At 33.8% G+C, this 62,501-nt stretch overlaps 2 protein-coding genes across 5 annotated transcripts in view; both read right to left on the minus strand.

Annotated features, from left to right (window-relative positions):
- Positions 1-9,908, minus strand: part of LOC18427577 (vacuolar protein sorting-associated protein 28 homolog 2) — a 19,543-nt gene extending 9,635 nt beyond the window's left edge. For 2 of the 4 annotated variants that reach the window (XM_006836626.4, XM_088849920.1), the window contains exons 1-2: positions 9,221-9,908; positions 7,111-7,416 (exon numbers count right to left, since the gene is read on the minus strand). In XM_006836626.4, coding sequence (XP_006836689.1) covers positions 7,165-7,416; positions 9,221-9,628 — 660 coding nt within the window. In that variant the 5' untranslated portion in view covers positions 9,629-9,908 and the 3' untranslated portion in view covers positions 7,111-7,164. Of the gene's footprint in view, positions 1-1,104; positions 1,310-2,518; positions 2,939-7,110; positions 7,417-9,220 lie in introns of those variants that run through there. The other 2 variants (XM_088849921.1, XM_088849922.1) reach the window with 2 other exon arrangements.
- Positions 9,909-31,764: 21,856 nt separating this feature from the next.
- On the minus strand, positions 31,765-54,277 carry LOC18427575 (protein NRT1/ PTR FAMILY 3.1). Its single transcript, XM_011622646.2, has 4 exons — positions 54,117-54,277; positions 53,703-53,920; positions 37,881-38,455; positions 31,765-32,740 (listed from the first exon to the last, which is right to left on the minus strand). The coding sequence occupies exons 1-4, from the start codon at positions 54,190-54,192 to the stop codon at positions 31,843-31,845; spliced, it is 1,767 nt and encodes a 588-aa protein (XP_011620948.2). The 5' UTR covers positions 54,193-54,277; the 3' UTR covers positions 31,765-31,842.
- Between the last annotated feature and the right edge of the window lie 8,224 nt (positions 54,278-62,501).

Consider the following 62,501-nt stretch of genomic DNA (forward strand, 5'->3'; position numbering starts at 1 on the left):
AATATTTAGTATAATGCTCACATCTATAGTTGAACTAGGTATATTAAATGGCTTCCAAGTTAAAAATAATAGGACAATAGTATCTCATCTACCCAATACTCAAAAATGCAAATTCAGGCGCCTAGGTGTTTTGGGTGCCTAGCTGCCAGTAGCGCTTAGGCGGCACCTTGCCCGCGTAGGCAGGCGCCCGAAAATAGGCCACATAATTCCACCACCCAGACAACGCCTAGGCGTTTTTTGAAATTTTTCGCCTAGGCGGCCTCCTAAGCAGTCGGACGGCCAAATTTTCAAACACTAAATCTACTATATGCAAATGACACATTGATTTATTGTGGAGTTAACAACTTGGAAGTCCAACCTTTGAAGAGATCTCTTAGGAGCTTTTGAAGTGCAAAGACGCATATTATAGGGTGGCTTGTGAGGAAAGTAAAGTTAAACAGTTTGCAGAAATGGTTGATTGTGGGATTGGATGCTTCACAATAAAATATCTAGGGCTACCTTTATCAGAAAATAATATAACCTAGGCTCCTTGGGATCCGTTGATTCAAAGAATGCAATATAAACTTGATTCTTGGAAGTTATCTTTAGGGAGCCGTGTGACATTGATAAAAGCAGCTCCGGCAAATTTACCATTTTACTACATGTCTCTTTTCAAGATGCCTAGTGATGTTGTTAAGGAAGCCAAGGAAACTTGCAAAAGGAATGAGTGAACTTGAGCTCACTAGAGATTCTTAGCCATGATGTTAGATATCTCTACTGCTTTTGCCCCAATTGACACTGGCTTGTTATCTACCCTTTTCTTCTAGTTTTTGTTTTTTTCTTTTTTTTTTTCTTTGTGGTGGTCCAAGCCTTCATTTACATGTGCCTTTTTGTACAACTTGATTTATATCCCTCTTGCTTTATACGAGGTGAATTATCAAAAAGAAAACAGAATGATTCAATGCCAGACTTGCAGGAAATGTTCACATTTTCATGATGAGAGGAATTTCCTCAACACATAAATTTTATATTTGATCTCAGAAGTGTGGCAGCTCAATGAGCAGAAAAATCATTTTTATCTGATTTGACGAGGGGTATTCGATCTAAAGTCCAGCAAACACGCAATTTCAAGAAATAGTTCAAAATATTTCATCTCATTGTTTCAGCAATTTTTTTGCATATATTTAAAAAAAAAAAAATATGTGAATTGCTGAATTTGTTGTCAATTTCATTGACATCTTGAGAGTGTCATTGAACCGCTGGCATTCTCAATACATGTTCTTCATCCCAAAATTTGTATTGCAAATCGTAGCATAGTAATCAGAAAGAGCTGCAAGACCAAATGGGAAACCGTTTATAAGCCCTTATTGATTGAAGAATCATTATAACTAAGAATATAAGAGATAATAAAGATGCACTTTTTCAAAATTGTAAGTAGCCACATAATTGCCTATAGGCCTCTAAGGTTATAGGTAATGGAGAAGTAAGTATTAGTAAGAATTTGACTTGATTATGACCCATCAAAATGAATATGGGACTATGGACAATATATGCATTTCATTCAAACAAATCAAAGAATGTGTTTGGCCTTTTTAGGATAGAAAAGTTTCCAATTTGCAATTATCTAAGATTGTGAACAATCACCATTGATGTGAGAAAATTGATAGAACAGTAAAGTCAACAAGAACTTCAGGTCAAACATAAGCAATAACTTGGAGAAACCTAGGGTTTCTTCCGCACCTAAACTTGGGTTCTCAAAGCCTAATCTTTTCTTTCTTTTTCAATTCTGAAAATCACGTTGTTGAATGACCCCACTAGGCCCCAAGCAACTCTTAAATAATAATATTTAGTGTTGAAGGACATTAAATGTCCATACAAATAAAAGCACCCATGTCCTAACTTAAACATAAAATCTAAAACACCCTTGAACAATAATTAAAATTTCAGAAATACCCCATATGAACATTACCGTAACCAGTCAATAGTAATAAAAAGCATAAAAAACAATTGTAGATCCCTTAAAAACATTAAAAACCATAAAAATAATCCCTAAAACTAAAATTAAAACATACAACCTTTGAAATGAATAAAAATTAAAATCCTGCATCGTTCTCCCAAGGTTGAAGAAAACTTGTCCTCGAGTTTTGAAGTAGGCTAAGAAAAATTTCGAATTAATTCCATAACCCTCTTCAACCCGAACATTAAGCTTTGAACTCTTGGATTTGCGGTTTATTGGCTCAATCAAAATACAACAATGATGCATTGACATTGGGGCTTTGAAATCAATTGATATATTTATAAACACTTTTGAGACACCCTCGAGGAAAGGGTCACTGTATGCCCATAGAGTTTGTTTAGCCATATAAATTTGCTGAAATTGCACGAGTTCAGCCATATTACCCTACCGAAAATGCCTAGGCTCAGCCCTAGAATATTCCACGGTTGCATCTTCGAGATAATCATTGGATTCAATGACTAAAGCAACAACTTTACCTGTTGATTCTACCTGGAGTCCTTTTCATCTTTTTCTTCGTCAAAATTGAGTTCAACCATGAAATCTTGTTTATCATCATAGATCAGATCTCCTACAAAATCTTGTTCTTCATCTAAGTATGTATAGAAGATTAGTGGAAAAATCTCAATCTAGAACTTGCTGATATTCGATACAACTTGCTTCAAAATAAAAAATGTCCTTCAAAGTTCAAATAAAAAACGCAAGAGTGATGTTCCCCATGTCTAGGTCTTCTATCACTTTCCTCGTCAACGAACTTTTCATGAGAAGCATGAAGGTGAAAAGGTTTGTACTCGACATCTTCTTTGGGTGGAAAGATCACCGTCTTACCCATAAATAATGCTCGCAAACTATTAATTCAATTGCCAAGCTTGCCTTTTAATTACTCGATTTCTACATCACCCAGAACTGGATCTACAAAAATCCCCCTTCCACAGACCCTTCTGGCTGCAATAGGTTCGCCAAAATTACAAACCTTAGACAAAGAATCAATAAAAACCTCGCTAAAATTAGAAAGATCTGAGCTGATTTGGAAAAACTAGAGCCAAGATCAGCAAACCCTAGACTCAATTGTAGTTTCCAAGCTTTGTTGTGCAAAAAAGCCCGACTCTAATACCAAATTGATGTAAGGGAGTTTATAGAACAGAAAAACCAACAAGAATTTCAGGCCAAACGGAAGCGATAACTTCGAAAAACCTAAGATTTCCTCTTCACCCGAAGCTAGGGTTCCAAAAGCCCAAGGTTTCCTTTCTTTTTCAATTCTAAAAATGCAGAATGACCCCTCTAGTCACCAAGCACCTCTTAAATAATAATATTTAATGTTCAAGAGAATTAAATGTTCATACAAGTAAAAATTGACACCCATGTCCTAACTTAAATATAAAAGTCCAAAATGGCCTTAAACAATATTAAAAATTTTAAAAATAACCCTATAAACATTAACCCATAAGCAGTACACCAGTAAATAGTAAGTGAACAGTAACCATAAATAATAACCAATGAATATGAACAAAAAATACATAAAAAACAACCCTAGAATCCCTAAAAAACTTACAAACCCTAAATAACCCCTAAAACTAAAATCAAACTATATATCCTTTGAAATTTAATAAAAATTAAATATAAGAATAATTTTGTCATGCATCACCCATCTATGAACCTATCAATCCAAAAAACCAATTTAATCCGCCAATAGAGATTCTTAACTTTCAGTTGAACCTTGCTTGGAAAATTAGGAGAAGCTGGCATTACGAACAAGGAAGGAGACAATTGTCAAGAACAATGAAGACTCATAACAGACACAAACTATGGAATCTCTAGGGGACGACTACTCCTTTGAGGGAAAACAGCAGCACTCCTTAATAGAATATAGGTTGTCCAAGTGCACTTTCCATGTTATCATGATTCAGGGAGGTCCCTCAGATGCTATAAGTGATTCATGACAAGCAATGGCATTGACAATCACAGAGACGACAACAACATTTTTTGAGATCATCAATTCTTTTGAAAACTTTTATGTGATATCCCTAAAGAGCTGAGAGGATCACCAACTTCTCCTCTCGAGAGCAAGTTTATCACTAAATAAGACTCAATCAAAATTAATAACACCCAAACAAAGTATAAATAAAAGACAAATAGATGAGAAGCATAAAACTCCTAATCAGAGTAAGATAAAACTAAAAGAGGACATCAGGTTTCAAAACTAAATAACACATAAAAACCATTGATTCGGTATTGTCAACCAAAAGAAAACGCAACCCATCAAGCAAGGGAAAGTATTCATAAAATAACTGCAAAATCGCGAACAACAAGAATGATATTATGCCCACAAATTGAGAGAGAAGCCAAAAGCAAACAATACCAACATAAATATGTCTTTCTTCACTAAGCTAGCTAGGGGTTCCCACCCATTGCATTAACATGAAAGCAAAGATTAATCTTATTTTTAATTTTCATTCATTCGTTAACATATTCAAAAAAAAATTATTCACTTCCAAATGAGGTACATTTTAATTTTAGTTCTAGTGTTTAGTTTTAGGGTTTTTAACTCTTTTAAGGATTCTAGGGGTTTTTTTTTATATTTTTTACATACTATTCACTAGTTACTATTCACATGTACTATTCATGGGTTACTGTTCATAGTGGTATTTCTGAAATTTTTAATATTGTTTAATGCCATTTTGGACTTTTATGTTTAGGTTCGGACATGGATGTCAATTTCTTACTTGTATGGACAATTAATGTCCTTTGAACAATAAATAAAGATTATTTAAGAGGTGCATGGGGGGGCCCTAGAAGGCTAGCACGTGATTAACCTAAGAAGACAGAGCTTAGGATTTGAACCCTAGCTTGGGTGAGGAATAAACTTTAGGCCTTCTCCAAGTTTTGCATGTGTTTGGGTCGAAAAGCTTGGTGTTTTTACCATTCTTCAAATTTCCTTACATCAATTTAGTATCAGAGCTTAGGGTTTCTTCAACAACAACATCAAAAAACTATAGCTAAGTCTAGGGTTTTCTGATTTAGGGCCAAGTTTTGCCATATTCAGCGAGGTTTTGTTGATTATATGGCTAGGGTTTGTGATTTTAACGAAGTTATGGCAGTGAGAAGGGGTATAAAATAATCCAAAATGAGGAATCAGTTTATTCCCAACAATAGCAAAGGAAAAAAAAGAATGCCAACTTGGCAAAGCTATAGTTACTGGGAATAGGAGAAAGGGGAGCTTCGAGATTGAAAACGGCAATACAAGACCAAGGGAGGCTTGAGGAGCCATAGTTGAGAGAATGAGTTCCATATATCATGAGGTTAAGGGATCGAGAACCCAAACATTATGGAGCACATGCCATAACTGCACAGGAGTGAATGCTAAACTAGGGTTTTCTGATTTAGGGCCAAGTTTTGCCATATTCAGCCAGGTTTAGTTGATTCTATGCCTAGGATTTGTGATTTTGACAAAGCTATGGTAGTGAGAAGGGGTATAAAATAATCCAAAATGAGGAATCAGTTTATTGCCAACAATAGCAAAGGAAAAAAAAGAAAGCCAACATGGCAAAGCTATAGTTACTGGGAATAGGAGAAAGAGGGGCTTCGGGATCGAAAACGGCAATACAAGAGCGAGGGAGGCTTGAAGAGCCATAGTTGAGAGAATGAGTTCCATATATCATGAGGTTAAGGGATCGAGAACCCTAACATTATGGAGCACGTTCCATAACTGCACCGGAGTGAATGCTAAACTGAATGGGATCAAGGTTTGTTGAGCTTAAGATCAAGGCTTCCAAAGATCACTTATCCATGATATTCTAGTTCAGGAATGAATTCCATTGAACAACTATTTAAGCAAATTTCCCTCCAAAAAACTACTCATGCAGGCCCACTAAAAAAAGCGTACACATACTTACATTGGTCTGCCTACATACGCACACGACCTCATTTTTGGCACCAATCGGTTGAATTTGACTTTTCTCACTTGACTATTGATTGATGATTGAATTTAAGATCGTTGCGATAAATTGTTTTCAACAAAAAATGCTGCAATAAATAAGCTTTCCTTTGAGAGAGAGAGAGGCCAAGGGGGTGGGAGGGAGGGGGGGGGGTGGGGTGGCCACAGATAATTCTCAATAGCCCTCCTCCATCAAAGATTGTTAGAAGCTCAAGGAATATAGACGAGAGACCTCATATTTCCAAGCCTATATGTTATTCCATCACTATAAGGGAACCCTATGAGTGGCTCAATTTGGGTGACCAACACTCAAGCGATAGAACTCCTTTGAGAGGTGGTCAAGACCCAATGAACTAGCCCCAATAAAATCTAGCATATTGATCGCGACCTCATTCCTTGATTAGAACCACAACTCAACTATCTTTTCTATCTCCTTCCATCTTCTTTCTCTCTCCCTAACCTCTCTTGGTGCCTTTCTTTGAAACTAGTCACAATTCACAAGGTGTGTAAAGGCGTAACTGTAAAATGTATAGGAAATCAGAGCCTTTAGAAAGTTTGTACGTCATAAGAAATTGGAGACCCTTGCTCATTGTATATGAACCTAAAAATGTGTTGGTGAAACTTGCTCCCAAAGTAGAAGATAGTTGATTCCAACTTGGTGGAATTGCGTTTCCAGTTACTCACGGAACCATGATTTTGGGCATAGCGATCTGGATCCCATTAACTTGGGATGGATCTCATTAACTTGGGATCTAGTTCCTCAATTTCCAGGATCGAGATCCCTAAATCAAGGAAACGCTCAGAATTGAGATCTCGTGGCTCAAACATGGGATCGAGCTTCCGGAGTGGTCCTTAGAAGATGCCAGTACCTATGGTTACAACAACCTCAGTTTGAAGAGAGGAATCATCTACATTCCATTTGGATGCGTGTGAGAGGGAAGGGGGTGGAGAGAGAGAGAGAGAGAACTGAGATTTGCATAATGGAGCTTGTGTTTTGCTCTAATATCGTAAGAAAGACAACAGGAGTGAGCGAGAGAGAGATGTAGAATTGAGAAATTGTGTGTGGGCATAGAGAGATAAAGATACAAAAACTTCGGAATTCGAGTTCAATGAAGAGAGGGAGGGAGGGAAGAAGGGAGAGAGAGAGAGAGAGAGAGAGAGAGAGAGAGAGAGAACAATGTACCAGAGAAACAGGTGCAGCCTTGGTGAGTAGAATAAAAAGTACCACCACAGCAAGTCAAGAACCACCACCCGAGGATGAAGCCGACGAAGAAGGGGGTGCCTTGGGCAGGGCAGCAATGAATGAATTATAGGATGAGTCAAGATCAAACAGCAGCTGCCTTGCCTCCCCCTCTGTCAGCTCATCAGCTGCTCCCATCTTTGCAAGCCTTGAAATCCACTCCTTCGTCTTCGTCTTACCTTCAAAGTCAGGCCCAATCTGGGGCACCTTGTTGAGTGATGAGAGGAGGTCCGAGAGCAATGGGTGCACCTGGTCCACAGAAACAATGCTTGAATTTAAAATAAAGAATCCATTAAATTGATAAAGTGATGAGAAAGTGTGTGTTTTGTGTGTGCATGTGAGAGAGATAGAGAGAGGAAATTTTCAGTTTCAGCAAAATAGTTCGACTTTGAGATCTTAAAATAGAGAAAGTGCTTTACCTTATGGAACTCTAAAATATTGGGGAGAAAGTCAGGGGCATGGCAAGCAATACAATAGACAACCCACTAATAGAAACAGCCAATGGGTTGTTGGAGACAACTCAAAATTGATTTTTGATTCTTGAGGAAATCATAAGAGAGTTGGGCCTTGGAAGATCCCCAACCAACTCCCAGTTGGGAGATGGAAATACATGGTGACTTTCCCTCCCCACAAGAGGAAGGGGATTGAGGGCTTGGAAACTAATATTAGAAAATAATCTTAGAGAAGGTTACCTCTATGCATAGGAGGTGAATACAAACAAAAATGGGTCCTGACATATACGTAGAAATTACCTCAAAAAGCGCCCACGAAATTATCTAAAAACATGTGGCCAAAAACAGTTGAGGCTACATGGAAAAAAACCAACACACAGAGAGCCTCATGGTTTACATGGTAGCTTATCAAAAGAGGCTAGCAACCTCCAATAGAGTGCAAAAATGGGGTTGCTTTGGCCGCAACAGATGGACCCTTTGTAAAGTGGAGATTGAAGACCATGATCACCTCTTCATTACATGTGCCTTGTGGGTGAGATTTTGGAAAGAAATCACTTAGATCAACACCAGAGCCATAGTTGGCTCAAACATCCAAAGCCTCCTAACAAATTGGTTCTGAAAGAAGTTTAAAAACAAATTCCTAACAAAGCTTTCGAATGCCTCCCCACCCTAATTCAGGTCATATGACAAGAAAGAAACTGGGGAGTAAAAGAAGATTATTATCACATCATTCAAGCAATAAGAAGGAACATGACAAAGAAAATTCGAAGTAACATTCTGAAAAAAAAAAACCACCAAAGAATGTAATAGAATATATATATATATATACATATATATATATATATATGAAAGATAAGAAATAAAATTTCTCAATTGAGTGAGATAGAACAAATGTAATGAGGTCATTAATTCATTATGTAGCAATCAAGAAAAGGAAAAAAATTTAGTGAGGCCCATTGTAAATATTATATCAACTGCAAATCCCTCATACAAATTAATACAAGGGATGAGGTTCCTGTACAAATTCTAAAGTTGCCAAAAAAGAAAAAGAATAAAAAAGACATTGCTTTACCAAAAGCATAGGGGTGCTGCGACCCATTTTAGTTTCAGCTAAGGCCCAAAACACAATTGTATTGTCAGCAAGATCAAAAGAATTTGGTGTCTCAGAAAGAGGAACCTTGACCCAATTCAACTGCAGCTCAGTAGACGGAATATGGAGTATCCTAAATTGAGACGTAAAACGGCACCATTTCAGCTACAGAGATGTAATTTTGTGCTCCATATAGCATTTCAGTTTCAGGGAAATAGAGAGACTTTTAGGTCTAAGAGAGAGTTAGAGAAAGAGCAAGTGGCCCAATACTCTGTCTCAGTTTCATCTAACTGGATCAAAATTTAGATCAGAGAGAGAACAAAACCCTTTCTCAATTTCCCCTAAACAACCAAAATTTTAACCTTCAAATCATAACTGGAAGAAAAATATAAATAATCATCATAGAGAGAAACAGAAACAAAGTTCAACCTCAAATCAAAAAAAATAGGCCCAAAAAAAAAATCATCATCATCATATACAGAGAGAGATCAAATACTAGAGCTCCACCCACCTGGTCCACAGCCACCATGTTGAGCTTCAACGAGTCCATGGCCGTGATGAAGTGCTGCACGCACTCCGCCACAGCCACCGCAGACGACGGGTCGGATGCAAACGAGGACCTGTGCTCCACGGTAGCGGGGACCCCCGCCACCAGCAGCCGGTTAGCGGCCGCAGGGCAGTCAGCCCTGTAGGTGTCCAGGAAGCGCTCGACGCTGGGGACAGTGTCCCTGAGGGCAGTGGCCAGGGTCCGGAATTGGGCGATCAGCTTGGCGCACTCCGCCTCGTACTCGGCGGCGCCCACCACATCGCGGACGTAAGCCTTCTCCAACTTCTCCGTCGTCTTCACGATGGCGAAAAGGTCCGCAAAGTTGTCGTACATCTCACGCTCCCGCTTGTCGTGCCAAAGCTTTACCTCCATCGCACCACTGCTCTCTCTCTCTCTCCCCTCTCTTTTTCTCTCGCTCTCGGCCTTTGCCTCTGTGATTTCCTCCTCTTCGATTACGCTATCTCGGCCTCTGCCTCTGTGATTTCCTCCTCTTCGATTACTCTCTCTCGGCCTCTACCTCTGCCTCTGTGATTTCCTCCTCTTCGATTACTCTCTCTCGGCCTCGGCCTCGGCCTCGGGCTCTGCCTCTGCCTCTTTGACTTCCTCCTCTTCGATTACTCTCTCTCTCTCTCTCTACGAGTGATTTTCCCCCATCTTTACAATTTCTTCAAAACTCCCCTATTACGTCCGCGTGAGTACGGAAATTTACGAAATCTCTTTTTTTATTATCGAAAATTGAACGACACGGTTTCTACGCGTGCATGGAAAAAGGAGGCACCGCTTGAAAGTCTTTTTTGAAAATCGTATTTTTAAGATGGATTTTTTGTCTTAATTTTTAAGGATCATGAATACGAGCTAATAAATAAAGAGTGCGGTTTGTACAGGGCTTACGCTCTAAACCGGTGTTTAAAAAAATGACGACTCGAATCGGAGTCCGGTTCGATTCGAAAATCGTTATAGACGGATCGAATCGGCGAAAAAAATGGGAATTGTCATAGATTTTTTTGTAATACTTGATCGATTTTTTTATAATCCATGATCGAATTGTTTTTTTTTTTTTTGTAATCCATGATCAAATTTTTGTTTTTTTTTTTTTTTTGTAACTCATGATAGAATTTTTTGTAATCCATGATCGAATTTTTTGTAATCCATGATCGAAATTTTTGTTTTTTTTTTCTTGTAATCCATGATCGAATTTTTTGTTTTTTTTTTGTTTTTTTTGTAACCCATGATAGAATTTTTTGTAATCCATAATCGAATGTTTTGTAATACATGATCGAAATGTTTGTTTTTTTTTTTTGTAATCCATGATCGAAATGTTTGTTTTTTTTTTTGTAATCCATGATCGAATTTTTTGTTTTTTGCTTTTTTTGTAACCCATGATAGAGTTTTTTGTAATCCATGATTGAATTTTTTGTAATCCATGATCGAATTGTTTTTTTCTTTTTTTGTAATCCACGATTGAATTTTTTGTTTTTTTTTTGTTTGTTTTTTTTTGTAATCCATGATTGAATTTTTTGAAAATTTGTGAGTTTTTTTTTTTAATCCATGATCGAATTTTTTTTTTGTAATCCATGATAGAATTTTTTGAAAATTTGTGATGTTTTTTTTTAATCCATGATCGATTTTTTTGAAAATTGGTTTTTTTTTTTTTAATCCATATTATTCAAAGATAAAATGAGAGAGATGGTGATTCTGAGACCACCCTATCCCAGCCATATTATTCACATATCGAGTCCCAACAGCAAAAGTGTAGGGATGAGCACGACAGTGCAGGTGAGCATGAAGGATGGACAATCTTCGGGGATTTTAGATTAGGAACACAACAAAACACTAAAACTCAGGGATTTGGAAATAGTCAGACGCCTGCTAATATCGATGATTCGTTTTTATATCGAATCAATGAATTGTTAAACGAATTCAATCAATGGCACCAGCGTGACCAAGAAGAACAATAACGCCGTCTATCATTTTATTTTTAGATCATATGTTACTAACTTTATGCTTTATTGTAGTCCATGTATGTTGATATACTTATTCCATGATAATTATATGTTTATCCTTTTGTGTGATGTAAATTAAATGCTGAATGGCGGTTCATGCAGGGAAAGAACATATCAATATTCGCATATTCATTCAAAAACATGAAAATTCTTAATGGAGTACTCTCATTTCTTATTGAATTCCTAAAAAACAATATTTATAATGAATTTTAATAATTTTTTCGGATTTTTTTTAAGCTTTATTCTGACAGATTCCCGATCCGGATCGACGATTCACCGATCCGGATCGGTTTTTTGGAAGCTCGATCCTGGTCACGGATCCGTTTTTTAAACCATTGCTCTAAACAATAGAATTAGAGCCTACCTTTACATAGTGCTGAGAAATGTGATTTCAAACAGTTGTGATAGCTTTAAAATATATTTTTATTTTTATTTTTATTTATAAAATTTTAAGTTTCAAAAATAGTATTGATCTATAAAAAGTGAAAAATCTTAAAAATTGACGGCCCAAAATACATTACAAAATACATTACAAAATACATTATTCTCAAAGCTTGAAATCCATCTTTCTCTCATGTCTATACATCTTGATGTGACATATCCAATTTGAGATAAGCTCAAATTTGATTGTTTAGAGCCTCGGCTCTATATAAACTTTTCCCTTCTTAAAAAAGTATCAAGATGACATTATTGTCACTCTACTATAATCAATGTACCATTAATTCTATAAAATTTAGATAAGGGATGGTATAGTATCCACCTGATGTAAACGCCACAAGCATCTTCCACCATCCACAACAATTATTTTTTGGCCGTTGGATACGGCTTGATTTAATTCTCAACTATAGGAATGACTTCACTCCAATGTTCCATTATGTGGACAAGAGACTTTCCTTTGAAAGAAAATAGCAAACAAACAACTAGACACTTTGGTGATTTGGTCAATGTAGTTAATCAAGACAAATGGTTGAAATATCTTTGTTTGTTCGAGATTCTAACATGGTATTTGTTTTTTTCATTTTATTAATCTTAGAAACACATCTTCCAAGTTTGGAACTGACCTATAGCACAAACAACCTAAATAGGGATAAATTACCAAAATACCCTCTTATTCTTTTTTCAAACATAAAACAATATAAACAAGTTCCAAGTTTAGAACTCGGAAGAAAGAAGCACATTTACATGATTTGGTTCAAGTGGGCCTTTTCAGGGTCATCCAGAATGTCTTGGGAACCCTTACGTACATTTCACCGCAATCGGGCGGCGCATCGCATTTGAAAAATGTCCTAGCTTACCCTTGCTTATTTCTCACTGTACCCAGGTTCCGATATAGCGAAACAAAAACAATTTGACCAATTTTTAACAAAACTCTTGGGTGTGTACAGGAGGATATTTATAAGGTAACCACTTTACCATTGAAACTCTTGATTTTAATACTTTATGGATTTTTTTGAGTGGATTGGTCATTTTTGTGGTATTATCCCTAGAATTCATTATAGTGCTCCTCTATCAGAATTACCTTGAATGGACCAGGTGGTTTGCTATTCTATCTTGTATAAAAAGGATATTTTCATTACTTTGATATGTTCTCATTTTATTTGAGTGTAACAAAATACAAATCCATAAGTTTGGGAAACAAATGATAGATGCCGCGGATTTCCGATACAATCCTTGCTAAATAATGCTGTGGCGTGTAAGGAGCTCATAGGATCAGTTTTCAATTATTTTACGCTTTTCTATTTGAGAAAATTTCACTTATCCCAATATTGTTATAGTTAATTAGACGTTCAAAACTGTCATTTTCATTTAAATTTTTCCTGAATTGCTGCAGCAACTTACTAGAGTTTCTATCTAAGATATACGAATCTTCTATATGTGAGTTATGGCATCTTAAGAGAATGTATACTATAAGAACATTTCCTTTTGTTACAAGGCTATAATCACTTTTTTTTTTTTTTCTTTTTTTTTTTTTTTTTTAAAGTGACTCAGTGGGGAAGACATGCCCTACCGGTTTTTTCAATAGATCAGGGAGTTACATTTTGAAAGTGTTAATTGGTGCTATTATTTTATTTTATTTTTTTACTATTAAAAAAAGGTTCTTTTATTTTTTATGTTTATTTCCATTTTGATAATGGAAAAAAAAAAATTTCTTCGACTTTGAGCGTGCATCTCTCAGCCGCATGCCATCATACTTAATAGCAAATAGTGATGAGAACCTCCTTGTACCAAAAATAATCTTATTATATGATCTCTAAAAAATACACCTTAGGATCACTTTAATATATATCTCCATATTCTCTCTTTCAATCAGTCAGACAAAGACAAAATATATGGAATGCAAGTCTAGTAATAATAGGAGTAGAGACGATGAGATAGTTAATATTGATTGGCAAGAAATACCAAAAAGAACACACTTTCGATGTCTTGTGTCAATAATCCAGAAAAATGGAGAGATTGAAGAAGACGAGCCACATAGAATTAGAGCTAAATGGGTAAAGTGGACATGTGCAATCGGAGTTTTTATGATTGCCGCATACCAATGAAGCTGATGGGCACATTCTTTGGAACAATTGTGAGGCCAACTTTAGGACAGTGGTGAGATCAATGAAGTTGAAGGACAAGTTCTTTAGGAAACTGTGAGACCAACTTTACTTTATGGGGCGGAACGTTGGGTGGTCAAGATACAACATACCCAAGAACGAGTGTAGCTAAGATTGTTGAGTTCATGTAGCCTTTAAAGACCTTATGAGTACTTGTAAAATGAAATGATAGAGTGGAACATGAACTCAATGAGAGTATGATCCCTCGTGGACCATACCATGCAAATGATGTTTACATATACCAGACTGTGCTTGACGATCTAGGCCAGTCGGTTGGGAAAAACTCATGTTGCTTGGGTATGAAGAACAAACCGATGATGGTTCATAGGTTAGCCCTTGATGAGGTCGGAGAACATGCCTAGATTAGTGAGCCGAGAGACTGTGTGACCATTGTGTGTGATGGTGGCCTACATAGACGGGGGTCAAAACCTCATACATGTGCCATCACACGGCATACATATCGATAGATTGTTTGGGAACGCTAGAAGTCCACCTTTTAGAGTGAAGCATATTCATGTGCGAGAGATCCCCCTATATGCAATAGAGTTGTGGTCACATCACGTCTTGGTGACCTGGACTCGTCTCTAGGAGAGGACCTATAATCCACAGACTGGAATTACGACCCCTTGGTTCATCGGTCAGACTTTGGTGACCCACTAATGAGCTCTTGCTTGGACTGTGGGTCATAGAAAATACTAGGTCAGTCTGATAAAGCAAGTGTGGCCGTAGTCTACCGTTGAAGGTAGAGTGCCCCATAATTGTTGATTTAATTCCTAAACCATATGGATCCATTTTCTATCAAATTAATTTAATTGTGTTTGTTTTATGATAATGATTATTTTAGAATTATTATTTGAATTTTTATGAACCTTTTGGATACTTTATTTATAATTTTTGGATTTCTAAAATTAAAGATATTGATTTTACAATATTTTAATATTCACCAGAAATTATTTTGTTAATTTTAAATACATAAAAATAATAATCATGGAGGCCCATTGTGCACATGGGCCCACCATGTTTCTCTAAGGTGGGGCCCACATGTGCCTCCCATGGGTGGCACACCCCACCTCTTACTATTGTATATTTTATGGAAAGTTTTGTTTTGTGTTTCATGTGACCTTATGTGTTGGTAACTTTAAATTGTGACATGTGGTCAAATTATGGATTAAGTATGTATTGATCATATATTGACTTAATATGGAAGCAGATATTGATTTAATATATCTTTGATAGATTTTATGGAAAATATGTATAGAGATGTGCTATTTTATGGAATGCTCAATATTTAATTAAATTAATTTAACTTATTTTTTATTGATGGAAAAATGGTTTAGAAAAGGGGGATAAGGGTTCATGCTCTTTTCATAATGTTGATGACCCATCTATGGAATGGATGGCTCAGATCTCTCACCTCACAAGTCACCCTTGATTGACAGTCCATGTTCAATCTCTTAAGAATAGGCAAGCCAAGAAAAACCCTAAGAAATCCTAATCTTGTTCAAAGCCTATAAAAAAGAATTGTCTCTACCCAAAATTCTCTACATCTTATCTCTTGTACCTAATTCCATATTTTTTTCTCATATCCCACTTAGAATTTCTCTCTCTTAAGAAAAATTTCTCTCTTTCCCCATTGTGAAGAACCTAAGGGTTTAGGTTATAGAATTCTACTTTCTCCTATCTCTCAACTATGGATTTATGGCGAAAGGTTTTAGGGTTTAGCAAAAAGAGAATCCATATCTCTCAAATTAGGTTGCAAAGGGAATTCATTTAGGATTTAAGTTTGTGATCAAAGGGGTTCATGTTCCATTGGTATGGCTTGGCCTAAACATACTTTCTTGGTTTAACGGAAGATTGTCGATCCCGTACCATCTGATGATGGTTACTCGGTGTAGAGTGTAATAAGCCCGATTAAGATAATCTTTGGCACTCTTCTCTTTTATTTCTTCTAATATTATTTTTTATTCTCAAGCATATTGTATAGTTATTTCAATGGCATCAAGTTTTAAGATATTGGTTTTATTGTTACGTTGATTTTATTTTGAAGTATATGTTGTTGTAATAAGACCACATATAAGCGATCTTTTGCCAAAACCAGGGTTTTAAAAATTGGCGAGTCGCAACGGGCTTGCCCGAGTCGACATGTAAATCGGGCACCCCGTGTCGATTCTTCTACAAAACTGAGAATCGCACGATCCTAGAGGGGAATCGCCCGATCCTAGAGGAGAATCGAGAATTGATGATTTGGAATAGTGAATTGCCCCTATTACGTCATAACTCGCGATTCCAGTCGCTTAGTGACATCACAGGGCGAGTCCTTACCTAAGGACATTTTGGTAATTTTTTTCAAAATATCAATTCAGGTTGCGCTTTCTTTCCATCGCGCTGGCAATACAGCTTTTGTAAAGGTATTTATATCTTATTGAGTTTATCCAATTCTTCAATGTGGGACTTGCGCTAAGCCATAATATATTGAAAATTTATACAATATAGGTAATTATTGTACAAAATTCTTTAGTAGTGCGCGAAGGGCTGCCATGGTTGCAGAGGTTTTATGTGTGACATCCCAAGTTTGAGTCCCACTTGTGATGCAATTGTGCAAAATTGACTGTTTGTCTTCATAAAAAAAAAAAATTAAAAATAATATCATCAAAAAAAGAAGAAAAATAATATCATAAAAAAAAAAAAAGATAGGTTTTTACTTTTTTCCTAAAAAAAAAACTAAAATTTGTTTTCATAAAAAAAAAAAAAAAAGATAGGTTTTTACTTTTGTCTTGAAAAAAAAATTAAAATGAAGAAATGCATATGATAAAATAAAAAAAATAAAATAAAAAGTAACACAACAAGCAAAAAAACAAAGGTAATATAACATCTTCTTTTTTTTCTTGTCAAAAAAATAAAAAGTAATACAACAAATATCATATTTTCTCGTAAAAAACAAATACAACAAGTATTTCTTGTCAAAAAAAATAAAAGATATTTCTTAATACAACAAATATTTTTTAATACAAACTAAGAATAAATGATCTAATTATGATTTTTATTTTTATAATATGGTAAGCTTTAACATAAATTTAGGAATATCAATTGTAAGATACGATTGATACAAATTTGAAATATTCTCAATCACTAACAATCTCTTACATTAAAATTATTCTAGAATTCTAAAAAATTATATTTTAAAAATTTGAAGTGTTATTTCGAAAATTGATGCGCATTCGAATAATTGATATATATATATATATATATATATATATAATCAAATATTTTATTTATTTATTTATTTATTTGTATTATAAATCTTGTAATGTATTATTTTTCTTATAAGCTGTCAATAATACATTTTAAATTAAATGATATTATAAAATATTTTAAATTTACTATTATTTATATAATAAAACATAAACCAACAATTTTCGTTGCAATATATAATATTATAGTTAGATAGGTTGTAATATTTTTGGATTATAGTTAGTTAGGTTGTAATAATTTGTTTTTTTTTTTTTTTAGTGGATTAGGTTTTTCCGCGAATTCGATATTTTAGTGGCCATTTTTTATCAATTCAATCCATTATTTATTGAAGTCTATGTATAATTATATACTTTATCCATGGTAATTCTATGTTTTTTGTTTTGTGTGATGCAAATTTAATGGTTAACATAAATTGATACAGGAAAAGAACATCTTAATTATTCACAAATTGATTAAAAATGAATAATGTAAGACCCGTATTTCTTATTGGATTATTAAGAAATAACATTTATAATGAATTTTCATACTTTTTTTGGATTTTTTTAAGGCTTAATAAGACCGATTCTGCCGATTCCTGATCCAGATCGCTGATTCACCGATCCGAATGGGTTTTTGAGGTGCCTGATTAGGGACACCGATCTGTTTTGTAAACCACTGGCCAAAACAAAAGGGGTGATATAAAAAATATATATATATTATTCTCCGGTAAAAGATCAGATAGGTCTTTTATTCATTGGTATCAGAGCTATTAATACTTGATGCCATTACTTGTCTTTTCTCTTTACTGAGTTTAGATCAAGCTTGGGAATGAGATATAAGAAAACTAATGACCTTTGTGGTTAAGAAATACACACACGGTTAAGAATTATTAAAATATTTTAACATCGAAAAGACACTCTGCATAACGAGTATTTTGAGCTATTTTGGAATAGTGATATGAAGAAGATAATGAGGCATTTTTCCATTACATACTCAATGATATTTTGTGTCTTTAAGAGTAAGATCTACCTGTAAAATTTCAATAGGAGATCTTATGGGAATTGAGAGTTATGGACTCAACAATGAAGAGCGTCACTTTTGACCCTGCAAAATCCAGGAACTGTCCATTAAGTTCCGTGATTTTTCTTACCAATTACATAATTTTATTTCTAGCTGACATTGGATCATGACTCATAAAATTGAGTATACTTTCAAACAAAAAAAATTTCATCAAGAAAGTCCTTGTGGTTTGAAAGATATGATGAATTTATTGAAGGATGCGCAAGTGTTGTTTTCTACAGCGAAAAATTATTTCCATGACTTGGAAGTCATGATTTTATTTCTATACTTAATAGAATGTTTTATGGTCCACACTAAATTTTTAAACTTCCATTCTAAATCTATTTTCTATTAAAATTTATTTAAAAGAGAAATATTTAAGAGAAGAGAGGAATAAAAATTTTGGATTGAAGAGGTCATCCTAAGTTTTTTTGCAATTGGTAGGTTCTTCTTTGAGATATGAATAATTATATTTATCAAGCCTACTTAACAGTCATATAAGGCTTGTGGAAACATGTATGCTACCATTATGTATCTACTTTTAAACAAAATTTGTTTCAAAGAAAAACTCCATGAGGGTAGAGGGAAAATACAATTTTTGTTAGACATTATTCATCTTGGAATTTTGCAGTATGATTTATTTTGTGATGTGTATGTCACCTTATTTATTTCTCTGAAGAAATGTATTATTTGGGATTCACACCATGATGTTATGATTTGGTTTTGAGTCTAGTTTTCAATACAAGAGATATCAAGTATGAAGCTTGAGAGAAACAATTTTTTTATTGAGAGATGCTCAACCTCATTTTCTGCTGAAAAAATTACATTATGATGTAAAAGTCATTCAAAGGTAGACTCACTAAATGGTGTGATTTAGTGATGAAACTAAGCACTATTGTATATTTTTTTAATCTATTTCTGTACTCAAAAGGATTCGGAGAAAAACTCTTTATAAGTCGAGAGATATCATATTTTTATTGTGAGATGCTCATGATCTATGCTGCAGTAAATTAAAAGATGTGGCATGTTAAGGCACATATTTGGATTCCTAATTATGAAGACCTTTTTTTTAACGCTTACTTTTAAAAGGTTTTATAGTGTGTCATGAGTATTATTTATTATAGTAAAACTTCATAGAGATGTAATATAGAGTTGGCGAGGTATGACACTCTATATAAAGAATATTCGATTTAATAATGAAAGAAAAAAAAAAACAATACATATAAAAGCATATTGGTTTCTTCGAGATGAAGAGATATATAGAGAGACTTGGTGGTAGCAAAGAAACGCTAAAGATCAGTGGGAGAATCTAATTTGTGATGAAAAAGATTATTTGTTCGCGGTGTGAGAAATGAAGAATCCAAGTACTGAAGAGATAGACACTTTGTGACATGTGAAACTGATGATCAACATATTCTCCATCAGTGGTATGTTCTTCCAAGATCGCAAAAGTAAGTAAGAGCAAAGAATAAAAAAAGCTCAGGTACCACACTACACGGTTTTGAGGTATGAAATTTATCATATGGTAAGGTCATATAAGAAAAGATGATCCAGTAACCCTTTTATTTTAAGTTTCGTATACTGTTTCGTATACTTCTTTGGTTTTTGGCGATTTGTTTTATGAATATGTATGCAATGTATAGACATTAGGTGATAGGTGCTAACAAATTGAAAAAGCCGGTTTTGAAAACCGTGTTTTGTGCCTCTTTGTGCTTGAGTGTGAAACACGAGAGATAGGTATGGCTCATTCAAATATGTAAGCACGAAGGGAGTGTTTTGATGGAACTCGGTCTTAGTGACCATCATCTCAATAATATTTATAATATGATGTATTGCATGTGATGATAATCTCTTGATAAAATATCTATATTTGCTAAAAAGGAAGCATTTTGTTTAGGCTTTAATATGGTATTTATGATTTGTTTTGTGGCCATGATTTTCACTTGGTAGGAAATTAAAGGTGAATGCAGTATAATTTATGAAAGTTAAACATGTATTTTAAAATTAAAATTGATGATTTGAGAAAAACCTAACTCTGTGAATATGGTTTTTTTTAAAAAAAACACATAGTTAGTCTCTATGAAAAATCATTTTAAACCGCATACTATTATGTAACTATTACTTGTAAATGTATATGCATATATATATACCAAGTTAATCTTTTTTATTAAAGAGAAAAAGATTGTGTCTTGACAGTATTTATAAAAACATTGGAGAAAAGCTGACATGCACTAGTTTTTAAATACTCATGTGCCTTGACGCATGTTTCTGGTTATTTAAAATCTTTGATTATCTAAGACCTTGAACCATAGGGAACGTTGAAAGAATCCCATCATGATAGTCTCCTTTGACACATGTTGTGTTGATTAAATAACTTGGTTTATATGGATTTGTTACCAAGATGAATAATGTGGTTGAATCTTTGTGGTTCATGAATGTTTTGCATATTGTGAAACCAACAGGTATTGAATTATATGTTGCATAAGACTTGTTATGCTACCTCATGTTATATGCATAATAATATTGAAAATGTATATGTTGTATCTGTAATAATTGAGTGGGAGCTACTACAGTTTCATGTTTCTTTTAGCTGCTTGGGTATTCAAATATACAAGCGCAAGTTATCTCACGGATCCAGATGATGCAATTCTACATCTGGATATGTGTTCATGTTTAGAAGATGTACAGATTCTTGGAAATCAAAGAAACAGGGTGTGGTGGAATTATCCACTAAAGAGGCAGAGTACGTAGCGTGTTGTTTGGCAGCCAAGGAGACCGTATGGCTTAAGAAATTTACTAATTGACTTGACTTCGTTGTGAGGCAGTAATGATTTTCTGTGACAAAACGGCAGCGATATGCATGTCAAATGAGCCACGATTCCATAAGAACACCAAACATACGAAATCATGTTTTTATTACCTGAGGAATGATGTGAGATTGAGAAAGATCGAAATTCAGATAAACTAAATATTTCAGTGAGAGCACCTGCTAGTATTTGATAGGCCAGATGAAACAACAGACTATAATGTTGTTCACCCATGGAACCTAGATATATGGTGCTAGTTTTATGGCTACAAACGGGTGCAGCTTATTCGAAGAACTCTTTTGAGCTCATGAATATACGACCCCATGTGATGAGGGTACGTGATGGTCTTTTGCGACAACATGTCTATGATTCACGATGCGCTGTGAAAGATGGGTCACGACCACTTTTGGGATATGATCCGAGCAGCAAAAAGGAAAATGTGTTGCTTCTTTAAATCCTTTTGTGAAATGATTGATGGAGAAAGTCATGTTTAATGGATTGAGAGAAAATAAGTGAAAAATGCTTGAGAGAGATATTGTAATTGGGAGAGAGAGATGCGAATGAGAGAAAGTGAGGAAGAGATAATGTAAGGCCTTCAAATGTCAAGTGGGAGATGTTGGGTTCATGTGGCCATTAAAGGCCTTATGAGTGCTTATAAAATAAAATTATATAATGGAACATGAACTCAATGGGAGTGTGATCCCTTGTGAACCATACCATGCAAATGATGTTTGTAAATACCGGACTGTGCTTGACGAACTAGGCTAGTCGGTTGGAAAAAACCCATGTTACCTGGGCATAAAGAATAAACCGATGAGGGTTCATGGGTTAGCCCTTGATGAGGTCGGAGAACATGCTCGGATGAGTGAGCCTAGGGACTGTGTGACCCTTGTGTGTGATGGTGGCCTACAGAGATGGGAGCCAAAACCTCGTTTATGTGCCATCACACGACATGCATATCGATAGATCGTTCGAAAAATCTAGAAATCTACCTTTTAGGGTGAAGTGTATGCATGTGCGAGAGATCCCCCTATGCGCCAAAAAGCTGTGGTCTCATCAGGTCGTGGTGACATAGACTCGTCTCTAGGGGAGGACCTGAAATCCACAAACTGGTATTGCGACCCCTTGGCTCATCGACCAGACTTTGGTGACCCACTAATGAGCCCCTGCTTGGACTGTGGGTCATGAAAAACACTGGGTCGATCTAATAAGGTAAGTGTGGTCTGTAGCCTACAGTTAAAGGTGGAGTGCCTCAAGATTGTTGATTCAATTCCTAAACCATATGGATCAATTTCCCATCAAATTAATTTTATTATATTTATTTTATGATAATGATTATTTTAGAATTATTATTTGATTGTTTATTAACCTTTGGATATTTTATTTATAATTTTTTGATTAAAATATTGATTTTACAATGTTTTAATATTCACTAGAAATTTAAAATATTGATTTTACAATGTGTTAATATTCACTATAAATTATTTTACTAATTTTAAATACATAAAAAAAATAATCATAGGGGCCCATTGTACACATGGGCCCACCATGTTTTTAGAAGGTGGGGCCCACATGTGTCACCCATGGGTGGCACGCCCCACCTCTTACTACTTTATATTTTATTGAAAGTTTTGTTTTGTGGTCCATGTGACCTTATGTTTTGGTAACTTTAAATTGTGACATGTGATCAAATTATGGATTAAGTATATATTGATCATATATTGACTCAATATGGAAGTAGATACTGACTTAATATATCTTTGATGGATTTTATGGAAAATATGTATAGAGATGTGCTATTTTATGGAATGTAGAATATTTAATTAAATTAATTTAACTTATTTTTTATTGATGGGAAAATGGTTTAGGAAAAGGGAATAAGGGTTCATCCACCTTCCATAATGTTGATGGCCCATCTATGGAATGGATGACTTAGATTTCTCACCCCACAAGTCCCCATTAATCGATGGTCCATGTTCAATCTCACAAGAAGAGGCGAGCCAAAGAAAACCCTTAAGAACCCTAATCTTGTTCAAAGCCTATAAAAAGGGATTTTCTTTACCCAAAAATCTCTACACCTTATCTCTTGTACTTATTTCATATTTATCTCTCATATCTCACGTAGAATTTCTCTTTCTCTCTTAAGAAAAGTTTCCCTCTTTCTCATATTGTGAAAGAACCTAAAGGTTTAGGTTATGAAGTTCTTCTCTCTCCTATCTCTCAATTTTGGATTTATGGCTAAGGGTTTTAGGGTTTAGCAAAAGGAGAATTTATTTATCTCAAACTAGGTTGCTATGGGAATTCACTTAGGGTTTGAGTTTGTGATCAAATGAGTTCATGCTCCATTAGTGTGGCTTGACCTAAACTTGCTTTCCCGGTTTGAGACTGAAACAAGATTGTTAATCATGCACCATCGGATGGTGGTGACTTGGTGTGGGGTGTAATAAGCCCGGTTGAGGTAATCTCCGACACTCTTCTCTTTTATTTATTGCAATCTTATTTTTTATTCTCAAGCATAGTGCATAGTTATTTCAATGGCATCAAGTTTTAAAATATTGGTTTTATTGTCATGTTGATTTTATTTTGAAATATATGTTGTAATAAGACCAACTGTAAGTGACCTTTTGCCTAAACAAAAGGGGTGATATATAAAAAAAAAAAATTATTCTCCGGTAAAACATCACATAGGTATTTCTTTCAAAGATGAGGAGGTTGAGATGGAAGAGTATAAGATAAGAAGGGATAGAATTTGAAATAAATACATTCGGGGGACTTTTAGTTGTGGCACCAATAGGCGATAAGATAAAAGAAATTAGACTTAGGTGGGTTGGTCATTTGTTGTATAGACTCAGTACAACATATGTTAGGAGCTACGAGTTAGTTCAAATAGAAGGCTAAAAATAGACAAGGGGTAAGCCCGAAAGGATATGATTGGAAGTAGTGCGACACAATATGGAAAGTTATACTCACTGAGGGTATGATCTTCCACAGAGTTATAGCTGATCCTAACTTGTTGGAAAAAAGGTATTGACAATAATGATGATGTCCTCATCTACTGCCTTAATGCAATAAAAAAATATATTAATCTAAAGGGAAAGCTTTCTATACACCTCTAAGTATAGGGAATCTGTGTATGTCATTCTCTCCCTGGGTCCAATATAAATAGGATTGCTTTGGCCATAGTGCCACAAATGAGTCACAGTTTGATCTAGATCTAATGTCTCAGAGTATTTTACTTTTAAATATTTTTACAAATCATATAAAATGAAATTTGGTCTATGTCATCATCTCAATGAGATGCACCTAAAGAATATATAAAAAAATATTTTCAAGAAAAAAAAAACCAAACTACCCCAAAACATTTTAAGGGTATTTTAGTTATTTTATTTTATTAAAAATATTTTTAAAATATTTTTCATATCGGCAAGCTTAAGAGAGGATTTGACGCTCCAAATGTGGTGTCAAAATAATATTTAGGTATAACAATGTGATTGGGGCCAGCTCAGCTTTCTATTCACATCGAACCGATAGGAGAGGGGTGGCATGTATAAATTGTCAGGCGTATAGAAAGCTTTCCCTAAGTTAAAAGCCCTTGCACTTTCTCTATGCACAAATAATCCCTATTGTCTCGCACAAACAACCTCATCATTGTATTCTCAAGTTAAAAGGATTTGCTGCCTTAGTTAAAGAAGTTACAAAGTGAGAATGGCACCAACAGTCCCATAATTTGAATTACAATGCAATGCCTGATTAATCCCAGTCCGACTTTACCAACCGAATGTGCACCATGTCCTATCTAAGGGCAAGTACTTATCAACAATGGGGTTGGGTCGCGGTGGTAGCACCACTTGTGCTCCATCTAAGGTCTAGGAAAAATTATTAATGTTTTTTAATGATTTCAAAATATGGGTAGGGGCTTGTCATCCCAAATGAATTACCAAAAAAAAAAAAAAAAGAGCCAATTGTTTATTGATCCAAAAAAACAAAAACAAAAAGTAAGGTGCTTCAAATGCCATAAAAATATGCAAAAACAACGTGGTTTTTTATCCGGGCACGGTCTTGGTGAGTCAGCCGACTCAGGAAAGCATGTGTATCCCCTGATGCATTGGATGTCCATCTGAGATATGAACGTGAAAAATATGGTGCTTCCATTATACTTCAACATGGATGGAGGAGAAATATATTACAAATATATATTTTTATTTTTCAAAGGAAAAAAGTACAGATTCATAATCATAATTTAGATTAACAAATCCCAAAATTTGGGATCCAAACTCTATTTCTAAATGGATCCAAAATTTATAAACTTTATTTTAATTTTTTTATGTTTTCCTAAAATTTCCAGAAAAATAAATATTTGAAACATTTTATAAATTTTTATTTTAAATTTTTTTATTTCATCCTTATATTTCTATAATACTTGCCACATGGGGATTTAAGAATATTTAAAAAAACAAAATATTTGGAACATTCCCAATAAATTACTATTTACATCACATGGGTATTTAAAAATATTTCACAAAAATAAAAATATTTGGAACATCTTCAATAAGTTACTTATTATGCCTTCCAATCCCATTGATGGCTTCAAAAAACCACTAATTATTTGAAAATATGGGTATGAGTCTGTCTTCCCCACTGAATTGCCTATATATATATATATATATATTGGTCACCAGACTAATATCTAGATTATCGTAAAAAAAACGAAAAAAAAAAGATATTGGCCTTTAGACTAAATCTAGATTATCGTCGCTACCTACACTTCGATATAAAGCATAATTTTATGGCATGTAAAGTAGCGAGTTGGAAAAGGTTTAGTGGCTAGACATACCTCCTTTAGCTACCTATCTCTCTCTATAAAAAAAAGTACTCATTAGGTATTGGTTTATGGACCCAATTTCTATGCCGCTAAGCTCGCATATGTATAAATGCGGGCTTTTTAATAAATCTATTTTTGAGATGGATTTTAGGACTTACTTTTTAAGGACATCTAATCTCTAACATGGAGATCATGAATATGAAAAAATAAATAAATTTTAAAAACTAGAAACAATAATTCTAATAAGAAAATAGTTGGACAGTTAGTTTCTATTGTTTTAGATGGAATACCTATTTGCATCTATCTTTAATATGGATGCTCAACACTTTCCGAACCACATATGTAGAAATGTGGTCCAATATGCATGAACCAATTTTCCTTGGTTATTAATAGCATATTTACATGCATTGCACAATTGTAATGAGATGCAGAAGAAATAACAAAAACATTAAAAGAAGAAACCAATGATATATTTCGAATATAGATTTAAACAGAGATAGATTAAACATAAAAAAAAATCAAAGAAAAAAGAAATCAATAATATAAGTATAGAAAAAATTTACAAAATACACCTACCATTTGTACCATTTGACATTTAGCTCTAGTTTTATTTTTATAAATTTCAACTCGATGTGTCATTTTTTATAGGCTATTTGAAATTTGATCAAAAGAATGATGGCCATTTCAAAATAGGTGCAGTTGGCATTAAGATGCATATGTCGGTGTAGAGGTAAGGTGAACCTTCAAATTTTATCATGTATATAATTTTGATGTAAAATGTTCTTAGGACTATCTTAAAATCTATTTTATAGCTAATTATACAATTTTCAATTTAAAAAATGGTCAAAATCAAGTAGATCTATAAACATATGAAAATCTTAAAAATGGACGGTGTAGATAATATGTTGTAAAACACACTATTTCTGAGGCTTAAAATCATTTTATTTTTCATAGTCATACATCTCGATGTCGAGATGATCAATCAAAGGCTTTCTCGACATTAAAACTACCTTTTCCGATGGATTTTTGAGGTTGCATCCTTATATAAACTTTTTCCTTTAAAAATTATCTAGGTGGAACTTATAATTTCACTATTTTTATGTTGAAAACAAATATGCAAAATATCATAGTTGTGAGAAATTAGAAGCCTGTTAAAAATTTGGAATATGAACAATTTTTAAAACATGGAAAATTTGCTAAAAAATAAACTCAACTTTTATATTTTTAAAGCTTTTAAAAAGGAAAATTTATCAAAAATGAAGTTTCAAGCACCAAAAAATTCAAATTTTACAAATATAAGAGATCCAAATTTGGTTTTCTAATTTTGAGTGGTTACAACATATTTTTATTTGTAATACTTTAAAATTTTGAATTTCAAATTTTTGAGTGAGTGACGGAGTAAAACTTTATACTTAAAGGTTGCAACCTTAAAATGTAGAAATAAAGATGCACCTAAAAAATCCATCCAAAAAGGTTGTTTTATTGTTGAAAAACCCTCTATTTAATCATCTCAACATCAAGATGTATCAATATGAAAAAAGACAAGACTTTGAGTCACATAAATAGTGCATCTTGCAACCCATTATCTAGACCGTCCATTTTCAAGATTTTTATATATTTATCGATCTACTTGATTTTAACTATTTTTTGAGTTTAAAATTTTATAATTTGATATGAAAATTGATTTTGAGATAATCTTAAGAACTTTTTACATGAAAATTACATGTTATGATAAAAGTTGGAGTTGCAACTTAATTGGATTGTTTAAGGTTGCAACCTTATAAAAACCACACCCTTGTTTGTAATATAAGCGTATTAGATTTTGTGAAAATATAACTTTGCTAATTTATTCAAATATGGCTTGTATATTTAAACATTAGATTGAAAATTTCTATTATTTTAGAAATCTAGAGATTAATTTTCATAGACACAAAGAAGTGATAGTAAATAAAAAGTTATTTAAGTAGTAGAAGGCAAAGGAGCAAAATATGTTTCTTTATTCCCTATTTTTTAAAAAAATGTCCACATAAATTTTACGAAGGATTTAAAAAGTTCTAAAAGAAAATAAAAAATTATTCATAAGTTATTTTAAAACATGATGTTGTTGTTGGAAAGTAACTTTATTTTTAGGGAAAATTACGTATATATCCATTATAGTTTCCATTATTACCAAAATACCAAATAGTTTCCGTTATTACTAGAATATCTGTTTTTTTCACTTCATAACAATTTTTTTTTAAAAAAAAGACTTTTTACCCTTTTTTTGGTTTTTGAAAAATCGAAAATAGGCAAAAGCTTGGAATTTACATTTTTATTTTCGGTTGTTGAACAATTGAAAATGTCTTGTTTTCAGTTGTTGAACAACCAAAAATAGGACTGCGTATTTTAGAAGCTTGCTGAAATATGCAGTCCTATTTTTAGTTGTTCAACATTAGAAAATGTCCTATTTTCGAACAACCGAAATAGGACAGAAGCGTGGATTTTGCATTCTTATTTACTGCGTATTCCAGAAGCTTAAACAAGCCCTACTATTTTCAATTGTTCAATAACCGAAATTAGCTTATTTTCGGTTTTTGAATAACTGAAAATCCAGCCATTTCGGTTGTTCAAAACTGAAAAAGTGTAAAAAACTCTTTTTTAAAAATTTTTGTTATGAAGTGAAAAACAGACATTCCAGTAATAACGAAAGCTATTTGGTAATAACGGATATATACGTAATTTTTCCTTATTTTTAGCATAATTTTCTTCAAACAATAATAGAATGAGACATCAATGAAATTTTGCAGTACTAAATTCAAAAAATTAAAACCACTTAATATTTTAAAATTATTTTTCCTTTTCAAAATTATTACATGGATAGAGAGCTTAAAGATATTGTAAATGAAGGAATGGAAATTAAATTTGTTAAAACATTAAAATTATAGTTTTGAAAATAAAAATTATCAATAAACCAAATTTGAGGCATACAAATCTATAATTATAAAATCTTGACAATTTATAAAGGGAAACAAAGTTAATTTCTTATTTTTTGATTCAAACAACATAAATATTTTTTTATCCTTTGTAAATTGTAATAACAAGTCCAAATACATTGGAATCTTTTTTTAAGCAAAAAATTTCTCAAACTAAAAAGTGAAAATATTAAAAAAACCTATTATGCTATCTTTCAATATTTATGAATATGATAATCCTTCTCATAAATAATTTTAAGCAACATAAGTACACACATAGTACTTATTTTGGGAAAAAATTAAAATTACCAAAATAAAATAAGGGTGTGGTTTCTATAAGGTTGCAACCTTAAAGAATCTAATTAATGCGTACCTCCAAATCTTATCCTAACCTATCATTTCAGTATAAAAACTTCTTAGGATTATCTAAAAATATATTTTTACATCGAATTATAAAATTTTAAACTTCAAAAGTGGTTAAAATCAAGTAGATCTATAAACACGAGAAAATTTTGAAAATGGACGGTCTAGATAATGTGTGTTGCAAGATGCACCATTTATGGGACTAAAAATCTTATTTTTTTCATATGTATATATATCGATGTCAAGATGATCATTTATAGGGTTTTTCAACATTAAAACAACGTTTTTTAATGATTTTTGAGGTGCATCTTTAGTTCTTCATTTTAAGGTTTTAGCCTTATATAGACTTTTTCCATAAAACAAAGCCAGTTGTCTAAAACTTTTAAGAGAAAGACCATTGTTTTCACAAGTTTTCAGAAATTTTAATTTTATTTTAAAAAAAATTTATAAAGCGTATACAGACGTTATTTATTTTATAAATTTGATGTTTTACTTTTGAAAAGGGTTTTAATTTTGATATATATATATATGTGTGTGTGTGTGTGTGTGTGTGTTATGCCGGCCCATGTGGTGGGGGGAGGGGGGAAGAGAGAATTTAGGAAGTGGTGTGATATGTCTATATCTATCAAAAGATCAGCGAGATAAACATATTCTTTTTGGTTGCTATCTTGGCTCGACTTTGCTGTATGGGAAACCATCAATTTTATTGCGACTCACCCATCCAAAGGTAATGCAGCTTATATTGCATAATTTTTTCAATTGTTCTTAATGTTCAATCTTTTTACTCACCCAATAACTTTTTATGTTAGAGTCTTTTGCAAGTATTTAAGATTTAGACTGTGTTCCTTAATATTTCTTCTTTCTTTGTCTTTGTGAGTTTCTTGGTTGTAGCTAATGCCCTGAAATTTTGTCTTAAACGGTTTGTTAACTAAATCTCAAATGTATGGAGCTACTTTGGACTTTTCATGTTCCTTTATTATTGTTGTTGTTCTTGATTGGTTTGCATGTTACTATAGACAATGCATTTTCTTCTTTTTCTTTTATTGTTGTTGTTCTTGATCCGCTGTTGATTTCTGTGCTTGTTGATCACGCAATCAATTAGAACATGCACCTAAGATCCAACTGCTTGTTTATGCAATTAGTGTGAAAGAAAAGTGTATATTGTGTAATAGGTTGACATGGAAAGTATATATTGCAATCAGTATATGTGAGAAGGGTAGGTACATTATCTGTATTTTATAATAAGCCTGGTATGATTTAGGTCTCTGTGATTTAGTTTCTATTTTTTCTTATATGTAATTTATCTATAAAAGACAAGTCTGTATATTCATATTTTTGAATGGACGCTAAGTCTCTTCAGAAAAACGTGAGACTCTTCACATTTTGGACTTAATTGTTAAGGATATGTAATATCTAACATAGAGATCATGAATACGAAAATAAATAAATAACTTATAAAAATTAGAAATAATAATTCTATTAAGATGACCGTTGGTTTCAATTATTTTTAGATGGACCACATATTTGCATCTATATTGAAGATGGATGCTTTATGCTTCTAAAGTGCATTTGCTGGACCACATTTGTAGAAATGCGGTCCAGCCCGTATAAAACAATTTTTCTTTGTTTGATCAAACTTTAAATATATTTTTTATATATTTTTGGGTTTTATGTATTTTTAATTTTTTTTAATACTTTTTGAATTGGTCGGGACATACCCAATTAGGCCGATCCCGCCAGCCATTTTACCAGTTACTCGGACCTGACCCTTGGCCAGTTCCATTTTCGGAACACGGGGTTTACTCGACTTGATCATTTGAAATAAGCAAGATAAATATTTAGTGTATTTCTTAATTTTGTTTGATAATGAAAGTTTTGGAGAATAAGCTTTTGTTGAGTCACGGAGGAAATTTAAATGCACAAAGAGTACCCTGTCCATACCCAGAACCCACACCAGAAATCATGAGCCTACGGGCACACCAAATCTAAAGAGAGAAATTATTTGTTTGAATTATTAACATAAGGAACAACCCAACGAAAACATTCATGCCATTATGCAACTTCTCTCTCTTGTTCCACCGCAATGCCTTGCTTTCTCTCTCTAAACACACCTTATGTCAATGCCCTGGGACCTCACAGTGCCGCCAAATAAGAGAGGTTAAGATAATAGATGGGCTTCCTATCAAGAGATAAGTACAAGAGTTTATTCGTTTTACCTGTGTACATTTTTATCATTATCTTCTTGCACCTAAATAGAGGAGAACTCCATCTTTTTTTTTTTTTTTTTTAAGGTTGATATTACGTTGAATCGGAAAGACAAGTTTTATAAGACATTTGTATCATTTTAGGTTGATATTACGTTAAAGCTAAAGGGCAAGTTTTATAAGACATTTGTGTCTTTTTAGATTGATATTATGTTGATGTTGAAGCCGAAGGACAAGTTTTATAAGACAGTTGTGAGACCAGCTCTGTTTTATGAAACGGAATGAGTGTGGCATAGATTACTTTTGGTTTTTTCATTTTATGTTAATTGTAGGAACGGAAGGTGAGACATTATGTTGAGACATCAACCGCCCTAACCACTGATGCCACAACCCTGGACAAGTGTGGGGTTGGCCGGGTATAACCGTTGCCTAGGGTGCATTTTTTTTTTTTTTTGGGGCGATTCAGTGAGATCAAGGGCTAACCAATTAAGCCTCGGCTCTTACACACGCACACGTACACAAAAGGTCGTACTCGGTGACCTAGACCTAGACGTAGGGTTGACCCTTTTCAACATTTGAGAGCTCCCCTTGTTGCTCAAGTTCCAAATCTGCGAGTCCCTTATCAGCGACCACCGGCTCTATAGGCTTAAATGTATAGTATCTTGCACACACCACATAGTACCCAAGATTTAGTACCTGGATCCCTGTGACTAGCCAATAGTAGCAGTCTAGTCTCCCCCGGTTGAGATTCCGGTCAGGTATCCAGTTCCTGTCGCCGGAAAATTTGTGAACCATGGAGACCAAAAACGTGCTGAGGTAGTTCCCGGCCGCTATTGCAGTCCAGAATAATGCTGTCATGATACTTCGCATGCTCTCTGGCGCCTGGTCGTACATGAATTCCAAGTGCCCCACTACCACGAAGGCTTCCGCCATGCCGTGCAGAGCATGCTGTGGGACCAGCCAGAAGACGCTGATGGGAACTGTAGCATGAGGGCTGTCCAGGAGCCCGTGTCTCGCGGCCACGGCCCTGCGTTGCACCTCAACAATGGCGGCAGCAGCAGTGGAACCAATGGAGATGAGTAGCCCGACACCCATGCGGTGCATGTAAGTGATGTTGTGCTTCCTGAGGACGGGTGTGAGGAGGCGGTCATAGACGACGAGGGTCAGGAGCATGGCGAGGTTGCTGAAGATGGACATGGATGCGGGGGGGATTTTAAAGGAGGAGGGCGACAAGCGGCGGTCCATGGATCGTGCTTGCTGTATAGAAAAGGAGTTCTGGTGGGAAGATGCGGTTGTTAGTAGGATTCCGGCAGCCCAGATTGGGAGAATTCGGATCACGGACTTGAGCTCCTCGACCCGGTGGACTGTGCAGAGACGCCAGAGATTTGGTGGGTCAGATACCGGCTTGTCACTCTCGGTGATCACGGCAGCCTTGTCAAAGAACCTGCAGGATCGGCATCAAATTTGGGATGGGCGTGTTGCATTCGGTGTTAATGGAAATGCAAATAAGCAAAGTATAATTAAGTGGAAAATGGTTGGGGTCGTGGTGGCATCATATTGTAATTTTCATTCTCACTGACACCACCAGCTAACACTTTCGAAAAAAGCTAGGGAAAATTACGTATATATCCGTTATAGTTTTCGTTATTATTAAAATACTAAAGAGTTTATAGTATTATTAGAATATCTATTTTTTTCACTTCATAACGAAATTATTAAAAAATATTTTTTTTACCCTTTTTCGGTTTTTGAACAACCGAAATGGTTGGATTTTCGGTTGTTCAAAAACCAAAAATAAGCTAATTTCGGTTCTTGAACAACCAAAAATAGCAAGGCTCGTTTAAGCTTATAGAATACGTAGTTCTATTTTCAGTTGTTCAACAATCAAAAGTAGGACATTTTCGATTGCTCAACAATAAAAAATATAACATTTTTTACTGTTGAACAAGCAAGCTTCCAGAATACACAGTCATATTTTCGGTTGTTCAACAACCGAAAACAAGACATTTTCGGATGTTGGACAATCGGAAATTGGACTGCATATTCTAGAATATGCAGTCCTTATTTCGGTTGTTGAACAACCGAAAACAATACATTTTCGGTTTTGCAACAACCAAAAATAAAAATGCAAATTCCAAGCTTGTGCTTATTTTCGGTTATTCAAAAACCAAAGAAAGGTAAAAAAGTCATTTTTAAAAAATTTCGGTAAGAAGTGAAAAAACGGACATTTCAGTAATAACGGAAACTATTTGGTATTTTGAGAATAACGGATATATACGTGATTTTCCCAAAAAAATTAATTCCTAAACTATTTGAAAAAGTGGTACTAAAACTTTCAAAAAAAAAAAAAAAGTCCTAAACTATTTGAAAAAATTGGCGAGGACCTGTCCTCCCTATTGAATTACCCAAAAAAAAAAAAAAGTTTAAGCAAACTTCTTGTTTATCTGAATTCCTAAGAGTTTATAAATATCTCTAATTCACCAGATTTTTAAAAAAATAATAATAATCATAATTTAGAGCTCTTAAGACCTAGATCTGACTATGAGAAAAATGGACGATTTTTTGTCACCATTAGAGTGGACACTCATTTAGAAGATTTTTGTGGCATGAATTCATTTTTTCTCTTTTTTTTTTTAATTATTATTAATCTTTGGGGTAAGACTATCAAAGCTTCGCGATCAAAGGAGTGCCCCTAAGCAATTATTTGGTTTGTAGGAGTAAGTGTACAATATGGAAAAGGTTTTGCAAAGGCTACAACCTTATATAAAGTACACCCTTAACTCGAAACTCATAGAAATTTGCAATTTTGGAGTTGGAAAGTCTAACAAATCGATCATCGCGGCCTTGATTAGTATGGTTGTGAAAAAAGATTAAGATTTTAAGCCTTAAAAATATTGTATAGTATAATATGTTATCTAGACCATTTATTTTCAAGTGTTCAATAACCCGTAAGATCGTTACTATTTTTTTAGCCATAAACTTCAAAGGTAAAAAATTGATTTTAGAGCTATTATAGAGTTTTCCCATGCCCAAAGTATTTTTTGGATGAGGTTGTAAAGTAACACTTTAGCTTCCATCAATCATCCTCAAACCGGTGTACGGGAACGGTTAACCAGATATAGGGTCGGAAGCGGTTCAACCAGCGTAACTGGACAAGTCCTAGGTGGTCAAAACACTGTAAAAAAATAAAAACAATTCCAAATTTTGTTTAACGAAATATTAAAAGTATATTCAAAGCATTATTAAACAAAGCGCATCAAAATGATAAAAATTAAGGAAAAAAATGGATTTTAAAGAATTGACTTGTGCCCAAGGGTATCTTTTAAAAAATAGAAAAATATAAAAATAAGTATTAATGGCCAAAACAATTTTCAATCTTTTTCAAACATGATGAAAAACATTAAAAAAAGCAAAATTCTTTATTTTTTGAGATTTTATATAAATGTTTTTGAATTGTTTAAAATACCCAACCTGTTCACTAGTTAAACGAGGTTCAACTGGCGGTTAGAATTTGAACGGCCCGATTTTTCCTACGCTGTCTCGAACTCTTTGATTGAACATCAATGAGCCTATGACCATATTATTAGCTTGACAATATGGTTCACTTCCATTTTTAAAACCTTTGGCTTTTGGTCTACCTGTAAAACACAAGTATAATATGATCCAAATGATTACCAAAATCTATTTATCATAAGTGCTATCAGCTTCGAAACAATAGATTAACAGTAACCAATGGAGAGCGAGACCTAATACTTGGGTCATGTAATTTTCTCTAAGGGTCTCACCATCTGTCCAACTTGTTATCCAAAATTTGTTTGAGATGCGCAAACAGGCATCCACCATCCAATCTTATCCAAGGGCGATGATTACGATCGTTCTCCCTTTGTTAAGTCCAATCGGGGAGCAACAACTGATCTCCACTAACCAGTGAAGGCACGGATGGTGGATGGCCGATTTGTGCACTTTTCTATTGGGTTGGGTGATAGACAATTCACTATACCTATATTTTCTTCTAAAGATTAAAGGTATTATGGAAAATAAAAAATAAACTTTTTTGAGAAACAAAAAAGTGATATCTTTATAAGAGAGTGAATGAGGATATAATACCTAGCCTTTTTTAGGGTTACCCGTTTGCGGGTTATGAGAATGGATCTCCAATATGGAGATAGGCCTTCAAGAGAAATAGACATGGCCTTCGAGAGAGAGGCGGTATTCTCATGAGTTTTTTGTTAGTTAACTTTCTCTCTAAACTTTCACTTCTAGAGAGAGTCTCTCGGTTGCACTTGAAGTTATTTTTCCGGTAGCCGTATTGCAGTGAGAAAAAAGATGTTAATCAATGGTGTTGCTTGGTTGAGATAGCGAGTTTAGAACGAAAGATCGGCAATAGTCTTTTACCGATGTTTAGATATGTATTATCTCTTGTAACTCAAAACTGTAATTTTAATTGTGATAGTGGATTTTTACGTGCCGAGGCCGTGGATGTAGCCCTATGGGGTGAACCACGTAAATATTGTTGTTGTGGCGTGCTTTTTGTGCTTGTTTTATCTCTCGCACTCTATTTATAGTTGTATTTATCTACTTCGCACTTAGCCAATCATGTGTACGATCTTAGGTAGGATCTTGGTGTTTGGGATTCCCAATTCCACAAGCTAGGGGTTTTCGAGAACCCTACAATTGGTATTAGAGCATAAGGTGTGTACATGGCTAAAGTTTTCATTAAGAAAATGATGAATAGTGGAGTTTGATGGATACATGGTTTCAAGTGGAAAAATATGGAGGCAAAGTGTTTGTGAAAATTCCACAATAGAGGCAAGTGAAAATAAATCAAAAAATCTATTCAATGAAGGTTGCCAAGGCATGGTGGTGATTTTACTATCAAGGTGGAGATTGTTGGGTTTGGTGATAGCCAAATCATTATACACATATTTTCTTCTAAAGATTAAGGGTATTATGGGAAATATAAAATGAACTTCAGCAAGAAAGTGATATTTTTATAAGAAAGTGAGGGGTGACATAATACCCATCCTTTTGAGGGTCACCCCTTTGAGGGTTATGGGAATGGATCTTCAATATGGAGATGAGTCTCCAAGAGAGAAACAGGGCATTTGAGAGAGGCGGTATTCCCATGAGTTTTGGATTGGTTAACTTTCACTTATAGATAGTCTCTCGGTTGTTCTCAATATTATCTTTCCGATAGCGATATTGCGGTGGAAAAGAGGATGTTGATCGACGGTGTTGCTCGGTCGAGAGAGCGGGTTTGTTTAGAAGGGAAGATCAGTGATGATCTTTTACCGACGTTTAGAGATAGTGGATTATCTATTGTAGCCCAAAACTGTAATCTTCATTGTGATAGTGGATTTCTACTTGCTAAGGCCGTAGATGCAGCCCTATGGGGGTGAACCACGGAAATATTATGTTGTTGTTGTGTACTTTTTGTGTTTGCTTTATTTTCCGTACTCAATTTATAGTTGTATTCATCTACTTACCATTTAGCCAATCATGTACACAAGCTTTGGTGGGATCCCAGTGTTTGGGATTCTTGGTTCCACAAGCTAGGGGTTTATGAGAACCTACATCTTATTTAAAATTCAACTCCCTTTTTAAAAAAATTAACCAAAGTGGAACTCACACAAGAATAAGGAGGAAAAGTTAAAAGGAAAAAGTTTATTTAAGGTTGCAACCTTAAAATTTAGAATCAAATATTCACCTCAAAAATAAATAAAAAAAAGTTCTTTAATGATGGGAAACCCTCTAATTGATCATCTCGACATTAAGATATATGAATATGAAAAAAAAATAAAAAAAATAAACTCCAAAAATAGTGCATCTTGCAACACATTATCTAAACCGTTCATTTTCAATATTTTCATATGTTCATAGATTTACTTGATTTTAACTATTTTTGGAGTTTAAAATTTATAATTAGATTTGAAAACAGTTATAATAAAATTTGGAGGTGCACCTTAATTGGATTGTTTGAGGTTGCAGCCTTACAGAAACCATACCCAAAGTTAAAACAACACCCTTGGGTTGTACTTTTTAGACATGCCCACTTCCAATATTTTTTTTAAATTATGCTATTCATTCGAACGCTATTTATTCTTGCACTTATCTTTTAAGTAAAAAAACATTGGTTTTTTTAGAGCAAAATATCTCCTATTTTAACCCATATTTGTCTCCCGAAATATGATAGCCAACATGTTGCCGATCGGCTTCCGATTTTCAAAATGTGCTCGTTTGGGACAAAAAAGTATTGGACTAGTTGATACTTGATGGCTTTTAATATTAAATCGTACCAATGCGGCACAAAAATGCATCGGAACACTTTTTGTGCCGGACCAAGTTATATTGAAATTTGTGCTAAGACCGACTTATATTGAAATTTGCGCTGGACCGGTTTAGAGAGAAAAGTGAAGCATGATAAGAAAAAAAAAAGAAACGTGGGTTAAAATAGGAATACTTTATTCCAAAAAAAAAAATTCGAACTATTTTTATGTGGGTAATGGATGCAAAGTATGGTATGAGAAGCATTAATTACGTGGGGGAGGAGGGATAGAAAGTGCAAACTCAGTAGACGATCTTACTTGAGGTGGTTGGTATGGAGGAGCTTCCCAGTGGTGGAAATGGAAGCATCAAGCTCTTTGTTCTCGTAAAGATCGGCAGCATCCTCCGGCCTATCCATCTTTCTCTTCCTTTGGGCTGCGACGATCACCTGGGCCAACCTGGTCAGTGGACTTCCTGCCGGCTCAAAATGCCTGTAAAGTCGATACCCTAGAACGAAAACCACCACTGAGATAGCCATGGCAATAGTGGGCACCCCAAATCCCCATCCCCACCCCACATTCTCCTGAATGTAAACCGCTATTGTTAATGCTGCTAAACTAGCACAACCCATGCAAAAGTAGAACCAATTGAAGAAGCTGCGATTTCGAGCAGCTTTATGGCCGACTGCTACATCAAATTGATTTGCTCCAAAGGGCACGACGCATGGTCTGATGCCTCCCGAGCCCAGAGAGGTTAAGAGGAGGGAAAGATATAGGATCCATAGTTGCTTTGTCGAGGCCTCCGGGCAAGTTTCCTGCTGTTGAGCGCCACCCATCGGGCAAGGTGGGGGGTGGAGCCCCGGTAGGACAGCGGAGAGGGTCAAAATTATCATTCCCTGGGGATGACAACCATTAGATCTGGATATTAGCACCAATGTTAAAAAAATCTCCGGTTCGAAAATTGTGGGTGGGGAATCCGGACCCTTGAAATCACCAGTTCCCTCTAGTCCCCAAACTTTTTGTTTATTTTCTTTTCTATTTATATACTGATTCAGTTTCACTCAAGTCAAACCAGCTCAACTGGAATCAGTCCCATGGCTGTTCAGGGTCTGATAAGGTCTTTGAAATCACTGGTTAGACATAAACCATCCATTGGTTTTCCTATTAGAAATGCGTAGGTTTCAAAGTACAGGAGCAATTTTTTTTCCCTTTTTTTGCTATGTTAACGGTGGGAATGGACGGTGGGAAGTTATAAAAAAACAAATAAATAAATAAATGAATAACTCTGGAAAGGGAGAAGATAAATGTATAATAATTTCAGGGAGTGTCTACTCTGCTTCTAGGAGACCATAGTGTGTGTCTACTCCTTCTATTAGTAGAATCGTTTTAATTAGAAATTTCGGGGACTACCTAAAAATTATTAAAAATTACTAGATAATTATTTTCAAAATAAAAATTTTCAATTTTGAGTTTTGCAACCGTTATATTTCACCACCCAAATATTAGATAGCCTCTGTTCAATCTTGAGACATCAATTTTATTCAAGCCCACATATAGTGCAATTTGGAATCTTTTATATTGGCGTTGCATTGAAGAAGGTACATCCCCAAAGTTTGAGATCCTAAAGTTAATCCTATGTCGAGTTTTAAATAAGGGAGTAAATAGATAATATACTCTTATAGAACCATAACATATATTGGCTTTGAAAATGCTTACTTTCAGCACAAAAAATATAATATACAAATAACATGCACCGTATAAGGTATACAGACAAGCTATCCACCATCCGTTGTCATCAACGGATGTTGAAGATGAGTCAGTATTCCAATTTTCTCTCAAGAAAGAATACCTTATTACCATCTACAAGCCCATCTGTGTTACCTTAATCTATACTCACGACATGTATACTACACAGTTCCTGCTCCATTTTTTTACTTGCGATTAAGGATTGGAAGTTATGTTCCGGCCATGGCATCCTAACCATTAAGCCAAGAGGCCGCATAGCTAAGAAATAAAATAAAGGTACCAAGAAGTACTTTTTGTTGGTCTACCTCAACTTGGTTAGGGCATGGAAAGGTCTCAAAAGATAAAGATAAATAAATAATTAAAAAAAAAAAAAAATTTTTTATTTAATTTTTTAGGTATTGGATTTTTGACAAGAAACACCAAGAGTTTGATACTTAAAGTGTATCATCATCATCTGAGTCTTATGCCAACTACTTGGTTCGTGTAAGTCCGAACAGTTGCCTCTTTGAAGGTTACATGATGCAAAGTTTTAAGCCATAATACAATGATGCAAAGTTTTAAACCATAATACAATTTTATCTTTGCTGAGAACTAAGGGGACGTTTGGTTCACGTCAATAAAAAATTTTCACGTGAAAATTTTCTCATGCGGTGAGCAATGGTTAGGAATGAGAATAGTTTTACACCATTTAACCCAGGCTAAAAATTCTTGCCGAGCCATCTAATGCATGTTTGACTGGCAATATTGAAACACATTTGCAAAATCTCTTTTGTCATCGTACTGGAAATGTACTTTTCAGCAAATTAGAACAAAAAAAAAAAAAAAATACTAGTATGTAACTTCATTTTGAGAATTCTTTTTTAGGATGTAGTTTCTGTAAGGCCTAGGCCATAAAGAAAAGGGTAGTCCCAATTCAAAACCTCACTAGAAAAATGCAGTTCATGCGAACCACCCTAAGAAGGCTCAAGAATCTATTTGCACCTCTTATTGCGAAATTTGATACTTCAAAAATAGTATAGGCCTTGTGGATCTATGGACACTAAAAAATAGATAATTTAAATAATACGTTATAAGATATGTTGTTCTTATTTTTTCTTATATCCACATCCATAGTAGTCAAAAGTTTTTTTTTTTGGAAAATTCAGTGGGAAAGACAGACCCCTACCCGTTTGTCAAATATTTTTCAAATAGTTTAGGAGTTAGTGGGGCGGTGTCGGTGAGAATGAAAACCACAACACGGTGATTGTTGGATAGGGTGCTACCTCCACGACCCCAATCCCTTTCTCATAATAGTTACAATCGAAATAATTGATTTGAGGGTTTTCCAACACTGGAGCTACAAAAATTTATTTAGAATTCCCATAATAGTCACGATCGAAATAATTAATTTGAGGGTTTTCCAACACTGGAGCTACAAAATTTTATTTAGATTTGAGGTGCGGCTCACTTTTTCCATCAGCCTGAACATTATTTTAACCCTTTTTTTTTTTTGTTAAAACCCCTTGTGAAAGGAAAATATATATTGTATATCCGGTTAATATAGAAGGTGGATATTGTAATCAGTAAATATGAGAAATGTAGGATATTGTGTCATGTATTTTATGGTAAGTCAGGGTATAATTTAGGTGTCTATGATTTAGTTTCTCTTAGTGTCATCTGTAATTTATCTATAAAAAATCAATCAGTATATTCATATCAATAAATGGACACTGAGTCTCTTCAGATAATGATGAGACTCTTCACACCCCTAATGTACTAAGTTATTCTATTCATTGATACATTACTTGATGTATTTTTTCTTGTTTGCACTTGCTAGTTTTTTTGTGATACTAAAAAATAATAAGCAAAAGGACGGATTGGTCCATTTCACTGTTGAAACCAGTGTTTTAGAAAACGTCGAGTCGAACCGGACTCGCCCGGTTCGACTCAAAAATGGCAAAAAGCGGATCGTATCGGCTAAAAAATCGGAAATCGTCCGGTTCTAGAGAGAACCGGACGATTCTGCACAGTGACTCGTCGAGTCACTGTGCGGAATCGGTGAGTCCGTGAAGAACACGGGTTGCACAGTGTTCTTCACGAGATTCTTTGAAATTTGTCATTTTTTTATCATTTTTCTTGTTTTTTTTTGCATGTGATCTAATTTGCAGGCTGTAAACAGCTTTATTCAGCTTTTTCAAGGATTAAATGGTTGAAAAATTTGGTGTTTTTGGATCATGAAACTTGCTTTTTTAGGGTTTCCGCCTTTTCTGAAAGTTTCATGCCAAATAGGGCATGAATCTTTCAAAATTTGTAGGCATTTTGATCGTAAAGCTGTGAATCAAAACCTTTTGTTACTAATTTGTGATAATCGTTGAGAAAAACAGAGTTTTTTGGAGATTGAAGGCTTCGGTTCACAAAATCAGGTAAGAAGTTTGGGTTTTTTTTTTTTTTTGCCATTTGATTTATTTCACGGCATATTTTGAACATAATGAGTTCAATAATTACGGTTTTTAATCTTTATCGTGTCTAGTATGATTTAAAATTTTCAATTTTACGTAATCTGGTCAATTAGAGCATGAAATCTGAGATGAACACTGAGATGTCTGTGGAACCAAAATTCCGCTATTTTTTTTTTTTTTCCACCTTCTGATTTTGTTTTCATGATATATTAGAAATAATGTGTTAAAAATTTAGGGTTTTGATTCCTTATATTGTTGTTTATCAGAAAATATACTCAATTGGATGTAATTTATTCACTTAAGAGGTGGATTTTTGAGTTAAAATCGCTTATGTAAAATGGCTCTGTGAAGAACAGAATTTTTTTTTTATTTTTTATTTTTTGTAATCCATGATCGATTGTTTTGTAATACTCGATCGATTTTTTTGTAATCCATGATCGAATTGTTTTTTTTTTTTTTTTTATAATCCATGATCGAATTTTTTGTTCTTTTTTTTTTTTTGTAACCCATGATAGAATTTTTTGTAATCCATGATCGAATTTTTGTAATCCATGATCGAAATGTTTGTTTTTTTTTCTTGTAATCCATGATCGAATTTTATTTTTTATTTTTTATTTTTTATTTTTTATTTTTGTAACCCATGATAGAATTTTTTGTAATCCATGATCGAATGTTTTGTAATCCATGATCGAAATGTTTGATTCTTTTTTTTGTAATCCATGATCGAAATGTTTGTTTTTTTTTTTGTAATCCATGATCGAATTTTTTGTTTTTTGTTTTTTATGTAACCCATGATAGAGTTTTTTTGTAATCCATGATTGAATTTTTTGTAATCCATGATCTAATTGTTTTTTTTTTTTTTGTAATCCACGATAGAATTTTTTGTTTTTTTTTGTATTTTTTTTTTGTAATCCATGATCGAATTTTATGTAATCCATGATCGAATTTTTTGTAATCCATGATAGAATTTTCTATAATCCATGATCGACTTTTTTGTAATCCATGATCGAAATGTTTGTTTTTTTTTCTTGTAATCCATGATCGAATTTTTTGTTTCTTTTTTTTTTTGTAACCCATGATTGAATTTTTTGTAATCCATGATCGAATTGTTTTTTTCTGTTCTTGTAATCCACGATCGAACTTTTTGTTTTTTTATGTTTTTTTTTTTTTTTGTAATCCATGATCGAATTTTATGTAATCCATGATCGAATTTTATGTAATCCATGATCGAATTTTTTGTAATCCATGATCGAATTTTTTGTAATCCATGATCGAATTTTTTGTAATCCATGATTGAATTTTTTGAAAATTTGTGATTTTTTTTTTTAATCCATGATCGAATTTTTTTTTGTAATCCATGATCGAATTTTTTGAAAATTTGTGATTTTTTTTTTTTATCCATGATCGAACTTTTTGAAAATTTGTTAATTTTTTTTTTTAATCCATGATCGAATTTTTTTTTTGTAATCCATGATCGAATTTTTTGAAAATTTGCCGTACTTTTTTTTTTTATTTCTTTTTATCCATGATCAAATTTTTTGAAAAATGATGATTTTCCGAAAAGTTGTGAAAATCGTGATAAAGTTTTGATTATCATGATGTATTAAACCCAATTTTAAATTTTTATTGTTTGAGTTTGCTGTAATTTTTTTTTTTTTTTTTCCATGATCGAATTTTTTTAAAAATGATGATTTTTCGAAAAGATGTGAAAATCGTGACAAGGTTTTAATTATCATGAGGTATTAAACCATATTTTAAATTTTTATTGTTAAAGTTTTTGTTGAAAAAATTGTATGTTGATGGATTATTTATGCAAAAAAATGCATGTTATTATATTTTTAATGCAAAACTGTATTTTTTTTATCTGTTGTTCATGGATTTTTTAGTTGGAATGACTGATGTTAGCTGGCTCTTTGAAGAATTGTTTTTATTATTAATTTTTTAATGCAAAAAATGTATGTTCTTGATAATTGAATTGTAGCCAAGTTTGGAGCTTGCATTTTGTATTATATTATTCTGAATGTTTGTAATTGATATGTACGAAAATATTATTGTCAAAAAAGGTATTTCGCAATAACAAATAACAACGAATATGACTACATGAACTACCGCAACATATTATCACTACACATGGTGATTATTTTTCTTTTTGAACTGTCAGGTTAATTTTGTGCTTTTTACATCTTAAAACAGTTGAATCATGTCAAGATCTGCAGAGGACCCTGCATGGCAACATGGGGTCAGACTTGATCCCAACAAGAAAGACAAAATTATTTGTAATTACTATCAAAGAGTGATAAGTAGTGGGGTACATAGGTTCAAGCAACACTTGGCAGGGGTTAAGGGAGAAGTTTCTGCATGCACTAGTGTCCCTAGTAATGTAAAAAAACAGATGGTGGCAATTCTTAATGCTAACAAAGGTAAAAAAATTGCCAAACATAGGATGAATGAGGAGATAGCTAGTTTATATACACCATCAAGCAGGAATGATACAGAAGAGCAATATAATAATGACCTAGAAGAGCAATATAATAATGAGCTGGACATAGCCACAAGATTGAGTTTACATGAACAATATCAGAGGGAATATGGGTTTAGAATGCCCGGTGGGTCTAGCTCAGAATGCATGGTGGGCCTAGCTCCGATATGCATGGTGGGCCTAGTTCAGATATGCATGGCGGGCCCAGCTCAAATATGTATGGAGGGGTTGGTGGCAATATGTATCAAGGAGAATCAGTTGTTGAAGAAATTGTTTCTAGGTTACCTAGGAGTGCCAGTATTGCAGGTCATGGTCGTAAAGACCCATTTCTCTCAAAGCCTAAGTCACAACAGATGACCCTAAAAGGCATGGTTAAAGGTACAAGAAACATGTTAGGGAGATATGTTGGTAAATGGTTCTACGATAAAGGGATTCCCTTTGATGCAGCCAATAGCCCATATTTTCCACCTATGATTAGTGCAATCCAGAGAGTCGGGCCCGGGGTAAAACCCCCGACGGCATATGAGCTCAGTGGGCCAATATTAGATGAAGAGGTAGAGGAAGTTAAAAAGTGGATTGAAGAATATAAACAGAGTTGGCCAAGGACAGGAATTACTCTCATGAGTGATGGTTGGTTGAATAAAGTTAGCAAAAAGGAGTTTTTAAACTTCTTGGCCTATTCTCCAAAAGGTACAGCTTTTTTGTCTAGCAAAGACATATCAGGGACGAAGAAGTATGCAAACTTCTACGTACGACTATATGATCAGATAGTGGAGGAGGTGGGAGATAAGCATGTAGTCCAGTTTATTACGGACAATGCGCGTGCATGTGTTTCTGCGGCAGCAAGTTGATGGATAAGAGGAAGCATCTAGTATGGACCCCGTGTGCTGCACACAGCATCGATCTTATGTTAGAGGAGATCGGTGAGATCAAAATTGTGAAGGAGACTCTAGATGAAGCAAGGTTGGTGTCGAGATTTATATACAACCACTCTAAAATTTTATTTCTGTTTAGAGAACACTCTAAAAAAAAAGAGATAATCAGGCCTGCCATAACCCGCTTTGCGACCAATTACTTAGTTGTGGACTCCATTCGAGAATATGAAGGTGCACTAAAGAGATTGTTTACTTGTGAAGAGTGGTTAAATGACCGCCTCTCCAAGTCCAGTGCCGGTATAAAAGTGGACAACATAATCTCAAATAGGTTGTTCTGGTCTCGATGTTCCAGTGTTGTAGAGGCCACTGCCCCTTTGTTCACGGTGTTAAGAATGGTGGATGCTGACAAGAAAGCTACCATGGGTATCCTTTATGAAGGTATTGAGAGGGCGAAATCAGCTATTGGGGAGAAGTGTAATTTTGCTAGCAAAGTGATCGAGATTATAGAAAAGAGGTGGAACACCAAATTTGGACGTCCAATTCATTATGCTGGTAAATATATATTTATATCATTACAATGTTTCAGTTTAAATCATTTTTTTATGAAATTGTAAATGACATTTTTCTACCTATATATTTTTTAGGTTACTACTTCAACCCAAAATTTTTCTATTTGACACCTGAACAACCCCACAAGATTATGGAATGGGTCAGATACATTATTGCAAGGTTGGAGAGAAGTCATCAAAACCAAGTAGCAGCAATACAAGAGCTATTATTTAATGTTTGGATAAGAACTTCATTGAGTTGTTATATTTGTGAGGAATAATGCACTAAAACGTAATATATTTGTTTTAGCTTGCTATGTATAGGGATACTATAGGATCCTTCGGAACTAAACTTGCCAGAAATTCTCGAACTATGATGGATCCAGGTTATCCCATCGCTAATATTTTGTTCATTCATATATTTAATCTTATGAATTGTTCTTTCCCTTACAATGCTTTTTACATTTTAATCCAGCTGAATGGTGGAAGATATATGGTACTGATGCACCTCACCTAAAGAGGATAACAATCAAGGTGCTCTTCCAAACATGTTCTGCTACTGGCTGTGAGCGCAACTAGAGTACGTTCCAATGGTTGCACACTACTAGGAGGAATCGACTCGCTTCTGAGAAGCTTCATAAACTAGTCTACGTTCATTATAATTTAAACCTCAGAGAGCGACAAATAAGAAGGAAGCTTGAAAACTATGGGCCGATAGACTTAGACACAATATTTGTCACAGACACAGCAGACCAATGGGTAGTAGAAGAGGAGGAGCCAGTGTTGCACAAGAGAGCGTTCCTTGAGGCTATCGGTGATGAAGATATTGAAGAAAGTGATGAGCAGCATGAAAGAGGAAGCAGCCAGCCAATGTATCCACAATATGTCGGTGATATTGCATCTAATGACGGAGAGTGGGAAGGGGGTCTAAGAGAAAATGAGAGAGATGATGATTCTGAGGCCACCCTATCCCAGCCATATTATTCACATATCGAGTCCCAACAGCAACAGTGTAGGGATGAGCACGACAGTGCAGGTGAGCATGAAGGATGGACAACCTTCGGGGATTTTGGATTGGGAACACAACAAAACACTAACACTCAGGGATTTGGGAATAGTCAGACGCTCGCTAATATCGATGATTCGTTTTTAGATCGAATCAATGAATTGTCAAACGAATTCAATCAATGGCACCAGCGTGACCAATAAGAACAACAACGTCGTCTATCATTTTATTTTTAGATCATATGTTACTAATTTTATGCTTTATTGTAGTCCATGTATGTTGATATACTTATTCCATGATAATTCTATGTTTATCCTTTTGTGTTATGTAAATTAAATACTAAATGGCGGTTCATGCAGGGAAAGAACATATCAATATTCGCATATTCATTCAAAAACATGAAAATTCTTAATGGAGTACCCTCATTTCTTATTGAATTCCTAAAAAACAATATTTATAATGAATTTTAATAATTTTTTCGGATTTTTTTGAAGCTTTATTCTTACCGATTCACCCGATTCCCGATCCGAATCGCCGATTCACCTATCCGGATCAGTTTTTTGGGAGCCCGATCCTGGTCACCGATCCGTTTTTTAAACCATTGGTTGAAACCAGCGTTTTAAAAAACGCCGAGTCGAACCGGACTCGCCCGGTTCGACTCGGAAATAGTGAAAAAGGAACCGGATCGCCCCGAAAATCGGAAATCGTCCGGTTCTAGAGAGAACAGGACGATTCTGTACAGTGAATCGCCGATTCACTGTACGGAATCGGCGAGTCCGAACAGTGAATCGGCGATTCCGTACGGAATTTTTTTTTTTTTTTTTTTTTTTTTTTTTTTTTTTTTTTTTGGTAATCCATGATAGATTTTTTTTGTAATCCATGATCGAATTTTTTGGTTTTTTGTAACCCATAATAGAATTTTTTGTAATCCATGATCGAAATGTTTGTTTTCTTTTCTTGTAATCCATGATCGATTTTTTTGTTTTTTTTTTTTTTTTTTGTAACCCATGATAGAATTTTTTGTAATCCATGATCGAATGTTTTGTAATATATGATCGAAATGTTTGTTTTTTTTTTGTAATCCATGATTGAAATGTTTGTTTGTTTTTTTTTAATCCATGATTGAATTTTTTGTTTTTTGCTTTTTTTGTAACCCATGATAGAGTTTTTTGTAATCCATGATTGAATTTTTTGTAATCCATGATCGAACTATTTTTTTCTTTTTTTGTAATCCACGATTGAATTTTTTGTTTTTTTTGTTTGTTTTTTTTTGTAATCCATGATCGAATTTTATGTAATCCATGATCGAATTTTATGTAATCCATGATTGAATTTTTTGAAAATTTGTGATTTTTTTTGTTTAATCCATGATCGAATTTTTTTTTGTAATCCATGATAGAATTTTTTGAAAATTTGTGATTTTTTTTTTAATCCATGATAGATTTTTTTGAAAATTTGTTTTTTTTTTTTTTTAATCCATATTATTCAAAGAGAAAACGAGAGAGATGATGATTCTGAGGCCACCCTATCCCAACCATATTATTCACATATCGAGTCCCAACAGCAACAGTGTAGGGATGAGCATGAAATACTGTAAATTAAATGCTGAATGGCGGTTCATGCAGGGAAAGAACATATCAATATTTGCATATTCATTCAAAAACATGAAAATTCTTAATGGAGTACCCTCATTTTTTATTGAATTCCTAAAAACCAATATTTATAATGAATTTTAATAATTTTTTTGGATTTTTTTGAAGCTTTATTCTGACCGATTCACCCGATTCCGATCCGGATCGCCGATTCGCCGATCCGGATCGGTTTTTGAAAAACCCGATCCGGGTCACCGATCCGGGTTTTAAACCATTGGTTGAAACTATTTCAGTCGTGACTGGTGCGCCATTTTGATTTTGGCCGCATCAACTTTTCTTGCGGAAAAAATTGGCCTTTTTGTAGGAAATCTCTCCCTAAATGAAATACCTCTATAATGAACTGTTGAGACGATACCTCAAAACCAATGGTTTAAAAAACGGATCGGTGACCCGGATCGGGCTTCCAAAAAACCGATCCGGATCGGCGAATCGGCGATCCGGATCGATAATCGGGTGAATCGGTCATAATAAAGCTTCAAAAAAATCCGAAAAAATTATTAAAATTCATTATAAATATTGTTTTTTAGGAATTCAATAAGAAATGAGGGTACTCCATTAAGAATTTTCATGTTTTTGAATGAATATGCGAATATTGATATATTCTTTCCTTGCATGAACCGCCATTCAGCATTTAATTTACATCACACAAAAGGATAAATATATAATTATCATGGAATAAGTATATCAACATACATGGACTACAATAAAGCATAAAATTAGTAACATATGATCTAAAAATAAAATGATAGACGACGTTATTGTTCTTTTTGGTCACGCTGGTGCCATTGATTGAATTCGTTTAACAATTCATTGATTCGATCTAAAAACGAATCATCGATATTAACAAGCGTCTGACTATTCCCAATTCCCTGAGTGTTAGTGTTTTGTTGTGTTCCCAATCTAAAATGCCCGAAGATTGTTCATTCTTCTTACTCACCTGCAATGTCGTGCTCATCCCTACACTGTTGCTGTTGGGACTCGATATGTGAATAATATGGCTGGGATAGGGTGGCCTCAGAATCATCATCTCTTTCATTTTCTCTTTGAATAATATGGATTAAAAAAAAAAAAAAACAAATTTTCAAAAAAATCGATCATGGATTAAAAACAAAATCACAAATTTTCAAAAAATTCTATCATGGATTACAAAAAAAAATTCGATCATGGATTAAAAAAAAAAATCACAAATTTTCAAAAAATTCAATCATGGATTACCAAAAATTCGATCATGGATTACATAAAATTTGATCATGGATTACATAAAATTTGATCATGGATTACAAAAAAAAAACAAACAAAAAAAAACAAAAAATTCAATCGTGGATTACAAAAAAAGAAAAAAAATAATTCGATCATGGATTACAAAAAATTTAATCATGAATTACAAAAAACTCTATCATGGGTTACAAAAAAAGCAAAAAATAAAAAATTCGATCATGGATTACAAAAAAAAAAAAAAACATTTCGATCATGGATTACAAAAAAAAAACAAACATTTCGATCATGTATTACAAAACATTGGATCATGGATTACAAAAAATTCTATCATGGGTTACAAAAAAAAAAAAAAAAACAAAAAATTCGATTGTGGATAACAAGAAAAAAAAAACGAACATTTCGATCATGGATTACAAAAAATTCGATCATGGATTACAAAAAATTCTATCATGGGTTACAAAAAAAAACAAAAAAACAAAAAATTCGATCATGGATTACAAAAAAAAAAAAAAAATTCGATCATGGATTACAAAAAAATAGATCAAGTATTACAAAAAAATCCTATCATGGATTACAAATATATATATATATATATATATATATATAATATATATATATATATATATATATATATATATATATATATATATATATATGTACGGGACTCGCCGATTCACTGTACGACTCGCCCATTCCGTATAGTGAATCGGCGAGTCACTGTACAGAATCGTCCGGTTCTCTCTAGAACCGGACGATTCTCGTTTTTTTCGCCGATTCAATCCATCCATGGCGATTTCCGAGTCGAACCGGGCGAGTCCGGTTCGACTCGGCGTTTTTTTAAACACTGCTCAAAACTGTTGCCGAAAAAATGCAGTTTAGAATATAATTTTGGCTCGAAAAAATTTTCAATTTGATTGTCTCGACATCTACTAGAAAAAAAAAAAAAGATTTCTAGTTTGTAGTATATTATCTAGACTTTTCATATTTGAAGTGTTTTAGATAGGTCATATGTGCACTATTTTTAGAAGTTCAAACTGTACCAAAGTAGACTATGCATGACAAACTTTGAGAAGATAAGAAGATTTAAGCTTGAATCCTTTATTTTTTTACCATGCACGAGTGATATCTCAAGACGATATTTGCCCCCTTTCGATATTGTAAATTGTGTCAGGATATAGGAAAACAAAAGTTTTTCTTTTCAATATTTTAAGACGATATTTACCCCCATTTGATATTGTAAATTGTGTGAGGGATACAGAAAAATAAAAAGGTTTCTTTTCAATATTTCAAAGCTCTATACACTCAAGCTTGAAACCCATAGCAAATATCAAATATTGTGTTGTTTAGAGAAAGAAAGAGAGAAAAACAAGTAGAGAGTGCGCGGAAGAGTGCACTGTGTTGCTCTTTTGAAAATCGTGTTGCTCTTTTGAAAATCGTAATGAGAAGACGTAGTGTGTGCGAGAAAAGGTGTAATTCTTATGGGAAAAAGAATCCCTTTAAAAGAGGCATTCTATTTATTTTAGAAGTGGCTATATGCACCGTATAGGAGTGGCTATATGCATCACCAAAAGCCAATATGAGTGTGTGAAGCGTAAAGTGCAAAATTAAGTGTTCTTGCACCCATGCACATGCAATATCATTTTTATCTTTGTCCTAATAGTATAAAACATAGGAATGCCCACACTTAAATACTACTCAATCCACACATTACTCTTCAATGTGGGACCAAACACTCTCTACAAAATAAAGCTATAAAAAATCAAAAAAATAGTATGTTATATTGAAATATACACAAGTATTTTTCAAAACAAAAATACTAACAAAGATAATTAATTTGAGGGTTTTCCAACACCAGAAAAATTTTATATAGATTTGAAATGCGGATTACTTTTTCGATAAGGCCTAAGCATTATTTTAACCTTTTCCTTTTTTTACCAACCCCTAATTTACGAAGTCATTCTATTTCTTGATACATAAATTGTCTTTTTTTTTTTTTCCTTTAGTTTGTTTTTTTTAGCTTTTTTGTGATACTAAAAAATAAGAAACAAAGTAGGACAGATGGTCCATTTTACTGTTGAAATCTATTTCTCTTGTGACTGACTGGTGGGCCATTTGATTTTGGCCGCATCAAATTTTCTTGCGGAAAAAACTGGCCTAGGGAATCTCTCTCTAGGAGGAAGACCTTTCCGCCGGACCTTTACAATGAACAGTAGAGTTGGTACCTCAAAACTCTTGCCATAAAATGTAGTTTAAAATACAGTTTTGGCTTGAAAAAAATTTCAATATTATTATCTCGACGTTTACAATCATGAAAAAAAAAAAAAGATTTCAAATCATAAATATAGTATATTTCGTAATATATTGTCTAGACGTTTCGTATTTGAAGTGTTTTAAATGGGTTAGATCTGTACTATTTTTAGAAGTTCAAACTGCACCAAAGTAGACTATGCATGATAAATTTCGAGAAGATGGCCGAGTTCAAGGGGAGAATCGTCTGAAATTGCTTCAAAGATGAAGGAATTTCGGTCCATTTTCCTAATATATAGATTTTAATAACTAAGTAATTCATGATATATAATCTCTAAGGTGGCTGGTCTATAGTACAGTTAGGTTTTGAGCTCTCTCTCTCACTCTCCAACAATAGTGTTTTTGAATGGGCTTCTAAACTTAATGGCCATAAAAATAGAAGGAGCAAGAAGAATGATTTTTTTTTGGTGAATGGAAGAAACGAATTTAATTATGGAAAAAGTTTATATAAGGTTGCAAACTTAAAATGTAGAATTATAGTTGCTCCTCAAAAATTCGTCAAAAAAGATTGTTTCAATGTTGAAAAACCCTCTAATTGATCATCTCGATATCGAGATTAATGAATATGGAAAAAAAAAAAAAAGAGATTATAAGTTCCAAAAGTAGTGCATCTTGCAACACATTATCTAGACCATCCATTTTTAAGCTTTTCATATGTTTATAGATCTACTTGATTTTAATCATTTTTTAAGTTTAAAATTTTATAATTAGATATGAAAATAGATTTTCATATAATCCTAAGAATTTGTTATACCAAAATTATATATTATGATAAAATTTAGAGGTGTGCCTTATTTGGATTGTTTAAGGTAAATCACACCCTTTAACTATTGCCATGTTTTATAGTGGGATTTCTTTGGGCGGTATTTTCTAAGTAGGTTTCATTGAGTTTTTTCTCTTTAAACAAAAAAATTCTCGAGTACTTTTTGAGAAGAAAAATTCCCCAAAAAAAAGCAACAAAAAAAAAAAAAAAAAAAATTTAAATTCACCTACACTTCCTAAAATAACCTAAAGTCATTTGGTTATAAATGTATATTTTGTGATGATTCTTTTCTTTTTGAAAAAGTATCACATATGTTCTCCAGCATTTAATTATTGTTCCAAATATAAACACATTTAAAGTAGGGGACCTGACTAGACTCGGGACCCGATGGGTAGACCCAAACTCAAGTTCGGATATGTGTCCAATTTTTGGACCCGATGGGTTGGGTCCAGGTCTAGTCGGACCCGACTCGTACCCGTAAACCGTTGGAGATAAAATACTTTATTTTAAGCTCTATTCATTTGGATGTATTAAGAATGTATTATGGATCGTGTACAAAAAGAATTCATAGTCATCTTTATCTTTAGCTATTAAACGACAAATCATGCAACTTAAAATCTAATGATGGGTGATTGTGACCTTGTTACCAATAACATGGGTCTATAAGAGTAAAAAAAGCATAAAAAAGAAAAAAAGTTCATAGTCATAGGGTGGCAAGGGACCCGAGCATACCCATGACCCGATGTGAAGATCCAGGACCCGATGGATAGACCCAGGACCCAACGATGACGGTTATGGGTCCAATTTTGGACCCGACAACAGGGTCTGGGTAAAAAATTTGGACCCAAATACAATTAACTGGACACGACGCGTTGCCGCCCCTAATTTAAAGGGGAAAATGATTATGGGGAAACAAAGTGCCTAAAATAACTTATTGGTTCAATAGGTTTTGATAAATAAGAAGATTCATCAATAGGATAATGTTCTAACTCAAAATGGAAAATGCCAATATCTTCATTTATGAACCATTGACAAATATTTTTAAATTCCAGGCATTCCCCCCCAAGTAGCCACCAAAAAATGGAAAAAAAAATGGGGGGACTGAACTAACCATCTGATAGATGACTGAAGCCACAGTTATAGTCCAAAATCCACCGGCGAAGGAGTCCGAGATGAGGGCACCGATCAGAGGTGTGAGGCTTGCGGTGCCTGCGAAATTGGTCAGGGTGTTTGAAGCCTTCACCAGCGGCATATGCAACTGTTGTGTCAAATAACTGATCATATTTGACATAAGACCAGCAGTTGCGAACCGATCGCACACCTCATTTGCTGCAACCAAAGCACATCTCATTGAAAACAAAAAACACTCATAATTTTTGGTGCCGGAACCACATGTTCCGTCCATTTTTGAGACACAGCTTTGCATTTTAACATAAATCCTGAGCCTGAAACTTTTTTCTTCTAACTTAAGCCTTTATTTTGGTTAAACCGTTTATAAATTATTTACATGGTATTAGAAACATACCTAAGATAAACGGCATAGTCTTGAGTCCACCAACCTTTCTTTCTCCATCGCCGGTTTTCATTTTTCCGGCAACCATTGCACTGGAGAGTGGTCTATCTAATATCCAATTATTCAGATGGGGATATAATTGTGATATACAATTCTCTTCACTTGAGAGTCTCTCTTTTGTAGAGGGAAGAGATAAAAGGCCTAGGGGAGTGTGTCTTGGTATTAGTACCAACAAACAAATAATGTGTCGACAATAGGCCCACCTTTGAATGCTGGACTAATTAAGGTGACTGGAGTTGTTTAGAGAATGCCAAATTGAAGAAATCAAAAGATTCTTGGTCCGTGAGGAATATTTTCTCTATTCACTTATTAATAAAAACTTAACCTAAGAGTATTTTTAGTCATCCAAATTTTGAGATGTAACATCTTCAACCTAGCGGCCAACCTCAATTAAAAAAGAAAAAGAAAGTCGAATGCTTTTTGTATTTGCTTGAGTATATTAGGATAAATGGCAAGACAAGAAGGGATAAAATTCAAAATGAATACATTCGGGAGAACTTAGGTGTGGCTCTAATAGGCTATAAGATGAGAAAAAGTGGACTTAGGGGGGCTGAGTATGTGCAATGCAGACCTAGTATAACACGTGTTAGAATAAGTGAGTTGGTTCAAGTAGAAGGCTCAAAAGGGATGAGGGATAGGCTCAAAAGGACATGGTTGGAACTTGGAAGTCGTGAGCAAAGATATGGGGACTTATAGCTTCAATAAGGGTATAACTCTTGATAGAGCAGAATGACAGACCAAAATTCATGTAGCCAATTCCAAATAATTAGAAAAAAGCTATGATGTTGATGTACTTGAAAAATATAATATATTGAGATTAGACAGTCCATTTTTTGGACATGTATTTAAGGACTCAAAATATATTTTTTCAAAGTAATAATCTTGGGGATTTTAGATTGATTCCCAAATTTCATAACGAAAAAAATCCAAAGTAGCTCTTTCTCCTGAGGTAGTAAGCATGCAGTTATGCTCCCTCAAAAGCATGCGAGACACACTCTATGGAGAAATTTGGGTACAAAAAGTTGTGGTTGGTTATGATAAGTTTATAAGGAATCGAGGGCAATAGGGATGTTTGAATGGTCTATTACTATTCATTAGATAGGCAATATTGTAATTATTATTCTATTTATTTCTATGTAATTCTTCATCTTTATTAATCAAAGTAGGCAGCAAGCCTTCATGGATGAAGAGCAAAAATATTTTTCCATGGGTTTTGGAAATTTTTAAATATCTTCAGAAAAATATTCTCAAGCAACAGATTTGTCGCTATGAGGTGGCAACATTGATTCCCTTTATAGGAAAATTTTCTTAATATCAAGATGTTTCCTAGGTTCCTTCTCAACTCCGCTAGAGGACAGTGGAAACGTGAGACGAGAAAATCACATATTACATAATTGACAATCCATTAATAGAAATAGAAATAAATGAAACAAAAATAGTTATGGTTGTATAGGAGTGTTAATGGGTCGGGGGTTGACCCTGACCCGAGGTGAGTGGGTCGTAGCTGGACCTAGACCCAACCCACCGTATGAGCTCAAATCCCGATCTAGATAAATGAACAAATATATTTTGTTGTAAATATGGGGTCATGCAGACATTTAGATTATATGTAAATAAATGATGTTTCATGCATACATTTAGATTATATGTAAATATGGGTCAAATCGGATTGGGTCAACCATGACCCAAATCCAACCTGTTTGGTAAGGTCCAGGATGGACCTAGATTCTGACCTGACTTAGGCTGCGTCTAGAACATTTGGATCAAGACTAATCCATTGGGGCCAATATTTGGGTTCAGAGTTCAAACCCAGACCTGTATTAGTTTGACTTGTTGGGTCCACAGGTTGGCCCGATCGAATTGCCACCCCTACTGTTCTACTTATTTGAGTTATAGGTAGTGTTCAAAAAATTGAATCGGTAAAAGTACTCGAGACCTAGCCGAGACATTTTATTCAGGTGAGTCCGAGTAACTCGCCCGAGTCTAGCTTATTTTTTTTAAAAATAAAATAAACAAAACTAATGGTTATATATATATATATATAACCATTAGTTTTGTTTATTATATATATATATATATATATATATATATTATAAGTACCTCTTTTATTAATAAAGTGAGAGTGGTGTATTGGGTAGTGTAGCTTATGTAAAAAGATTTCTTTATAAGAAGTTTTGGGATCAATTCTCGCAGAGTTTTGAGGTTTTGGGATCAATTTCCGCAGGTTGAACACTGAAATGATGTTTTTTTTTTGTTTTTTGTGTTTTTTGTTTGAGCAAAGTTGAATGATGAAATGATGTTTTTTAAATTTTGTTTGAGCAAAGTTGAACACTCGAGATGTTTTTTCTTGTTTGAGCAAAGTTGAACGATGAAATGATGTTTTTTTTTGTTTGAGCAAAGATGAATGCTAAAATGATGTTTTTTTTTTTTTCTTTCTAGCAAAGTTGAACGTTGAAATGATGTTTTTTAAATTTTGTTTGAGCAAAGTTGAACGCTGGAATGATGTTTTTTAAAAATAAAAAGTGCGCCTGGTGGGATTCAAACCCGCAGTAAACTTTAGCCCTTAGAGCTAATGAACAAGCCATCGTAACATATTTGATATAAATTTGTGTTAATATTATAGTTAAATTTTAAAAACATGGTGTACACCTAACTCATGCAAAACTCACCTCGCCTATGAGCCGAGTCCGACTTGTTTTTAGAACTATGGTTACGGGCATAAATTCTGGCAACAATTAAAAATTCAGAACGAATAGAAAATTTATAGCAACTTTCTCCAGTAATTATACTATATCTTTGAAAAAGGAAAGTCCACAATTTTTAGCATTCCTATGGCAGGAAAAGTAGAACAAAGGGAAGTGCGTAACATAAAAGAAAGAGACGGGGGATATCAAAATAGGAATGACAGTATCCATGGTTAATTGTGCTCACTTAAATTAATAAAATGATACAAATGAACATTTCCAATTGGTTCAGAAAATCAACAATCCAGTCTACCAAAGTGGTCATTAAAAAATTAAAAATTAAAAGTAAAAAAGTGGGACCGGTCTTGGCCGTTTCTTTGATTGAACCGGGTTCAACTGAACCGACTGTATTAGGGGGGGAACCGGCCAGTTCTCAATATTTCTCTATATTCGTCTCTGATGATTCCTGATCCGCTGGTTCCAAACCGAATCAAAATCCTTTTAGACCTGGATACATTTTGTATATTCCAAATTTTGTCTCAACTTTCTAATGCTGACAATTGCCAGTTGTGATGAATTGCCGTCTTATTTGACAGATTTGGCAAACACTAATTGATCGATCCCAACCACGAAGATCCAAGTAGAGCATTCTTTATGCAAGTTTCTCTGCAGTGACATTATTTTTAGCTTGATAGCAAGTAACCATAGTTAGAAGATGCCATCCTAAAGATCAAAAGTTGGAGCCAAAACCTTTATTTAAATAGTTGTCAATCATCAGGTTCATCAAAACTAATATTTTTGTTAGTAAGAACTAGGGGTAGTCCGAACTGGGCCGAATAAGATCTATTCACACTCGAGAAGGTCGCTGGCAGTGATCTAGGGCAGATCCCTAGTAAATAAATTTTTTATTCTTCTTGTTGTATCCACATACCAATCTAAATCAGAATTGCCAATGTGACTATTAAGTTTTATATTTATATTACTAAATGTGACGATTAAGTTTTGTATTTATACTATATGATTATCAGAAGGAAAAAGTTTATATAATGTTGTAACTTTATATGTAGAACTACGGATGCACCTCAAAAATCCATCAGATGCCCCATGACTTTCAGACAATAGAGAGAGTTTAGCCAATAAAGAAAGATATATCTCCTTGACCCACAAAATTAAAGATGCCGCGGGATTTTCATAAATTTTAGATAAGGAACTATATGATAGAGTTAAGATATATGTAAGATAAAGTTAAGAGGGAGAAGAACTTTCCTTAGGTATAAAATGATATCATTCAATAGAGGGTTTTCTTTTCTTACTACAACTTACCTATTATTAAAAAAACTTAGTTGCATGACAAGAGAGTTTCCAACATGAAGAAACCAAATTTATAAGGAAAATTTTGAAAAAAAATAAAATCTTTTGAAAATTTAAACATATGATTTGATTAATTACAAAATATTATATAAACAAGACTTTTTTGGGATCATTAACGGATGGAGAATTTATATATAGTCAAGTATCACCTTGCCATGGTTTTAGGAAATCCAACTAACTAAACATAAGCAAATATGTTCTAATATGGATATATTGTTATCTATTAGTCTGTTGTTTCTCTTCTTAAATTTTTTTTTTCACTCATATCTTTTTATAACAAATCAATCAAATGTATTTACGTCAAGATGGTAGAGGCTAGGTTTTCATAGCCCAATATTTCAAGTTCCATTTCTATGACTTCAATGTGACCATGTAAAAAAAAAAAAGGGAGAATTTGGATAGAGATAAATCGCAAAGAGGCTTAAGAGAGATAGATAGAGAGAGTGATTGCTTTACATATCTAGGTACCTTTTTTGCCCCATCTCATTGTACTTTCCCCCTCTTCCCCTTCTCATCATCCTCTATGTAGTGTTTTATTATTTAATATTGTTTCTTCATTTATTTTATTTTTTTAAAATTTTCTCTTTCTTTGTTTATTTATCTATTCTCATAATTTGATTTTTTTTTTTTCATATTATGCAGGTATTCATATTTAATTCATTGCGTTTGACATTGATAATATACATCTTTAATGTTATGTCATTTTATTTATTTATTTATTTGTTTATTTATTTATTCATTTATTTTTCTACAGTCATTATAGATTTTTTATTTTATTTTTTATAGCTATCTCAATCAAATTTATTAGTTCTTTGTTTTCTTAGGTATGGGAAAAGTTTATATAGAGCCGATGCTCTAAACTATCAAATTGGAGCCCACCTCAAAAATTTAACTAGAAGAGGTTGTTTTAATGGGCAAATATCCTCAAATTGATCATCTCGACGTCAAGATGCATGGACATGAAAAAAAAAATAGATTTCAAGTTTTGGAAATAGTCTATTTTATAATGCATTTTTGAATCGTCAATTTTCAAGATTTTCAAGTTTTTATAGATCTATCGATTTACACCGTTTTTGAAGCTTTCAAGTTTATAAATAAAGATTAAATGTCTTTAAGGCTATCACAAATATTTTGAGTATTAAAACCATATTTCTCGACACTATTTGAAGGTAGGCTCTAATTTGATTGTTTAGAGCCTAGGCTCTATACAAACCGCACCCTTTAGGTATTAGTTTTTATTTTTAATTTTGCATGTTCTATTATAATTTTTTATGATGTACTTTGATTCCTTTTGATTGCTTTAGCATGTCATAAAATATGAATGTTTCGTATTTGAAGTTCGTTTACTTTGTTAGATAGAAGACGTGTGATGGAATATGAAGATCTCCATCCTCAAAAATGGAGGAGGCAAGAAGGTATACTCTCAAGTTATTTTACTAAATATTTCGAAAACTTTATTTATTTTATTCACTTTTTAGTTTTTTGAAAAATTTATCGAGCGATCAACCATTTAATATTTTATTGATGCATTTTGATTTAATTTCAAAATACACATCAAAATAAAAATAAACATGAGCTGAAATAGCTGAAAAACTGTAAAACGTTAAAAAGTCAGGTGTATTTCCACAAATTGTTTTTTCTTATATCAAGGTTAGCATATGTTTTATTAGCTCTCGTTATATTTCGTCGTGCAATGCACGTAAATCTATTGGTAAAATAGTGCATCTTATCAAACATGCCCTAAAAATAGTTCATGATGCATCCGTATGCTAACTTCAAGTCCTAAAAATAGTGCATCATAAAGAACTTCAAGTCCTAAAAATAGTGCATCTTATAACACATTTTCTCGATTGTCAATTTTCAATAGTTTTAGGTGTTTACATATCTATTCGATCTGCAATATTCTTAAAGCTTCAAATTTCACAATTAAGAATAAAAATATGTTTTCAAGTGAACACAACAATTTTTGACACCGAAACCATATCTTCCAATAAAATTCAGAAGAGATCATTTAAGATTTGTATGAATCGCACTGCTTCTGTGACCCAAAAACTACTAAGGGTGATATTGGAGCTAGGGCTGCCACCAGTCCGGGCCCGGTAAAGCCCGAAACTACTTCGGCCTGGCACGTTAAGGCCTAGCCCACATATACAGTATTAAAAGTCTGGTCTAAGCCCAGTCCCGGGCATTAAGAAACCCTTTTTTTTTTATCCCACTTTTCAAACTTTTCTTATTTGTCAAAAGAAAACATATGCTAGAATATTTTTTAGAAATTTTTATATTTCAATGTAATTTGAAATTTCTATAAAAAAAAAATGTGGTATTCGTGGCCCAGCCTGAACTCTCTCTCTTCCATCCACCATCTCTCTACTCCAAGGCTGATTTCTAAAGAGAGAATGACTTTTTAGAGAAAGAGATTGGATTTTTAGAGCGAGAATAAGTTTTTAGAGAGAGAAAGAGATTGAGTTTCTAGATAGAGAATAATTTTTTAAAGAGCGAAAGAGAGACTACATTTGTAGGAAGAGAATTGGTTTTTACAGAGAGTAAGGGAGACTGCATTTCTAAAGAGATAAAGAGAGAGAGAAAGAGTCTAAAGAGATAAAGAGAGAGAGAAAGAGCTGTTGGGTTTTTAGAGAGAGAATAAGAGGTTGGGTTTCTATATAGAGAGAGAGTAGATTTTTAGAGAGAGATTGTGTTTTTAGAGAGAGAATGAGTTTTTAGAGATATAATGAGAGATTGAATTTCTAGAGAGATAATCGGTTTTTAGAGAGAGAAAGAGAGATTGAATTTTTAAAGAGAGAAAGAGATATCGAATTTTTAGATAGAGAAAGTGATATGAGTTTCTAGAAAGAGAATAGATTTTTAGAGAGAGAGATCGGGTTTCTAGAGAGAGAAAGAATGGGTTTTTAGAGATAGAAAGAGAGATTGGGTTTCTAGAGAGGAGATCATGGGTTTTTAGAGAGAGAAAGAGAGATTGGGTTTATAGAGAGAATAAGTTTTTAGAGAGAGAAAAAGAGAATGGGTTTCTAGAGAGAGAATGAGTTTTTAGCGAGAGAGAAAGAAAGATTGGGTTTTTAAAAAAAAACGGATTGGATCTCGAAAGAGAAAGAATGGGTTTTAAATTTTTTAAAAAATATTTTAACATCTATTTATTTTTATTTTTGCTTACTACAAACAAAAAAAGTCTGAAGATTGAAGATAGTAAAACAAAAAAAAAACTTCTAAATGGGCTGGACCATGCCTTCCCTGTCAGGCTAAAGTTTTTTAGAGCTAATCGGGCCAATTTCGCCGCGGCCCGCCTAAAACCCCATAACAGGCCCAAAACGCTATAGAATCTCATCCCGGCCTGACCATTAGCAGCCCTAATTGGAGCCCACGTCCCAATATTATCATCATTGGACAAGAAAGAGAGACAAAGAATAAGGACATGGGGAGAGGAAGGAAGCAAACAAGGGAATAATGGAGAAAGGAGTCAATAATGCGTTTCAGCATGTGTAGTTTGTTGCTTGCCCTTCAACGCTTCAAAATAATCCCAGAAGATGCCAACCAGTTAAGCCTGATATTGGCTGGTAATGGAGGAGGCATTATTACCAACCATCATCAAGGAAGGGGAAGGTAGATCACTTTGACAGGCTCCCAAGTATGACTTGTAATGAGGATTTGCAGGCATATGATCTGGTTGAGACCTTGGGGATCGGTTGGAACTGTTATGAGTGGATTAGGTGTTGTATGTCATAGTCGATTTCTTAGTTCTAATCAAGGATTAAAAAAAGTGGATTGATGACTCAGATCGGCCACCCAAGACAGCAGGTCGGATTGATGACCTGGATTGGAGAATCGACCGGTTTGGACCTTAAAAACTTTCTAAAAAAATCAATAAAAATCTTTAAAAATAGTGTTTCTTGAGTTCTAAAAAAATTAAAGGATGGTGCATTATATACTTTCATTATTTTTCACAACACATAAATATTGAGACGTTTTTTTTCTTGCTTGGATGTTTGTTAACCATTACTTTCGCTTTCTATAGCTTTTTGGGGCTGAAAAGAGGTCATGGCCGATCCCTTGCGTAAATCAATATCAATTATTCCTTGGCAGCAAGTAAATATTATAACATTATGAAAAATAAGAAAAAAAATTCAAAATAGGGGTTACCTTATATTTTGTGCATTTTTTTTTGTAACATGAGCTTTTTTTTAGTTTACTCTTCCCACTTTTCGAATCCATCCCACCTTCTGACCATTTTGACTCTTACTATGATGGTTGGTTCTCACAAAATTTTATT

This window comes from Amborella trichopoda, chromosome 10 (assembly GCF_054954075.1).
Source record: "Amborella trichopoda isolate Santa Cruz 75 chromosome 10, AtrichopodaSantaCruz75HAP2 v2.0, whole genome shotgun sequence".
NCBI classification, from domain to species: domain Eukaryota; kingdom Viridiplantae; phylum Streptophyta; class Magnoliopsida; order Amborellales; family Amborellaceae; genus Amborella; species Amborella trichopoda.

What these genes read in the sequence shown, in the direction of transcription:
- LOC18427575 (XM_011622646.2), bottom strand. Translation starts at nt 54,192, where the DNA reads ATGGTTGCCGGAAAAATGAAAACCGGCGATGGAGAAAGAAAGGTTGGT. An exon ending in GACTATGCCGTTTATCTTAG is followed by an intron (nt 53,921 to 54,116) that starts GTATGTTTCTAA and finishes CTTTGGTTGCAG; the next exon opens with CAAATGAGGTGTGCGATCGG. An exon ending in CTCCATACCAACCACCTCAA is followed by an intron (nt 32,741 to 37,880) that starts GTAAGATCGTCT and finishes CCGATCCTGCAG; the next exon opens with GTTCTTTGACAAGGCTGCCG.